The sequence below is a fragment of the Fundulus heteroclitus genome, chromosome 17, assembly GCF_011125445.2.
Source record: "Fundulus heteroclitus isolate FHET01 chromosome 17, MU-UCD_Fhet_4.1, whole genome shotgun sequence".
NCBI classification, from domain to species: Eukaryota; Metazoa; Chordata; class Actinopteri; order Cyprinodontiformes; family Fundulidae; genus Fundulus; species Fundulus heteroclitus.
In genome coordinates, this window is record NC_046377.1 from 684965 (window position 1) to 747126 (window position 62162).

Here is a 62162-nt window from a genome sequence, read left to right on the forward strand (position 1 = left end):
GACTGAGTCAGATTATCTATTTTTCGTGTTTTTCCACAATTCGGGGCCAACGATCTGCAAATACTGTCAAGAAGAACTGCTGTGGTTTTGAACTGGTTGATGAGAAGATCCTAGATGTTCTGAAGATGCCTGCACCCGTGAGATGTCAGTTCTGAAGCTGAACCAACTTGTCGAGCCGAAGAGACGGACCTCAGACAGACATCAAAGCAGGGGCTCAGAGCGTGAGTCTTTGTGAATGAGGCATTAGCGGGACATCGGGGTTGCCATCAAGAGACGGGAAGTTTTTGGCTGAACAACCCCTTTGTCCAGCAATCAAAGACACTTTGGAATTCCATCTGTGGTTCGAATCACTTTGCTCCTCCAAATTTAAAATCCTCTCCTGAATGCATTAGTTCGCAGCCTTAGATATGGAGTTGATTAGAAGTTTAATTTTGTAATTTGATATATTGCTTAATGCTGTTGCTAATCCCCTGCCAAAGCATACTAATTAAAGAAGCATATACAATTTTATTAGGAGTTGTGGACATTCAATTATTGAGTCAACATGTTCTTCTATGATTGTAAAACAGACATGGTGTATGGTTCTATAAATATTTAGGAGGTCTTGAAAGGTTTCCTGTAGCCCAAGCTTTAACCCTAACCCTTAAGGACTTTTGAGTTTTAAAAAAATACTGATTGTGTAACAAGTGCCGTTGTATTAAAGTAGGAGCCACCGTTAACTAGGGCGGTGGTCGGGAAATAGGTGGCCTCAGGCTACTAGGTGGCCTGACCTGTCCACTGAAGAAGGGTGTGGCCCTAGGACGGGGGTGGTTAGTAGATCAGTTGTGTCCTACTTATCTAGCAGAAAAGGTGTCACAGGAATTCTAAACAGGGAAATACTCGTTTGATTCAGAGGTCCTTAGAACCCCAGCTAGTCTGAGCTTTAACCCTAAATAGGAAAGGATGTAGGAGGGGGGGGGTTTTAGTTCAAGCTGGAATCGGCTTGAACTAAAAGCCGATTCCGGCTAGGGAAATATTTCCCTAATATTAAAGAAATATTAGGGAAATATTTCAAGGGACAGCAATGATTTTGGGATGCCAATATAGGCTGTCAGACGAAAACGGATAGCTGAAGCAGGACATGAAAAAAGGGTTAGATTGGGGGCTATAAAACACAAAAGGAGAAATGAAGGGCATTGGAACAGGAACACCAAAAAACAAATAACCTACATATACATCAGCATATTTATAAAACAAAAAAAATAAATGTCCTACTGGATAAAATAGAGGAAAAAAAATAAAATAAAATATATATATATATATATATATATATATATATATATATATATATATATATATATATATATATATATATATATATATATATATATATATATATAGTGATAGAAACATCTATCATGGACAGTATTTACAATTTAATTTGTCTGCTGCTGTTTGCCAGCCCTCTCTCCTGGCTTTAGCAGACTTTGAGGTGTTCCCTGTCGTTTTAACTAATGACTCAAATTCGGCATAACCTTCCATTAAAAGCTCTTGTTCTGCTTGGGAGAAAAACTGTGGGCGTTCTTTGGCCATGCTGAACAGCCAATAGCAGCGTTGCTGATCATTGTTTCTACTATCGACACATTTCCCCTTTTAAACAAACGCATGAACGTGCAGTTATCTCAGATAACTCAATCCAGCCATATCGGTGTCTATCTCCAGCTGTCAATGGGCGAGACGCGGGGTACAACCTGGACAGGTCGCCAGTCCATTGCAGAGCAGAAATAGCCCAGACTTTTGCCCAATTTACTGTGATATCACCAAGACCTGCTGCGCTAGGATAGCACAGGGGACAGATGTTGTGCCAAACGAGTTATTCCCGCCAGAATTTGTATTCTGGAGATCAGCACCAGCACCTCGCAAACCCAGCGGGGATAAGCGTGTTAGAAAATGGATGGATGGATGGTCTGGGCTATTTATTTCTCCTTGCCATCAAGATCTCTGCCAACTGTCACCAGAAAATGCTGTTATTGGGCTTTCTTCGTATGGAAACAGATGCAAACAACATCTTACGGACGCAGCCATGATGAACTGATTGAACTTGCACAGCTGACAATACAGCGATCTGATTGGCTAAGCAGCAAAACTCGAATCACGTGACCTCTTGGACCTGAGCGCTACAGTTTAATTTTTTTTATTGGCTTAAACCTATTAATGTGAAAACGTGGGAACATTGGTGTTTTGAGATCACTGCTATGTGTAGCAACTTATCCAAGTGAAAGAAAGTTGCCCTCAGACAGTTCATACGAAAAGTCATCCTACAGATCCTGGCCCACGGCCTATTTGGATTGTTTGTCTTTGAGTTATTGTCACTGATTCATAGTGGGCAATCTATTCCAGCAATAGAGTAAATAAGTATACTTAAGGAAGGGCTTCTTGAGTTACTGAACATTTCTCAGAACAGAGGTTTATATTGCCGTGTCTAACATGAGGGGTCAGCATATGTTTTTACAGATAGTGTACAAGTGAAGGGATATCAGAAAAAGGCGCTTAGAATGAAGTATTTTGTGGTATTTTGAAAATACAAAAATACAGTATTTTGTTTTGATACATTTTTTTGGCTGCTGTATTTTGTAGTTTATTTTGATACATTTTTAAGGTGGGTATTTTATTTGAAAATACATTTTGATGTATTTGTGCCCATCCCTGGGGGCTCGTACATCCTGGACAGGTCTCCAGTCACTTGGCTAAGATTTAACAGTTTTATTAAACTTCAAAAAAAAAAGTTAAATAATGCCTTTTTATAAACTCATGAGTTGTGATAATTAATTGCTGTGCAATAATAGGAAAAACAGACTGATTATTGTAATGTGCGATCTGTGTTAAACTAAAATGTATGACATCATAGTGTTGATTATGTGTCCTGCATTGTCTAGGTTGTGGTTGACCTTGTATGTTCATAGGATTAATTTATACTGAATGTGACAGGGAGCCAGAGGAGGTAATGTTCAGGTGTAAAGTAGATGTAATGATGCAAGCTGCTGTCTTTGGTACTAGTTGTAGTTTATGGAGGTTTATGGAGGACTGTGGAGCAGTTTGGCTAAAGTGTGAAGGAAGAACTTGATGCTGCAAATATGAAAGTTAACCAGGTGATGTTCTGGATGTGGAAAGTGAAGAAGAGGATGGAGAGGCTGTTCACCTTTCAGCTCTGAAGCTGAAAGGTGGGAGAGATACAGAAATGGTCATTGCATATTGTAAAACTACCAGATTTGGTTAAAGTTGACTTCGCACAATAAGCAAGTGAGAGAACTAATGTGGCATTATTTCCTCGGTCCCGGGAATATATGGGCTGACTTGAAAAAAATGTCAGTCAAGCTGATTATTTTTGCTTTAACCCATGCTTTAATGTAAAGTGATTACACTTACAGTACCTGGGGAAGAGTAACAGAACTAACCTTGTGAGTTTAGGGCGACTGTGGCTTGATGGTTTGAGTAGTCGTCTGGCAATCAGAAGGTTGTGGGTTAGATTCCAGCTTCCCCTTGCCACATGTCGATGTGCCCCTGGGCAAGGCACTTAACCCCAAATTGCCTACCGAGCTGCGTCTCGGTGTATGGGGAGTGTTGGCCTAGTGGTTAGAGCAGCGTGCTTGCACTCAGAGAAGGATGTAAGTACCCGGTTCAATCCCCAGCTCCTGCACTCTGGGTCCCTAAGCAAGACCCTTAACCCCAGAATGTTCCCCAGGCGCCACACATGGCAGCCCACTGCTCCCCAAGGGTGATGGGTTAAAAGTAGAGAACACATTTAATTGTAATGTATGTTTTAATGACAATAAAGATGATATTACTATATTACTATTACTATCTGGAGCTATTGATTTGAAGATTACCCAAAATTCTTTGTCAAAACAATTAGCATGAAAGAATCCTATAATCAAAGCAAAGGCTATAATATAAAAAGCCCCCCCCCCCCCCCCCCCCCCCTTGAGAAAAAGGCATTTTAGTCGGCCTTTTGCTGGATTGATTGAATTAAATGGGCGATCTGATCCATTATGCTCTGTCTCCATCCAAAATCTTATCTGGAGCATCTACTGTTGTGGGGTTTGAGTTCTCTGCCAGTTTATTTATTGAATCAATCATTAACAAGTTTAGCATTTCTGGATAAGAAATACATTGTAATGCTGACAGTCCTAGTTCCAGCAGATTGCTATCCCTGACCACCTGTCCTCTCCATTCACCGGGCAGGAGGTCCCCTGATGCTTCTGCCCCATCACCAAAACTCTGCGACGACCACCATCTTGTCAGGGTGAAATTCAATGGGCCATCCCAGAATTCTCCAACTCGCTGCCAGGATACCAGATGAGTTTTTGATCGCTCATCTAGCCTTATTTTAGACTTTCTGCCCATTCTCAAGGTTAGCACCTGTGAGAAAAGAACATGTTTACCTAAAAAACCCATCTTCATCAAGTGCTTAGATATCAACATACGTTATTATAAGGGACAATATGTGCAACTTATTCAAGTCTTTAAAGCTGTCACTATGCAAAATAAAAGCATAAACTGAGTAAGCAAGAATACACTTCCAATATGATATATGTAATGAAGAGGGATTAAAAACAGGTAAAGAGAAGCTAGAAGCTTTGCTATATCGTTTTCAACTACCAGAATCAATTTACTATCGTGCACCAATTCCATTAAACAAGTTATATAATAGGCACATTATACCTGCATAGGGTGCATCAGATGCTGTGGGTAATCCTTGCTCATTTTTATACTTATCAGTTAATGTAATATACAATGTTATTGAAGGTTTGATCATTGCTTATGAATCCAATCATATTAAGTAATATTGAGTAATTTAACTTCGCCAGGAAGGTGCTAGCTGGTAAACACACATGGTGTTATTTTTGTTGGATGAGACTTTAAGGGGACTGGTAAGCACCAACACTTTAATTTTTACCCACTGAGCTATATTATACACTGGAGTGCTAATCACCGTCTGTTTGAACGAGTCGCTTTGAAGCCACCAGCCGCCATATTGGTACTCCCTATTTTCCCCCAGTAACTAGGGAATATGTGCGCTGCAGCATCGAATAACGAGGATTTTCTCATGTTCAGGGGGGGCTTAAGACTTTTAAAATGTCAAATGCCATATACTTTTATGTTATGTTCTAAAACTATCAAGTACTGAGAAAGTCATGTGCTGAAATATTTTGCATTTTATTCATTTAAATATATATGTTTAACATTTATAAATATATAAATAACAATATATAAAAACATATATTTACATATGTGTATACATATATATACATAAATACATATACACATACTTATATATACATATATATATATTTAATATGAATAACATGTAAAATATTTCAGCACCTAATTTCCTAGTAGTTGATAGTGTTAGTACATCCACTGACTGTAGAATTACCTGTGAAGCATTTTCACTCAGCCAGAAAACTGCTTGTTGTTGCAACCAAATCCTATGGGATTCTGTGAGAGTAGGGAGTAGCAAGATGGCGGCCAGTGACTTCAGTTTTTCGGCAAAATCAGCACTCCAGTGTACTATATAGCTCAGTGTTTTTACCCCTCAGCATGCTGGGACTTTCTCCTGGTTTCCCCAGCAGCTGCTGACCCCCCTCTCCACAGTTAAAGCTTGTAGCTGATTTGTTGATGATAAAAAAATAACCTAAAAAGAAACCCCATTATTTTGGCCCACTATGCTTGCCCTACATTCGGGTAGTTGTAAAAGTTGCGGATGAAAGAGAAAAAGGCTGGACTCTGCGAGCTAGCATTAGCACAACCCAGCACCTGGATTTGATTTAGAGCTGGCTTATTCTTGTCATTTCTGTATGATAAAACATTGATCTGTATAAAAATATCACCCATGTTTCTGTCCCATAGTTGTATGACATTTAGGGGAGTACCAGCGCTTTTTCCACTTAAATGACTGGGGCGGATTATAATTATGTTACAGATTACTCAACTATAAATCCTATCTGTAGCTCTGCCTATGTGACAATCTGAGAATCATTTTTTATTAAGATATCTTTAAAAAGAAATATTGCTAGAATCCTGAATCTGCTTTCACTGATTAAAAAGTAGAAATCAACACTTGATTCATATAACGGATTTTGACTGTGATAAATAAGGACAAAGCTCTTAGATGAATGTGTGTGGCTCTTAAAAGAGCCTTTGTGTGGTGGAGCTGCCTGCGGCCTCTAAGCTCTCTCTCCGCGGATGCGGCGGGCCAGCTGGATGTCTTTGGGCATGATGGTGACCCTCTTGGCGTGGATGGCGCACAGGTTGGTGTCCTCGAACAGACCCACCAGGTAAGCCTCGCTGGCCTCCTGCAGAGCCATGACGGCCGAGCTCTGGAAGCGCAGGTCGGTCTTGAAGTCCTGAGCGATCTCCCGGACCAGCCGCTGGAAGGGCAGCTTGCGGATCAGCAGCTCCGTGGACTTCTGGTAGCGGCGGATCTCTCTCAGAGCCACGGTACCGGGCCTGTAGCGGTGAGGCTTCTTCACGCCGCCGGTGGCCGGGGCGCTCTTCCTGGCCGCCTTGGTGGCCAGCTGCTTCCTGGGGGCTTTGCCTCCGGTGGATTTACGGGCGGTCTGCTTGGTTCTGGCCATATCGCTGCTTCTCTGATCAGGAGAAAATGTCACAGCCACACGAGGCTCCGCTCCTCTTAAACTGCGGCTCTGGGCGTCAAGCGGTGACGCTGGCGCAGAGCTCCGGGTCCTGGTTGGTCAGCGGCTCCTCCTGGAGCTCAGCGCCGCCCAGAGGAGTCGGCTCCCGGCTGAAGGTGCGCTGCTCATTGGAGGAAGGCGCGTTCAAAAAGTGCGCCTCTCTGTCCCGCTCTGCTGGAAGCTCCTCTGGTTGGTCGGCGGCAGCAGCGCGCCGCTCTCCGCCGACATATAAACCAGCTTTGTGCGTCTGGCGGCTCATTTTCTAGACTAAACACTAGAAAGCACCAGAGAAGATGAGTGGACGCGGAAAGACCGGAGGAAAAGCCAGGGCTAAGGCCAAGACCCGCTCATCCAGAGCCGGCCTCCAGTTCCCGGTGGGCCGTGTCCACAGGCTGCTGCGTAAAGGTAACTACGGGGAGCGCGTCGGTGCCGGAGCGCCCGTCTACCTGGCCGCCGTGCTGGAGTACCTGACGGCTGAGATCCTGGAGCTGGCAGGAAACGCTGCCCGCGACAACAAGAAGACCCGCATCATCCCCCGTCACCTGCAGCTGGCCGTGCGCAACGACGAGGAGCTCAACAAGCTGCTGGGCGGAGTGACTATCGCTCAGGGCGGCGTGCTGCCCAACATCCAGGCGGTGCTGCTGCCCAAGAAGACCGAGAAGGCCGCCAAGGCCAAGTAGACCTGCTTGGAAAACCACAAACACAACGGCTCTTTTAAGAGCCACCCACCCTGCTGTAGGAGCTCTGCTTGCTGATCACTAAGAACATATAGAACTGATTTAAAACACATTTATTACAATATGACTCGTCAATATTAGTTAAAATAGCTGGATTTGTAATGAAACTAAATGTAAGCAGGAAATGATTACATTTCAAGCTCAAGATACCCCCCCCCCCCCCCCCCCCCAGGTATCTTGAGCTGTTTGGTTTAATTTATTTTATAACTCATGCTTTGTTTGTACAGCATGTTGAGGTAGCATTTATTGTGTGAAATGTGTTTTATACATGAATATTAATTTATCAAGTTAGTCACCCTTATTCAGACATAATCAGTTTTCAGTTCAATTCAGTTTTATTTATATAGCACTAATTCACAACACGTGTCATCTCAAGGCACTTTACAAAGTCATTTTCGATTAAATGATACAGACTGATTCTTCCAGATACTAAGGAATCCCAGTTCTATTTGTTCTGTCTGGTAACACACATGTTGTTGTGAGGTCGGGTCTTTTGCCACTCTGTGTCTTGCAACAGTAAAATCACATAGTGGAAACCTATTTTAGCATTTTTGTCAACCACAAACTGCTATATATATATATATGTGTGTGTGTGTGTGTGTGTATTACTTTCATGTTATGTTAATTTTATGTTAAAGAGCAAAGCAAATGGCTGCCTAGTTATGAATTGGCAGGTAAGATGATACCTGAGTATTAATGATGTTTTACAGTGTGGTGAGCCTTTAGCCCCCTGAGTAAATACTTTGCAGAAGCACAGTTTTGCTCCTGCCTGTCTGCACAATGACGAAATTAGCATATGAGCACAATACAAATCTGCAAGCGATTTATTTGATGCAGAAATTTCAGAGGCTGTTGCTCCGATATAAGCAGAAGTTACACTGACATGTAAAAAGATGCATGAATCAAAAACGTGATGCTTTGGGGAGGAAAAAAAATCCTTTGGCATGAAGCACATCTTTATTTTCTTCTACAAGATTGTTGGACCAAGTTACCGGGTTCGGGTGAGTGTGATGCTGCCTAAAAGCCAAAGCGTGTGAGAAACGTATTTCAATAATCTCTCAGCCAACCCTGATGGAGGTATTAAATTGCTCATCAAGCCAATAACCAGGAGAAGCAGAGGAGCACGTATCTATGCGTCTATCTTGCTGAGTTGTTTGGCGTCTCTGAAGATGAACAGGAAGGCACAGCATTTTTTTTGTCTTTCACTTGGGGCGTTGGGAACTATGCAGTTCAATGTATTCACCGTCACCACATACACAGGTATTTCTGAAGTAGTGGTGCACAAGTTACCCTGCTGGTTTAGGCTGAACTGGGTTCCATACAACTGCATGTAAGTAGGAGTCAGAGGAGGATAGAGTATCCAAAAATGTTGCTTAAGTAAGATTAGCAGTTTTCAGCCTTCAACTCTTCAAATAGTCAGCCAAGAAACTACTCAAATAAGAGTAAGTATTTAGTAAGAAAGCTACTCAAGTACTGAGTAACTAGTCATTACAGCAACAATTTAATATTTTAAAATTATGTAATTGGACAGACCAAAACTATAAGTTCATGTGTAAATTCTGGTATTTTAAAGACAATAATGAAAATATACAAAGAAGATAATTGCAAAATAGCAAATTCAGGCTAAAGAACAGTACAGTGCTGTAAAACTACAAAATAACAGCTTAATGTAACTAACGAGGTTCTCAGGAACCGTTTTGCCTTGTTAGGAGAACACATTTCTGTCTGTAATCATTCCTCTGCCTATTAAAATAAATATGGAAAAATGTAGTTACGGTTTGAAGAGTCTTTTTATTACTACAGTGGTCTACAAAGCAAACACCTCATTATCGGATAAAAGAGCCAGGGGAGGCCGAGAGCACCACGGATCGCTTGACTCCAAGCATCTGTCTTGGGAGTGAGACAGCGTTGAGTGATTCAGTCTGTTATGTTTAGCAGTACACTAGAATCACGAAGGCAAATTTCTCCCAAGGGAGACCAAGATACTTTGACTTCTGCCGAGGATTTGAAAAATGGCTGCAGAGCTCCGAGTACTGTGCTGCTTTGTTCACGGTCCAAAAATGGCACACAGTAACCAAAGCCACGTTTATTCCCCCTCTATAATGTAACACCTCTATGAAGAGCACACTTAATAAATAATGGAAAAGCAGCTCGTCACAACGGGTGTGTGGCCCTGAAAAGGGCCTTTTTGTTGTTTGTGTCCAACGGAGCTTTCTATTTTCTTATTTTTGAAATGCATCTATTTTGTATTTCTTACACCATCTGCACTGTTTCTGGAGTTGGCATTTTACAATCTCGCTGTACATGTGTAGTGACAATACATTCCAAATAAATTCAAGTTTAGTTCATGTAATTTTTGGAATCAGGTGAGGGAGCTGGAGAAGAGACTCCAGTGAAACGTGCAGGACAGGGGCCAGGATTGGGAACCACTGCCCCTTGTTTTGGTTTTTCTTTTGTCTATTATCATATGGTGGCTATTTTTTTATTGCTTCTATTTAATGAATATCTGGGTGTTTCCATTTGCCTGCCACTTTGCAACTGGTAAGCTTGAGTTATTTTTCATTCTAACCCAAGAAGAGACCCTCCACTTCCTTCCATCTTGTCTTGATCCTGGCAAACATGAAATACACCAGTTATGATTAAAATCATTTCATACTCAAAATAAAGCCTGGGGATTATTTGGCGCTACTGACCGTTTTATTTTATATTGTGCCACGCCCTGTCCATGCCAAACTGCTACACACTCTATATAGAGCAAATAATTTATTTATTAAACATTTAGTATGGCCAGACTGCGATGCTTTATTGAAAGAAAAGCAGAAAACCTGAAAGCAAAGATCCAGCTATAACGCAGCAGCATCCCAGCTGAAGTGTTGAAGAATATGTGCAGCACCAAGTCCAGAACTTTCCTCATCTCCCGCTGGTTCTGGTGGGAACAGTGGATAGGTTGTGCTCCCCCGTGCTGCAGCACATTTGGTTCCGAAAACATTGATTTTGGAGTCAAAGTTTCTACTTGAAATATTAGATAGAAGCCAGAGACGCGCTCCAGAGAAATGAGCCCAGAGCGGCTTATTCACAGACAGCGTCCCTGTGTTTACTGGCGGAGGAAACCTCCTTATTAAATATAGAACACAAAGAACCACTGGAGGATTTTGATCTGTGCTGTGTTCAGAAATGCCTCTGCTAACAGAAACGTCGCTTTAATACTCCATGTGAACTGATTTTATATATTTTAGGAGAGTAAATGTGGAGAAAACCCGCCGCTCGCTGCACCAAATGGCAGCCTGTCTGACAGGTGCGGAGGCTCCTGAAACCAAAAGACAAAGTCCTGGAGAGCAAACGGGACGTTGGTGTGTAGAGAGGAGGCTTTTCTTCCTGCTAACGCAACTTTTATGTAATAACTCCTTCATTTGGAGAGGATTTAGAGTGTAAAAGGAGACGGAGAAAACACAAGTGCGGACAGATTTGAGGCGGCAGCGGAGCGGCGGGCTGAGTTGTTTCTTCACGGTTCTCATGTGTGTTATAAGTCCCGCCTCCTGCTCTGAGCCGCACACGTTCACAGGAACATTAAGAGAGAAACATGGCAGAAGAAGCTCCAGCAGCGGCGCCGGCTAAAGCCCCGGCCAAAGCCCCGAAGAAGAAGGCCGCCTCCAAGGCCAAGAAGGATGGACCCAGCCTGTCCAAGCTGATCGTGGCCGCCGTGGCCGAGTCCAAGGAGCGCAAGGGCATGTCTCTGGCGGCGCTGAAGAAGGTGCTGGCCGGCAAAGGCGTGGATGTGACCAAGGCCAACAAGCGCATCAACACCGCCGTCACCAAGCTGGCGACGGCAGGAACCCTGAGCCAGACCAAAGGCACCGGGGCGTCGGGCTCCTTCAAGCTGGCAAAAGACACCAAAGCGGCTAAACCAGCCAAGAAGGTGGTGAAGAAGAAGGCTCCCGCTAAGGCCAAGAAGCCCGCCGCCGCCGCCAAGAAGGCCAGCACCCCCAAGAAGGCTGCGGCTAAGAAAACTGCCGCTAAGAAGACCCCTAAGAAGGCTCCAGCCAAGAAATCCCCTAAGAAGGTGGTGAAGAAGAGCCCTAAGAAGGCCGCTGCCGCCAAGAAGCCAAAGGCTGCTGCTAAGAAGCCTGCAGCCAAGAAAGCTGCAGCAAAGAAGCCCGCAGCTAAGAAGGCCAAGAAGTAAAGCTGCAAGACCAGCACTCAGTGCACCAAAGGCTCTTTTCAGAGCCACCACTTCTTCAATTAAGACCTGGTTCCTCATTATTTCACCACATAATTATTAGAAATGAATAAGCCCAACACATCTTATGCTGCACAATACAGCTAAATGCAACTAAATTATATAACATGGGTTTATGACGCTTCCAATGTTTGAAGTTATAGAGCTTCTTTCATTAAACTGATAACATGCAGACTTCATAACTCAAAACCACACATCAAAGTTGCATTACATGATACAAAATACATATTTTTAGCTGGGAGAATATGATTAAGTTTCATGATATTATACCGCTGTATAAAACTCAACTGGCTCCATCTCCTCTGCAACAATATATCCATCCAGAAAACAGTTCCCTTTAGAAAAATCACCTTTGGGAAGCTGGTCTGTGGGTTGGAACCCTGTTCCCACACAATCATGCAAACTCCACGCAGACAGACCCAGGGTTGGATTTGAACCCAGAACCTTCTTGCTGCATATATCTTTATATATATGTATTTAAAATAGTATGTCTATATTTTTCTGCTATTTTTTTATTCTATCTGTTTTATCATACAAATAACGTGAAGGGTGAGAAAAATATACTAATATTTTACTACTGATCACTGCATTACACAAAGTAAATTTACATACATGTGCATGCTAAACTGGATGTTATGTAAATTACTAATATGTTTTATTTTACAGTTTAAAGATATTAAATATATTTAATGGATATTAATAATAATCATAATTACAATTAATTTGTAATTATGTGTCTGAGTAGCATTACATCAGTCAACCCTCCTCTTCTTTATTCTATGTTCGTTAGCTGCATTCTATCGCGCTTTATTTTGAAAAGTCAGAATGCTTTTCACCACATGGTCAATCCGAGCCAATCAGAAGCCACCCCACGCTGCCAGTCTCTTTATAAAGCCGCTGTCCGCCCCCAGGGCCTCATGTCTTCAGTTAGAAAAGTGAAGAAAACTACTGAGCCGCAATGGCCAGAACCAAGCAGACCGCCCGTAAATCCACCGGAGGCAAAGCCCCCAGGAAGCAGCTGGCCACCAAGGCGGCCAGGAAGAGCGCCCCGGCCACCGGCGGCGTGAAGAAGCCTCACCGCTACAGGCCCGGTACCGTGGCTCTGAGAGAGATCCGCCGCTACCAGAAGTCCACGGAGCTGCTGATCCGCAAGCTGCCCTTCCAGCGGCTGGTCCGGGAGATCGCTCAGGACTTCAAGACCGACCTGCGCTTCCAGAGCTCTGCCGTCATGGCTCTGCAGGAGGCCAGCGAGGCTTACCTGGTGGGTCTGTTCGAGGACACCAACCTGTGCGCCATCCACGCCAAGAGGGTCACCATCATGCCCAAAGACATCCAGCTGGCCCGCCGCATCCGCGGAGAGAGAGCTTAGAGGCCGCAGGCAGCTCCACCACACAAAGGCTCTTTTAAGAGCCACACACTTACTCTAAAGAGCAAATTATCCTCAAAGGTTTAAGAAGAAAAAATTTAAAAAGCACATTACAGATTAATTACGTTAAGTAAAGGTGCTGTTTATATATAGCATTAACTATCTATGGTCAACATGCAATCACTGATAGGATGGTGAGACTTACATTTTGTGTATATTTATTTATTAATAAGACAATCACTAGTGTGGTTTCTGAAACAAACTGCCAACAGAACAAAGTGTTAAATTGCTGCACCATATGTACATTTTACAAAATTGATTATTTAAGCAGCATAATTACTATATATTGATTGCAAGTCATTAGTGAGTCACAATCACCCTTTAAGCTGAACTTTCTGGGGCAAACTTGAAACGTACATTACCCTTATTTTCTTTTTACACAATGAGAACAATGTGTGTGTCTTGCCATAAATACTTTTATCAAGAAATATCATCTTCACCATGTTACCTTATGTTGTAATAAAGCAGGCTACCCTCATTTGTCTTTTTCAAGATAGATTTAAAAAAGGACAAATTCCTGTGACATCACATTTTCAAAATAACTTGCATAGACTTGAATTTCATCTTCAATCTAAATTGTTGGATTTCTGTGCTCTTTTAAAGGAAAGTGTGCCTTTTAAGTCTCTAATGTTTGAGGTAACTTATGCCATTCCTGAATTGCTTTATAGAGAACAGATTTTTGCAACAAGTTTGTCTTAGCACAGTTTATAGTTAATTTGGTCTCTGATGAGTATCTGGTAAAAGAATTATGTTTCTGATCAGAATAAAATGATTCAGGTTTCCCTTTTTGTATGACTTTGTTTTAAAAAAATGAATTATACTGAAACCTAACCTTCAGTAGAGGCCACAATAAAGGCCAGTGTATTTCAATAATACTTGTAGAAAAAAGATATAACACTAAGCGAGTAGCCTTGTTTTGGACTACCTGCAACCTTGACAAATCTGATGTGTTGGCAACCAACCATATAATCGTACACTATTCTGAATGAGACTGAGCACCATGACAGATGTTTCAAGAAGTGTTTACAACATGCTAATGGTTGCACAGGTTCTGATCAATCATTTCCATTGTCTCTCAGATACCGATGTGCATTTGCACACGCTTTAACTACTCTAGGTGTTGCTTGTGCAATACGGCATTTTGCATGGTTTTCTCACATCGTTGTGTAAGTCAGCTGCTCTATTCCCTCTGCTTAACTTAAATAGTGCATATTTATCTGAATGTGCCATGTTATCAATAACTACTATTGTTCCTTTTTACTTATAGTTTAAGTTAAATCTGTGTTGCTTTAGAACTTAACTTTATGCTGTCATGTATTTTATTATTGTACTTTCTTTTTGTAATCATAAGTATCCCACATGGAAGTAAAAAATATTTTAATATCTAAATGCCCTGTGATCGTTGCACTTTGGTATTTTATTTTGTAGGACCCATTCTCTGGTTAACGGAAGTGGTTACCCAAGTGAGAAAACTTGACGACACGATTCTGATTGGACGATCTTCCTTCTGCTGAATTTTGACCAATCAGTGAATAGAAGATAGCTATAAGTATCTCTGTCTCGCAGCCTGACGGCATTCTCCTCTTATTTAGAGTCTCGAATTTGTTAAACATGTCTGGACGCGGAAAGACCGGAGGAAAAGCCAGAGCTAAGGCCAAGACCCGCTCTTCCAGAGCCGGCCTCCAGTTCCCGGTGGGCCGTGTCCACAGGCTGCTGCGTAAAGGTAACTACGGGGAGCGCGTCGGTGCCGGAGCGCCCGTCTACCTGGCCGCTGTGCTGGAGTACCTGACGGCTGAGATCCTGGAGCTGGCAGGAAACGCTGCCCGCGACAACAAGAAGACCCGCATCATCCCCCGTCACCTGCAGCTGGCCGTCCGCAACGACGAGGAGCTCAACAAGCTGCTGGGCGGAGTGACTATCGCTCAGGGCGGCGTGCTGCCCAACATCCAGGCGGTGCTGCTGCCCAAGAAGGCCGCCAAGGCCAAGTAAACCTGGTTGGAAAACCACAAACACAACGGCTCTTTTAAGAGCCACCCACATCTGTCTAAAGAGCACGATTCTTACTTAAAATATAACTAGGTGCTACAAATAAAAACTTGTCTATATAAAACATAATGCTATTTAGATGACTACATTTAACTCATTACTCTTTAGGGAAAGCTACCCATCACCCTACAGTGTTATGTACAGTGAAAACCGACTTAGGATATGATTTAATGTTTCAGCACATTGTTACACGTACAAAGGGCTCTGAAGCTAAGTCACCAATATAATGATTCAGAAATGGCTGCCAGCAGCTGAACAGGACACGAAGAACCAGAGAAGTTAGTTTATCCATATGACACACAAGTGTGTGTGTGTGTGTGTGTGTGTGTGTGTGTATGTATGTATGTATGTATGTATGTATGTATGTATATATATGACAGTCTCAGAATATTGTGATAAAGTTCTTTATTTTCTGTAATGCAATTAAAAAACATGAAATGTCATACATTCTGGATTCATTACAAATCAACTGAAATATTGCAAGCCTTTTATTGTTTTAATATTGCTGATTATGGCATACAGCTGAAGAAAACTCAAAAATCCTATCTCAAAATATTAGAATATTTCCTCAGACCAAGTAAAAAAAAAATTATAACGGCAAAACATATATATATATATATATATATATATATATATATATATATATATATATATGCACGTCACTCTATCAGTGACGTGCAGTCAGGGGAGGGGAAAGAAAGAAAGAAAATGTATAGTATAATATAAATTTTGGTTCACTCAGTCATTTGTAATAAATATTTCTTTTTTTTATGTAATTTCCTGATTTTAGATCATATTCTCTTTAAAATCGCAGACTTTTTGCTATTTTTCACGTAAATCCTTGGTGGCGCATCATAGCGAAGCCGGTGAGGCCGCAGCGAGCTTGGCCCAAATTGTTCAAACAGCTATGAACTGATTTTCCACAATTTAATGTATGTGTGGAGGTAACATGTTTTCGTGCTGCTGGGCGATCATACAGCAAAGCACTGGTTGTACTGTAGGTGAGGCCGGCAGTTCCTTGGCCTCTAGGCAGGGGGCGCTCAAGGGGCACCGCTCGTGATGCCAAACTATTGTGACGGTTATGGATGTATAGGGTAGTTCACTGCTATAGTTTTCATCCGGGTTTTTCGCGCCTGCGCGCCAGACTGGTTTTTCCTCGCTGCATCGACCGATCTACACCAGATTTTTTGTGAGTCGTGGGGGAGCGCTGCCCAACGCGTTCGTGTGTATCGCCCGGTGGACAGCCGGGGAAAATGCGTAACAGCTTCTGCGGTGGCTGGCGACCGGCGGTGTGCGAACTATTTAAGCAGAACAATGACCAGTGCAAAATTAGGTTGTATTTGCCGGAGATGAAGTGTAGACTGCAAATTCTGTCGGGGTATGATGGCTCCCACAGTCGATTGGGATTGTCTGCCTGCGTCCTTTTTCATTGAAAACATCAATTTCTTTCGCCTTTCTTCTTTCTTCGGTACACAAAAGAAACGTACATCCAACGATTTGGAATGCCTCTGTGTGCAACCGGGCTCACAACAAGTCGGCATTGTTTACATTTAGAAAATAAACTAACTAAATGCACGCTCTAATTCACCCGTTTTGTAAAGATAGAATGCGAGAACAGTCCTGTTTTTGCCGACATGCGAGACCCGGAAGTAGCGCGGACATCATTATTATTTGCGAGCTTTGCTAAACAAGTAAAGCCCTGAAAAGACTCAAAACATACAGCTGGAACAAGACTGACCAAGGAAGGCTTTACTCTCTGGCAGTGATCTCCACTGAGACTGAGAGACTGTAAAGAAGATAAAGAGAACTTTTACCGGAAAATGACCGATATTTTCGTTCAGAAAGAGCGGGACATGGATTTCATTTATAAGTAGAGTTTTTGTAGTAAAATGTACGGAACGTGGGTTATAGTTTTTAAATGTGTTACAAATGCAGAAATCCGTCATAACTCATAAACTAATCAATCAAATGACAATTTATTTAAATTTTTTTCATCAAAGAATCAATATTTTCCCATGTATCTTGGTGATTTGATTTGGCCCAATCAGTCCCCTTCAACACTTTGCAGTGAGTCTACTCTGCAGAGTATATATATTTGTAAATCTGACTCAGAGCGGGACATGGATTTCATTTATAAGTAGAGTTTTTGTAGTAAAATGTACGGAACGTGGGTTATAGTTTTTAAATGTGTTACAAATGCAGAAATCCGTCATAACTCATAAACTAATCAATCAAATGACAATTTATTTAATTTTTTTTCATCAAAGAATCAATATTTTCCCATGTATCTTGGTGATTTGATTTGGCCCAATCAGTCCCCTTCAACACTTTGCAGTGAGTCTACTCTGCAGAGTATATATATTTGTAAATCTGACTCAGATGACATCAGTGCCTCTCCAGCTATGAACCCTACCGCACGTCACTGATATATATATATATATATATATATATATATATATATATATATATATATATATATATATATATATATATATATATATTGTGTAAAGGCATCTAATCTAAAATACTACATCAGAGTTCTCTGTGTGGGTGCAGATTTTACAGATGAACCTTATCTATCCATCCAGTGAAAAGCTTCACATGTAGCGTTTGTCTGGTTAATTCACGTAATTGCACACTATTTTACCTAGTTCAGGAAATTCACTGCAATCTTTTTTTTTTTCTTTCATGCTAAGGCCCTATTTGTACACGTTAGCTTAGTGTTGCACAAAAACGGAACAAATTGTGCCAATCCTTTTTGTCTGAGATGTTGAAATCCCGCCATGTTGGTTTATTAAGACCAATGTATTTTATGTCAAAAACTTTGTCCAATAAGCGGAAATGTGTCGCCTCGTTGTTGGTAACTTGAAGCGGAAGTGGGAAGCCAGGAGTGTGCTTGTCTTCACTTACGTCCGACAGACGTGTTTTAAGGCAGACGCTTCCAGCCTCCACCTCCAGTTTCTCTGAAACACAACAACAGAACAATGAGTGGTCGCGGTAAAGGAGGCAAAGGACTCGGAAAAGGAGGCGCCAAGCGTCACCGTAAAGTTCTCCGTGATAACATCCAGGGAATCACTAAGCCCGCAATCCGCCGTCTGGCTCGCCGTGGGGGAGTCAAGCGTATCTCGGGTCTCATCTACGAGGAGACCCGCGGTGTGCTGAAGGTCTTCCTGGAGAACGTGATCCGGGACGCCGTCACCTACACCGAGCACGCTAAGAGGAAGACCGTCACCGCCATGGATGTGGTCTACGCTCTGAAGAGGCAGGGCCGCACCCTCTACGGCTTCGGAGGCTAAAACCAGCAGCTTAACAACCCAACAACAACAACAACCCAAAGGCTCTTTTAAGAGCCACCCACATTTCTATAAGACGTGATTCCTGTGTCTGATCTTCAATGTAAATTAAAGTAACAGCGCATGAGCTGAGCTTAACTGCTTTCTCAGTTGTGTTCTACCTGCATTTAACAAACGTCACAAGTCCAGCTTCTAATTTATTTTGCTGCTGTAATACAGTATATTTCACAAAATTTGTACTCACAAATAGCTTTATTCCTATGGCAGCTTATTTCCACCACTAAAAATATTGATGTATAACCATGGATGTTGTAATCAGTGTTCTTCCCTATTCATGTCAGAATAAACATACAAACTACCAATTACACCAAATTATGGCAATGATTTCCTTTAGATTACTTGGTTTAGATGCCTCTGATTTAACCCGGTTATATGAAAAAGGCACACCTTTTTCTAAGAGCTGTAAAGTATGCTTTATTAAGGGTGAGTGTACACTCAGAAGGACGCAAGTACCCTTTTCGATCCCCAGTGTCGGCACTCTGGCTCCCTGAGCAAGACCCTTACTCTAAAAAAACAGTATTAATAAGTTTAATACGTTAGTGACCATGATATATGCAGGACAATGCCCTTTGAGTTGTCTATTATCAGAAATTAAAGGACTTCGTGTCATCCATCAATTTCTGATAATGGACGCCTCGTTGGGCGTTACTCCACATAACCCAGACTGAACACAGCATTCCACTGTGCTGCATTGCTTCAAGTGTCACTTATAACAACCGTGTTTCATGTAAAAACAGTCCTGCTTGCACAGTTAGCTGTTTTACTTTTTCACAATCTTGCTATTTCTGTCCTATTCCAACATCTTGGATTTTTAAACTTCTTGGATTTTTAAACAATCTCCAGAATAAAAACATATAAAATAAAACCATATTTTTCAACCTGCGCTAATCATAAAACAGAGAACATTTAAATGTGTGTGTTGTGCTGCAGGTCAGGGCTCTCCAATTTCACTCTATGTTGACTCTGGTGAACAATTTTATCTAAAATAGGTTCTATGAGGAGCAGTAAGGCTGTGAACAAAGAGGAGCCACGAGGGCTTCCCGCTTCTTTCCCTCTCACTTTGCGCCAAGATTTCAAAAATAATCACGTGGTCTCCTTTCAAAAGCTCACAGTTTGAACCGACTGAGCGACTCAGCCAATCAGAGCCAGGGGACAGCACATTAACATTTGCATGCTGGCTGTATAAGAGCAGCCTCAGCCTCGACAGCAGCTCATTCGTTGCTGACATCTCAGTGAGGAAACATGCCTGAACCTGCAAAGTCTGCGCCCAAGAAGGGCTCCAAGAAAGCGGTGACCAAGACCGCCGGAAAAGGAGGCAAGAAGAAGAGAAAGACCAGGAAGGAGAGCTACGCCATCTACGTCTACAAGGTGCTGAAGCAGGTGCACCCCGACACTGGAATCTCCTCCAAGGCCATGAGCATCATGAACTCGTTCGTCAACGACATCTTTGAGCGCATCGCCTCCGAGGCGTCTCGCCTGGCTCACTACAACAAGCGCTCCACCATCACCTCCAGGGAGATCCAGACCGCCGTGCGCCTCCTGCTGCCCGGTGAGCTGGCCAAGCACGCCGTGTCTGAGGGCACCAAGGCCGTCACCAAGTACACCAGCTCCAAGTAAACACCTCTGCTGACCGCTAAACCCAAAGGCTCTTTTAAGAGCCACCCACTACTACTGGAGAGCAATGGTTTACACAAGTTTAAATGTCAATACTGTGTGAGCTAGGCTAGTTATCACATTTTAGTGTTCAGTAAATCAATGTTAGACTGGGTAATGTTAGTGTTCAAATAGATCAGGAGTCTGGCCCTGTGACTAAATGCATTATCATTATTTTATTTTTATTTTTGACGATGTCCTATGTGGCAGTAAGAATTGTCTTAATGCCAAAAAGAGCTCATCAGATTTGATTTTCACAAGTGGAGCAGTACTGCTTTTGCCATAGTGCTCCACTTGATTTATGAATGTGAATAGTTTTGATTCATGCGGGGAATATCTCAAATGATATGGACACTACAATGGGGAAAGTAGGAGAAGAAAGGAAGAACAAGAAGGAAAAATTATAAAACAATTATTGAAAAAAACTTTGTTTAATTGAAAATCTGCAGTTCCTATATTGTCCACGAGGAGCGCTGTTTTAATTAGCAGATTAAGCTTCAGGTGTGGAAAACATTAAATAATTTCTTAATTTTTATCTGTTTGATGTATTTTGTCATGCAGGACAGTGTTTTTAAGTTCCAAAAAATGTGAATAAATGTTTTTCAACATTGTATAATCACTGTGATCAGTTTTTATGCATAATGCACAAGTAAATGTTTAACCGAATAAAAGTATTGTTGAAATTGCACATACTTTTCTTAAAAACGCTGAGGTTATTCATAATATATTGTGTAAAAGTGAAATTAATTTAATATAAAAATCAACAAGTCCACATTTATTAGTTTTATTTAATCTTGCAATGAGTTAACTTGTGTGGCCCTCTTGAGATCAGATTAAACTGTATGCGGCCCCTCAACCAAAATGAGTTTGACACCCCTGATATAGAATATATTAGCAATTGATAGAGGAAGTGAAACCATTAAGATCATTTATCTGTAACTGGTATACAACATTTTCATGATTAGACATTTTGGTTGGAAGTGTGTCATTGAGATGATATTGTTACATTCAGGGCCGGTTCTAGCCCTTTGGTTGCCCTAGGCGAGATTGAGTTTTGCCCCCCCCCCCCCCCTCTCACTTTTGCCGTGCAAAATACCAGTACTGTTTTCAGCATCTGTTTAGTGCTTCATTGAGTTGTGTTTACAGTTCCACAAAGAGTGCTGTGCGGTGAATTGTGCCTACAGTTGTGCAAAGTGTGTGTTACAAAATTGCAAAGCAGTGTTCTTTTAGTTTTGTGAACTCAGTGAGTGGATTTGCTATAAGTATTAATAGTTTTAGAAATTTTGCTATAAGAATCAAGGGTTGTGTTTAAGCATTCAGAAAAAACTAACTTTGCATGGAGTGATGCATAGACAACAAATACCAGAATGGGTTTCAGAACCTTTTCTTTTTTATTATTTTAAATTTATTACACACTCAAAGTTAGGACTGTGCAAAAACACTCTTAACCATCTGTAAGGACACTTGGGTAAAGTATAACTAAAAAAACTGGATTAACCCTCTACAAACAAGTGCTTTTATGAATAACATTATAAAATTAAAAGTTTTAAGTTCTTGTAGTTCTATCTAATAAAAGATGAACAGTTGTTTCAGGTATTTCTATTTACCTTCAAAATTGACGCAGCATTAAAATTTGACTCGTCTGGACTTTCTAATGGCAAATTCGTTTATGGTATCAAATGAGATTTTATTTGAGACCTCTTGGTAGATGCTCATCAGTGCAAGCCCATTGAGGCGTTCCTGACTCATCGTTGATCTTAAGTAGTTTTAATTTAGAGAAGCTTCTTTCAGCAGACGCTACTGTCACAGGTAGTGTGACAGCAATTCTTACGGCCACCCACATATTTGGAAAAACTTCAAGTAAGTCAGAATTTCCATTGTCGTCATGCCAGCCTTTGCGAGTTCTTCCTCTGGCAAATTCTGAGAGTTAACCAACACTCCAAACTTCTCCTCAACATCACCTAAGAGTTTGAAGTGTTCTTGCAGTGATGTAACTGACACATCAACAATGACTTTGAGAAAGGAAATTTACAATTTCTTTAGCGCATCTCCCTCTGGCTCATCAGGGGATTCATAACAGAACTGTCTTTTGGTTTTTCTCAGCCTCTTCTGCTTTAGGACAGTGTCCACATTCATCTTTTCGCAGAGATCTCTTGCAGATACCTGAGCAGAAGCGAACCCGGTGCTTCTGTAGCTGACCAGAGAGGCTTCAGTTGTTTTCAGGAGATTCAGAGCCACATCCAGTTACATAGAGATTGACTGCAATGCTTTGCTGACATGACGAATTTTGGCCAGCATGTCATACCACACAACGCTACAAATGGAGAAACGGTATGACCCAACCATGATCTCAAGAAGGGCATCCCTCACCTCCGCTGTCTGGAATCTCACAGCCTGTACACTGTTAATGCGACTTTCCCATCTTGTGTCTGACCAGGATTTTACAGTTGTTTTGACGTGGTGCTTTAGGATGGTCCACCTTTGTGTAGAGGCAGAGAATAGTGTAAAAATTTCTGTAGGTAGCCAAAATAGTTCATTGCATCTGTGGAGCTTTTTGCTGCATCAGCAACAACAAAATTTAAAGTATGTGCTCCGCATGGGACAAATAAAGCCCTGGGATTTTGTTGCAAAAGTCCGGCTTGGATACCTTTTGACTTTGCCTTCATGTTGGCGCCGTTGTCGTAAGACTGTCCCCGGCAATCTTCAAAGGGAAGGTTGAATTCTTCTAGTCTCCTCAGAATAAGGTTGGAGAGGCTTTCTCCTGTGGATGACTCCACCTGAAGGAACCCCATGAAATGTTCTTTTACTGTAGGGGTGTCCTTGTCATCTACTGCAACCATTCTAACTATAACAGATAACTGTTCTATGTGGCTCACGTCTGGGGTGCAATCCAAAATAATTGAATAATATTTGGCTTGTTTATCTCCTTTAACATATACTGTAAAACTTTTTCACCAATGCAACCAATGCGGTACCGCGCGCGAGCTATTTTTAGAAACACAACGTCACAATGACGTCACATCACTTGGTACGCAGTGGGGCAAACTCCTGAGCCCCGCCGCTGCTTTGCTTTAAAAGAGACATGCGTTAGCCTAGGTTTTACTCGGTAAACGACTGCTTTTTCCAAATCTAAGACCATGGTTTTTAAACATTGTTGCTATGGAACGGGCAACAGCGACTCGAGTTACGCTGATCGGCCGCATATGATGGATGTTTTCTTCAAGACTGCCAAGGAGAAATGTGTACGCTTCGGGGCGGTGGGCCTACACAACAGTTCAACCCGGAAAAAGTTACCAAATTCAAGTACATATGTAGCAAGCATTTTGTCGGAGGAAAGGGCACAACCGAAGAACATCCTGACCCAATTCCAGCGACATCAAGTCAAGGTAAGAGTATTTTGGTGGCCGACATGTTAATAAAGTAGCGCCTGCTAACATGACAGCATATAGGCTATCATGGTAGCAGGCGCTAACATGATAGCCTGCTACCAGGCTTACTCAAAAACATTTAAAATGAGACAAACATTAAACATATACCCATTCCTGGACGGTGATTGCAAACAACAACAACAAAAAAAAAAAAAAAAAAACGGCCGACGCTGCCATGATCGCCGCGCAGGAAAAAAAAAACAAAGCTTACCGTTCATCAACTCGGCCAGTTTTCCAGTCTTTTTAAGCCCTCGAACCTCAAGCCATCGTTTGAGCTGAAGGTTGGTGTGTTCTTCGACAGTTCGACCAGTAATCCGTGCGCCTGGGACATCGTCTTGGGAAAGTTTAACGGCTGTAAAGTCGATCAGATCGCTGGTTCTGTTGCGCTTGTAATAGCTGGGTTATCCGTGCTTTCTCTCCTGTATGCCCTACCTAAGAGGCAAAAGGGGCGTTGCTCTTGAGACGGTGACGTCACGTGCGCGGTACCCCATTAGTTCATTTTGAGTATCCTTTGATAAGTATGTTGTATGGCCGTGTCCTTCCTCCACATCAGCAACATGCTGTTTGAGGACAGAGTCAAACTTGGCCATGAGCTCAACTTCCTTAAGAAAGTTTCCGTTATTTGGCTGGTATAGCTTGTCTGAGTTCCCCCGCAGGGGAATATTTTGCTCGGCCAAAGACTGTATTATGGCTACCAACCTGGTCAGGACTTCAAGCCACTTCCTCCTTTCAGCTTGAAGGAGTGTCATTTCTATTGGGTCAATTGTCTGGCCCTGTTCAAGTCGAGTCTCCAGTTCCTTCCATGCGGTCATGTGCCCCAAATGCTCTGGACTGTGCTCGTGGCTTTTCAGGAGCTCACTAAAAATTCTTCCAGTCATTTAGGCCACTACTAATGAGGTTGTAATTCTTCTGTGAAAAGAGCTTGCAGCAGAAGCAATACAGAGTATTGTGTTTCCTTGAATATACAAGCCAGCTTCTCTTGATTTTCTCCCCATTTACTAATTTCCTGTAGAAGTGGTTGTGGCGGCAGCTTCTTCCATCATCTCTTTTTGGAAATGTAAAGTCTGGACTGGTCTGATATGGTCCTCTGCTAACTAACTCTGTCCTTACTGCATCACAGAGGGCTGGCCAGTCAGCAGGGTCTACAGGTTCTCCCTGGATATCAGGAATTGTGGAGGGTGAGGTGTCTGCAGGTGGCAGTGTAGTAGCAGAGCATGTTGTGTTTGATGTTCCTTCACCTAAAAGCAAATGCATACATGCAAAATGGATGTTAATGTTTTAATAGGGGTACACTACAGTGGCCGACTGGTGCAAGCGACCTCCAAATTTATGACAAAACATTCAAATCCATAAAACATTTGCAAATAGACAAGAGAAGAGCAACTTAAGAAAACATCTTCATCAATTTGAAAACACGTGTGCAGCAATCTTTAAAAAAAGCACTATGAATTCACGCTACGCAACACAATTCAGAAACATGCTGCAAAATTCACGACACGCTGCAAATTTCAGAAAACAAAACCGTGCTGATTTCATTTATCTAATGAACTGCACTAAGAACATATCACTTTCGCACATTACATGTTATTTTGTTTGTCTTCCTTTGATTCGTATTATCTTGAAGTAAATGAGCTGCACTATTCATTATCATACTGTTACCTACTGCTTACAAAAGGCAACAACATGAGTAATTACATGGCTACAATACCTAGAAATGGACAATAAGTGTTGAATATCGTGTTTTGTCTATTTACAAATGTCATTTGCACCAGTCGGCTACTGTAGTCAAGGAGAGTCAATGTCAAGCAGAAATGCAATAACAAATGTACTCTTCATTTTATCCATATCCATCAAATGTTCTTAATTCGTTTGTGCTGTTTTCTGAGATTCGTCAATGATCTTATAAGTTATAATACAACAGACAGTACATATATATAAAAATGTACATTATTACTATGCTGTGCTTCAGCTATACATTACTATACTATAGACCAGCATATAGAGTATAATAGTAGATCTGTGTTTCACTGGTGCCTGGAATGTGGCCCCTTCAGATCAGTGGTGTTCAATAAAACTGTGGATGAAGTTACTTTCATAGGGATGGAATGTTATTGTGATTTCCATGTGTTTTCATTTCTAGTATATTTTGTCAGATGGTTGTAGACTTGAATTAGTTATTCAAAGGACTAAGTACCTTCAGGCTGCGTGTCCCTGGTCTCAGCTGTCTGTGTTTCACTGGCGCCCAGAGTGCTTGGTGTGGTCCTGGATGTCCCTTCATCTTCATCACCTGGATTCAAGCATATAGCCAGACAAGCGGTGCTTAATAAGTGAAATGATCATGAATGTGGTTGAACTTCTTTAAGAAAACAAGCTATTGCATTTTGGTACATGCTAAAAATGTTCTATTGTACTTTAAAGTATAGATGTGGCTTGAATAAATACTATTAAAAATAATCTCACCTAATGCAGGCTGTGTGTTGGCCTGTGTGTCACTGGTCCCTGGAGTACTACTGGATGTCCCTTCTCCTGCAGCTATTAAACACAGAGTCCATCTATGCTGTTTGTTACACAATTGCATTTGGTCATTTCTATATTCCTACCACATAGTTGCATTGTACAAATACATTTTATCTGACCATGTAACTTGTAGATAAATTACAAATATTATTTAAGTATTAAAAAACATTGTTGTTTTAGAATTTGCAAATGAAATGGTTGGTAATTAGCATGTTTACGAAAGCAAACTAGCAAAGTAACGGTGGGTTAGCTAGCAATAGCTAAGTGACTGCAATGAAACATTAGGTGATGCAATTTATTTCGTTTGACACGTTAATGGCTGAGATGCCAAAGCCCTAATGCTCTCTGACTCTGGTCACTATGGTAACGTTTAAACACGCCGTCAAAGAAAGATACAGATACTCCAAAAAAGAATAAAAAGTACGTGAATTTTAACACACCATAACACTAAATCAATGGAAGACCTGAGCTTGTTTCTCTGCAACGAGATGATTCTGTTATGTTTTATTTAAAACTGAAAGAGTAACGCTCTAGTTTTGCTAATTTAGCATGAGTTTTTTTTTTTTTTTTTGAAGAAGAAGAAGGGTCGGAATGTGAAACGATGTCCCGGTTTGACTGAGTCTGATTCGGAAAAAGTAAAAGAAAATCATAAATATTATTCCACCTGCGCTTTTCTGTAACAAAGAACGCAGAGCTGCAGTCAGAGCGGCTGTCAGTCAATAAGCAGCAGCTTCCACCTCATGAGGAGCTGAACCAGGACACTCGTTAAATAAAATGACAAGGATTTGGATGCATACAGATTATTAAGGAAACTAAGTCAAAAAATGAAAAAAATAAACTGCAGCTACAACACGGACTGGAGAACGGGTTCTTACTGTGTGAGACTGGAGAAAGGCGATCCTCAGAGAGTTTTTGTAGTTATTTGTTATTTTTACACGGAGTGGAGCGTGATGTGAAGCGAGTCGCACCAGAAACATGTTAAATAGCCTCCTGTGGGTCTATGGACTCATTTTACTTCAACCCAAAAACACCTGCCAGACAGATAAGCTAAACCAGCAAAGATTACCTTAAACAATATTTAACTTAACGCAGAAGTTTAATAACCTTTTTCTAATGAAAAATGTTCATCTTTAAAAGCAAGTTACGTTTTTTTCTGATAAACTTTAAGCAATTTTACTAAACTTTTTAAAAATGGAACCTCCCATCCATGGATTTTCTATACCTACTTTTCCGTACAGGTGTTACGTGATGCCGTATCTGATTGTGAAACGCGGCTTGACGTAACACAGGGTCGTGGAGGAGCTGTTGACTCTCCAGCAGTCAATGAGCGAGAGGTGGGGACACAGAGTCCATCCTGGACATGTCACTGGGCTAAAATATAACCGTTTTTATAAACTTCGAAAAAAGTGAATGCCTTTTTATAAACTCATGAGTTGTGATAATTAATTGGTGAGCAATAATGGGCAAAGCAGAGACTGATTATTGCAATGTGGGATCTGTGTCAAATTAAAATGTATGATCTCATAATAGTGTTGTGCCCCTCTTTGTTCATGGCTGTTGTTGGCCTTGTATGATCATAGGATTGATTTATATTGAATGTGACAGTGGAGTTAATGTACAGGTGTGAAGAAGATTGACTATAAGGGGAAAAATGGCCAATAAAAACTAAAGTAACAAAAAAAAAGATGCAACAGGAAAAGGATTCATAGTATGAAATAAAAAAAAGGGTTTTGCATTCTTACAACAACAAATATGAGGAAATGTACATGATATTCTCAATATGGCTTCTCTACAATAAAGTTAAGGAGCAATGAGTGATTGCGGTCAGTATTCTGCCCAAAAGCTAACATTTTATACAAACCAGGACAATGCAAATAAGACATTAGTTTGGTTAAAAAGCAACTGTTCCTTTTAACATAGCAGTAAAACTTAGTAAGTAGGAAAACAATTACAGTTTACAAACATCAGTACAATTCACATATAATTGAATTTGACTTTGTAAAGTGCCTTGAGATGACATATAAATACAATTTAATTTAATTGAATATTCTGACAAGACAAAAGTTCTTATCTTTGCACCGAGTCCTTAAAAAAATAAGAGTCTTAATCACTTCATCTGAATGGCATTAAATTGGCCTCTGGTAATAAAGTAAAAAATCTTGGGGTTATTTTTCATCAGGACATGTCATTTAAATCCCATATTAAACGGGTTTCTATGGTTTCCTTTTTTCACCTCCTGAATATTGCCAAAATTAAAAACCGTTAAAGCCATCAACAATGCAGACTGTCCACAGCAGCTCTACACTCTTTCTGGAGGAGTGAATGCTGCTTGTCAGAGACTCAATGCAATCTGCTGGGTTTCCTAAGATAGGAAACTTTTTCATCGATCTGTCTGGAGGATTTGATTGAATATGACTTTGTAAAGTGCCTTGATATGACATGTTGTGAATTGGCAATATATAAATAAAATTTAATTGAATTGAACATATTTGACAAGAAACCAAATTCCGAAGTGGATCACCAATTTCACATTGGATGATGACTTCACACAGCAGAGCAGTGTGTCAAGATGTTTTAAATATTAAAAGCTTCTATTAATGGACTGCACTGAAACAAGGATTCTGTTTCTATTTTGGAAGATGGGTGATGAGGTATTACTTCATGACCGCAGTCTGTCAAATCCAACGTCTAGGAAACGTCCTTTTTAGCTTTAATCAAACCATCAGTGAGAGAAATGCCCCATTTAAAAACTTTGCATTTATCATGGCTGCAGTACTGCTGTAAGAACACATGGAGGCATAGAAATGGCACCTGCCATCCAAAGGACATTTTTAAACATTTCACCCGAGATGTCTGACTCTCCTCACACTGCAATACTCATGTTGAACAGCAGGGGTTGCAACTGTAATGTAAGAAAATAACATTTAACATTAATATTTTTGATAACTCGAGCTCTAATTCTCCCTTGGATGAAATTTTGGTTTTAACATTACAAAGATCTGTTCTCTCACTTTCATAAATGAGCTGATCTCAGTCACTCCTAAGATACACTGCAACAAAGGTGGAATTCTCTACATGTTCTAGAGAGGATCATCAGTATTGTTAGTACCTTGTTTTGCATGAGAAACATTAGACCACCCTTTGTGGAACAAGGTGATCATTCTGTCCTATGATTCCTCAGAGATACAATGTTTTCACTATGAAAATATTACAAGGGTACCCCTTACTTAGCCTTAACAACATAATCAGTCTTATTTACCAGGTGTTGTTAGATTTATTATGCTGGTATTGTGTGTATCATATTTAGTCTGTGAACCAGTAATATTAAAACAGAGGATGAGGTATTTATAATGGTTTTAGTTTGGATTTTATTCTGTTCTTTTCTGTTTCATTTTGTTTTATTTTTTCTGCATGTCCTGTCTTGACATTTCAAGGCAAATCATATAGAGAAGCTGGTGGCCTTGATGGGCCATGACAGCTTTGGTCAATAAAATTGAAATATGAAGATGACATCCTAGTTGCATGATTGACTATCCAATCAACGTTAGACTTAGGCTTATCATTATTGTCATTTGGGTTTGAGTAATCAATGCATATTTGGATAAAATGTGTTGCAATGGCTCAGGAAAGGTGCAGAAACAAAAATGTACATAATTTTGTTTATGTACTTCACTAAATTGCAACAAAATGTACCCTGAAAAAGCAGAATGTGCATAAAACAGTTAATGTTAAATATACAAAAAAATTTAAACATATTGTATATTTCACATTGTGAAATAATTAAAAATAATCTATAATGCACATGAAAAAAAGAAAGAGACTGGGGTGTTATACCTATCCCACGCCAGTGAGTGGCGCAGTAACACTGCCACAGAATTAAAGGTGAGGTCTGTGATTTTTCCAAAAATGTAAGTAAGGAACACCCAAGACACTTTTTGAAAAACTGATCATGCACAAGACCATCTTACCCGCTCTTTCGCTCCTCAGGGGGATCGCATGAATAAATCTCCCAAATGCACTCTGATCTTATATCTTTGTTCTGAGGCCTTTCTCTTCTTCTCATAAACTTGTAACCGTTTGCTTCTTGCGATTCTCAGTGGTTTTCAAAGCTTATGGTGAGGGCAGCAGAGCTGCAGTGAATGGCTAACACCGAAGATAACTGGATACATAAACAGAAGTGCATCCAGCAAGCGGAAACTAGCAAGGAACATGCACACACACTGGTGTTACATGAGCACGTCATAATGATTGCCATGTGGGACCACCAAAATATGAAGCGATACCCCCGTAAGTGGAAGGACAGAGGGGGTGTGGGCAGGACCAATCCTCTGACCAGTCCCTGCCAGTCCGAATGGCAGGGATTGGTCAGTTTTATAGGCTTTTAGCTCTCACAGAGGCCTATTATTTGTTCCTCTTTCTGAATACATAATGTATTGACTTCTCTCAGGATGGAAGAACCATTTCACCCAGTATAACAAAGTTTCTCTGAACAGGAACTATAGCCTTAAGGAAGGACAAACTCAAGGCGAAAACAATCACATGTTGCATCTGCCATCAATAAAAGTCAAGTCATATAAATGGATTCATATATATATATATATATATATATATATATATATATATATATATATATATATATATATATATATATATATATATATATGTGTGTGTGTGTGTGTATGTATGTATGTATGTATGTATGTATGTGTGTGTGTGTGAAGAGTGGGTGTGTGGGCTAATTTGTCCTTTGATGGGAGGGTATTTAGTTAAAATTCTGGTCTTCTGTTGTCATTTAAAATATATTTATTTTGAAATGGGGCAAAAGTTGCTTTTAAGTTTTTTATTTACTGTTTTTAATCCAATTAAGGTGCTTTGGCTTATTTTTTGCCCTTTACACAAAAAGAAATTAAAAGCTCTGTGCTCATTACAAGCAAATAAATCGTCAGGAGAAGACGGTTTCCTCCAGAATTTTACAGGGAATTTAAAGGCTTACTCCTCCCACTCCTCATGTACGTCATCAACTTGGCCTCTACGACTCAAACATTCCCTGAATTATTTTCTACAGCCATAATTACTGTAATTTACAAGAAAAACAGAGATCCATTGAAATGCTCTTCATATTGGCATATTTCATTATTATATACAGACACAAAATAATTTCCAAGGCCCTGGCTAAGAGAGTTAGCCAATATCTGCTGCAACTAAGAAATCCAGACCAGTGTGGCTTCATTTCAAAGCGCTCCTCAGCTAACAACCTATGTAAGTTTTTTAATATTATTCATTTAATAAAATCTAGTACAGAACCTTGCATAGCTGTAGCTTTAGATGCTGCGAAAGCGTTTGATAGGTTAGGGTGCCCATATTTATTTAAGGGGTTGGCCAAGTTTGGGTTTGCCCCGTTATTTATCACTTGGATTCGAACTCTATATTATAAATCCCAGGCAAGAATCAGCACCAATAGACAGATTTCATCTACATTCCCTTTAAGCAGATCAAGTCTACATTGCGGCATCATGGAAATCTGACTCCCCTCTTACCATTGGCAGGTGGTCTGTTAAGATGAACAGTTGCATCCCTCTGGAAAAAATTACACATTTTATCAGAAAACAATATAAAACCTTTTTGAAACTGGCAGCCATATTTAGACCATATTGGTAGATCACACCAACTACTTAATGTAATTATTTGTATTGACCTTGTACACTGACTTTTTTTTTGTAATGGAGTGCTTCTTACTTGTGTTTGTATACATTGCATATGTAAAAAAACATAAAATAAAATGTAATAAAAAAATGAAACTATGTGCTTATTTGGTGAGGTTTAAAAAGCTTTAAAGTGTAAAATTATAAAAGCTTATTCCAAAAGAAGTAAAAAAAACAAACAAAAAAAAAAACAATACAACTGGACTTTTTTTCCCGAAGTTTGAAGACGTTTCGCTTCCCATCCAGAAATATTTCTCAATTCAAATGTCTGGAGTAGTGTGGAGTTCCAAACTTTATATTATTGCCCAAAAACGCCTTGTTATGGCTTAAATAACATGCAAATTAAACCGAAACTGGTCCACCCGTTTGCAATGGGGAGTCGACTCCCTATATATATATATATATATATATATATATATATATATATATATATATATATATATATATATATATATATATATATAAACTCAGGTATATACTCAGGTATATATATAAGACAGACAGACAGAGAGATCGATAACAGTTGCTTTTATAGATTTTTCTATTGAACAGAGTAAGACAAATATATGCCTTGGTTTCAGCCTATTCTATGGTTGATTAGTTTGTCAACTAATTTCCTTTATTTTTACTTATTTTTTTGCAACATTATAAATTTACCAAAATAAATCACATCAAATCATATCAAAAACACAGATACAGGAATGTGAGGTGGGTCAACCGCGAAAACCTCATTGGACCACACAGGAACAGGAGGCAGGTCCATCTGGACAACCCAAGAATTTGGGATCAGGGGAACAGGCAACCCTACCTGTACCTGGTTTTCATGAGAAAACTCAGGTATTCAGGTTCTACCTGGACACCTTCATCAGAGAACTAAGGAACAGGAGCCAGGTCCAACTACACCCTGTTGTCGGAAAACTCAGAACCACGAACACAAGACGGCTGCACTGGGACACCCTTGTTGGAGAACTCAGGAACTGAAATCTAACTTATTGCATTAATAAATTTGCTTTTAAATTTATTCAGCTGTTCATATTTAAAATTGATCTAAGTTAAAAGTTTAAGTTAAGTAATTTTGTACTTTGTCATGAACAGTGATTTTCTTTTTAAGTGGATTCGAGTTGTCATTTTAATAACCATATTTGTTGTCTTAATATGTTAACTTACTAATTAATTATTTGTGTATAATTTAACAGAGAGCAATTTTGCTACAGAGTGAACCCAATCGCTTGTTCTGTAGCGTGACTTAAACAGAAAATGTCATTATTTTCACCAACTTGATTAATAGAACACAAGATTTTTGTTTTCCCTCAGTGAGGATTTTTTTTTTTTTTTTTACAGAAGCAATGTTTACAGTATGCCTATCAAGAACGGCCAAGTGGAGACTCTTGGCCGTTCAGAATCAGATAGATGAGCAGATTGAACTCGACTTTTAATGTTAAATGAGCTGGCTTGGCCTTGTTTAAAAAAAACTGATCCCTTTTTTTAACATATTTAAATATTTCAAATACTCAGCCTGGTAACTGGTGGTAAGTTAATCACCTGGCTACTTTGCCTACTATTTATAAAATGGCATTACTAGAGCCGTGCCTTTAACCCGTCGGACCACTGAAACTCATATATTCCCGTATTGGGGATGATAAACTTTGTCTTATCTAATAATTATATGATTGTTGCAGAATATGGATTTGTGTCTATACAAGTCTATATTCTGCAGCCATCTGCTAGATCTAAGTCCTACATTTGGTACAGTTGATCTTAACATTCTTTCACAGACATTTAGGGATTAGGGGGAGATCACTAGACTGTTTTAAATCAAATGTATATGCCCCTGTATATTCACTTGGATTCACACTTTAGTGTAGCATATGACACTCATTTTTCATTTTAACCGGTTGTTTACAGTGTACAGTGTGTGAAGCCTCTGCATTGGTATGCTGTTTCTGCTACCAAGGTATACTCAGCTCCAAAGAACAAGGAAGCAGACTAAATAGTTCATGGTTCATTCACAGGCAGACAGAAAAACTCAGAAAAAACAGAGGCTGAAACTTCCCGGATAGGACTACTCCCCACGGTAGTCTTCACGGACTCTCTGTGGAGTTCTGCTCTGGAACAATAAGTGAAGAAATGTGGTTGTGAAATCATTTTAAACAGTACTGAAATATGCTGGTACGGTTGGTCTGACAGACACGGACTGGTACGATGTATTTAAAAGGTAAAGTCAACAGGCGGACATTTACCGCCTCGTTGTTCAAGGGTTCAGACTGAATGAAATAAACCTCTTTTAAACACGTTGTCAATAGGCATAGGGTTATCCAAATGGGAAAGCAGCAAGCAGCCATAACTGTGGCGACAGCAGTAAGCTGTAGCCATTAGTAAATCTCTACTTTCCGAGGCTCATGAAGGCAACATGAAGTGAACTTTCCTGTTAGGTGCGCGAGGGGTTTTCCCACAGCAGTGCAGGAAGTTTAACCCACACGTCAGGGTTTCGGAGCAATAGGCTGTTGTCTTTAGTTTACTTTTCCAATCTGACTGGAATGGCAGCAGCGACGCTAAATCTGGGATGGTTATTAAACATGAGGTTGGCTTCAGTGCTGTTGGTCCTAATGGGGGCAGTGGGCTCGTCCTGCATCAGGATTCTATCCCCGCACGCGCTCAAATGCTCGCGACAGGTGAGACGGACAGCGCGACCTTTATGTTTCCAGCATTTCGCAACACCGGAAATTATGCTCTTTTTATTTTTTTATTTATTTATTTTTTTCGCTCTTGTTTTGTGAGCGTATTCGTAATATTAAACTAGAAATATTATGTTGGTTTATATTTATCTGTTGTCAATGTAATTACCGGGCTGAATTTAAGGAAGTACTTCATCGAGAAAACGGTTTAGAATATGAAGTAATATTTTTTTTATGTAAATGAGAATATATAAGAGAATACACATACAAACAGCGATACAGTTGAATTGTGGAATTTCTCTTTACTCTGTTGTAAGAATTTATTTCAGCCCGTTATCACTAAGCATCTTAATAACGTTGATGTCGGGGCTCTGACTCCCCAGACTTCGTAACTTATTTTCTTTTTCCGCCTTTCTGGTGTAATTGTGATTATATATGTAGATTGCTGTGTTCGGATCATCCTACTGTTAATTAATCCACATTAGTTGCCAGCTCATATGTGACCTTAGAATACTTTGGTGAACTAAAGAGTTGTGAGCTTCGAAGTACTCTGGGCCATTGGATGCAAAACAAAATGCTCTGAGTTTATTACTGACATCTACAGTGGCACTGTGTTAAGATACACTTTGGTGGTCAAATTAGCATTCTGCCAAAACCCCAGAACTGAAAAAGGATTATTTTTCCATGACTTTGTATATACTTGTCCTTTAAATAACTTTCATATGTACAAAATGCCAACTTAAAAAAATCATGTCAGTTTATAAAACATTATAATAATGCCATCTTTGTTCTTGTAACAGGATCTGCGCTGTACTTCCAGTTACAGTGAGTATTTCTTTTTTATTTCATTTCCTGGTGCAGACATTTTTTTTTCTTGCTTGTCATAGTGGGTTATCTAGTCACTAGATAACTTTAAGTCTAGAGTTTCAGGAATTGTGCTCCAGTTAAAGTGAAGGTTGTTTCCCGGAAGAAAAAAAATCTCAGTGGAGTAGTGCTCCAGCAGTTAGAAGTGGAAAAAGCTGAATGCAATTATTTTTTTTCAAGCACTTTTCAGAAATTAGAATGAAAACATCCTGGTGCCATAAGATGTAAACAAATATAAATAAGTACCTGATTTCATGGTGAAATATTTTTTTCGCCTCTTAAAAAAAGATAGACATGGTATTACATATTAATATATAAATTAATACATTCTACGTTTTAATAAAGTTTTTTATTTGCAAGTTTTATGTGCATTTTTTCAATCTCTCTCACACACATCTAATCCTGAGCTTTCACACCAACAATATTGCTTCATATTTTTTTGAATGCTGTTTATATCCACGTTCATACACCGGTTTTTTTTTTTTTTTTTTTTATCCTGGAAAAGTGTTTTAAATTTCCAGGTCATTCCAGTCTTACACTTTGCTTGCAACTGAGGCAGAAGCTTAATACCCTTGAAAGAAACAAAATTAACGTGTTAATAACACGTTAAAACTGACTGCCCTAGTTAATTTCTTTGCTGAGAAAATCCAAAAGATTAGAGGGGGCAATCTGTATGTCCATATGAAGTTTGGTAACAAAGCTGTCGCCAACTAGAACTGATCTTGACAAAATGTCCCAATTCAGCCAAATAAAGCACAAAAGATTAGAAAGAATATTTCATCGACTAAGTTCCTCCTCCGGCTGTCTTGATGTTCTACCCACAGCTTTCTTTAAGAAAGTGTTGCCTGTCATATAGTGTGTTCCATTTGTCCCCAGTAGTTGGAATTCTCAACCTCCGGGTCGAAAAATTTCACTAAGGCGACCCCGAAAGTCAGTATTATGAGTCGGAAACTCGGTGCAACAGGATCGTAACTGACTTCTGTACACATGATTGATGCTACTTGCAGCAACAAGGAGTAAAACATCATATTTTGACTGTTTGAAGCAGCTCTCTATTATTTATGTAACATTTAGTCAGTTGTACAGGTGCTGCTTTTTAGTATTGATCAGACGGAATGTTTCAGCTCTGTTTATTTGCACAAAATACCACCCAGAACAGCGTTGTTATTGTTTTAAGAACAATGCTAGCATCCATGTTTTTTTACTACTGTCCCACAATAGAAACTGAAACGCAAAAAGGTGGAGATGATGTGATCTGCGACTTGTTCTGAAGGCAAAAGGAACACACCAATAACGTCTGATTTGACTTTAATAATAAACACACCCCTTCAGTCAGGGCCCCGTTTAAGAAAGATTGTCCAATCTACCCTGAGTAGAGAGCAGCTACTCTTAGTAGTTCTACCTCATGCTGTCATACTCAGTGTTTTCGGTTTCAGAACAGGTGATATCAATCAGGTAACTAAACTCGGCATCCTATCAACCGTGAGTTTAGCACAAGCATGAAAGAAGCCCTCCTCAATGGAACGCAGATAACATGATTCACCATGGCAACAGCAGGAAGTAAGAAGCCAGGAAGTGAGCATTTCTAGAGAGGGGAATTAAAAAATCTTTAAATAAGGCATATGGAGAATATTAAACCATAATTAACAAAAAGAAACAATGCTGTCGCTGCTGAAAAAAGCAAGTTAGCTGCAGAAAACTGCAGAAAAAGTCAATGCGGGAGTGATATTAGTGTTATTTCACTGAGAATTAAAGCTGTTTTCTCACACTACACTCATTTAACAAAAAAAAGGGGGGGGGGGTGCATTGTCTGGACGCAATCTGACAGGCATAAAAAGGATGTGACAGCAAATCAAGATGAAGTATGAAAATACAGTTTAATCAGGTTAGGTTAAGTTATAAGTTTTTGTTATGTTTAACCTTAAACAACTAGGGCATTAATTGCCTATAATCAACGTTCTCGATTAATGATGGGAAGGTGAGAGTTATTGAAATAACTTATATTCATTAGTTTGCATGTGGTTTTATGTTCATTTATTTTCTTTTTGCCAGAATTTGGCTTCACCCATCCTTCTAAACATTTGTTGTAGATGTATTATTTTGTACCAACCTCACTTTATAATAATCATATAGGCTATATTTGTATTATAATGTATAAGTATAAGTTGTATAAGTTGAAGTAGATTTGGCAGTATTTAAGTGAAAAAATGTGCTGTAGCTTCAACATTGTTGGGCGGAAAAAATTGAGGAATTGTTTTGTATGTGGATAAGTTCTTCTGAAGTGCTGCTAGTAATAGTAAAACTGCCAATTTTTGTCTTATGTTATACATTTAGATAACAAAAACACATACACGATTTAAAATATTAAGTAACATGAAATCAGTGTAGAATAAAGCAAAATAATATATGGTGAATGCTCATTTCGGTGTGTGTTTGCTTCTTTATGCAGGTAACTGCATGGACCCAGGGTGGCTGATTAGTCACCAGTACACCCCCAGTGGTCCAGCGGATTTGCAGGTGTCGATAGACACCAGACTGGATGACACAGGACAACTGCAGCCTGTCCTTCAGGCTAACTGGACATTAAAGGATGATGGTGAGTCACTGTTTATGCAAAAGGCAATGTTTGCTCTTGTAACATGTTGTTGCTTGGCTATAATGAAAGTATGAATTAAAATTATATATTCGAGAGAGAGAGAGAGAGAGAGAGAGATGTAACATTGTTAGTGTCTGCTAAATTCAGGGATCACCTGGCTCTCACTTAAGTTTGTTTTTTAAATGTATGTGTACAGTAACATAGTGGGCACAGACATTAACATCTGCTGATCAATCAACAGGTAGCATACATTTCCTGAACGCCACTGAGCTTCACGTTGTAGTAATGTCCACCAATGAGCAGCTGTGTGTTCGATATTCTTTCAAAGAGGTCCTTCCTATGAGAAGCCCATCACATGAGAAGGTGAGTAGCAAATGTTTGTTTGTCAAAAGTTTGGACACACCAATGAGATTGTATGTTTTCCTTTATTTCGTTAGTAACCCATGATGACTGACTCAGGATGATAATTTGCGGGGAGAGGATGCTGCCGTTTGTTGTTAGCCACTTCTCTGCCGTTTTTCTCTATCTAAATAATATTTCTTTTGAGTTTTTGCACGGATTGATTGAAAATTGAACGCGTTACTCACCTACTGACGTCTCCTCTAGCATCGGCGGATTATTAGTTGCCTCCCATTGTCCATCTCTTTGTTTGGTTGGCAGCTAGCTCCAGGCTAATATTCATGGTGACTGGCATGAAGCTGCTCAAGTACTCTATCCCACAGCTGCTAACTCTCAACAACCACTCCATTCCAATGTGCATTGCAGCCATCAAGGAACTTCGACTTCAGTGGCGTCCTCATTACAGCCATAGAAGTTGTTGTGGAAGTTTTATTTAACATGAGCCTGGGCAGCCACCTTCAAACATTCCATCAGTCTGGACCACGTTTGTATGTCTGCCGCAGTGTCGCTGACTGAGAGCAGTGTCGCTCTCAGTGTATAGTCTATAGCGAGATCGCTATACACTCAGCTGAGCAGCATGCTCTCACTCTTTGAACATGGCCGAGAGTCACAAGACGTGAACTGCATTCATGCTTATGAGAAGAAGAGGAAAGGCTCAGTAGAAAGAAATAGGACCAGAGTGGATTTGGGAGATTTTTTCTCATGCGATCCCCCTGAAGAGCAAGTTAAGATGGTCTTGCGCATGCAGTTATTTAAAAAGGTACTTGGGGAATCTTCTGGAAAAGTTGGCCACTCTAACTTTATTGATGAAAAATATGCTGCTCTAACTCTGTGAAGGGTCTTTTTATACAACAGTAAACTGTTTGTCTGGATTAGACTGCCATTGTCTTTCCAATATCCTAACATTGCGGTTCAAATAACACAGCCCTAAATTAAACCAGGGAGCCAGCTTTCTGTAAATAATCACCTTCGTTTTCAATGGGGCTACGTTGTCTAATGCAAAACGCAACAAGCAAGTAACACCATCAATAAAAGTGTCAATTTGTGAAGGGGAAGAAACAACATTGCTGCCTTCTGCTGGGTATTTCTGTGATACCAAGGAAATTAAAAGGGGGACAGGCTCTTTAAAGTTTGATACAGATCTGATAAAGATCTATTATAATGAAACCTTCTTTTGGGGGTGGAGAACTCAGTTAAGTTGAACTCAAAGGTTATTAAAAAATTGTCCGATAGGACAAGGTTGTGAGGAAATTCTTTAATTGTTTGCCATTCTAGTTTCTGTCTTTAATCTGACGTTCACTGAACAGTTGTCAAACCTGAATAACATAAAACTTTTTTACACTTTCACAAACCTTTTTTTACTCTGACCCTATACAGCATAACAATGCTAATTGTAAAACGTATTAAATATTTTTGGCCATAGATTTCTTTTGCAAACCATGTATCTTCCTTGAGCTACCAGGATGTCAATCAAACCAGCAATAATCTGGCTAATTATCTGTGAATAAACTTTAAAAGATGTGATGAAGCTGGTCAAGACTGCTGTTTTTTTAGCTGAGTTCTATTTTTTGTCTAAAGGCCACACTAAAAAAATCAGGACCATTTGAGATTATGTGTGTAGAATTCTTCCTTTGGACTAATTTACTCTTGTGTTTTCAGTGGCTTTTCTCCTCTAGTGTGCTGGTGCTGAATCCCGGTGAGCAGTATTCTGTGTCTGTCTACAACATCCCCAAACCGGAGCAGGGCCACAGTAGCTTTGACATCCGCAGAGAAGTTCAGGTCCTTGGTAAGTTGAACCAGGATGTAGTTGTTTTACCCCCAGATTCCACATCTTCCGCACGTGTCTGTTCCGCTCCAGTCCACCTCCGTGAGTCTGTGAAAAGCAATGCCTTCTACATCCGCGGTTACTCCAGCTAGTTCTGCTCCAAAATTTCCTGATGCCCAAAGACAGTATGTGAAATCATCATCATTACAAGCAGAATGCAAATTTATTTGGAGAAGGTTTCCTTGTTTCAAAGTAAATGTTCAAATGACACATCTGCTTCCTTATTTGCTGCAAAAAGAGTGGTTTGCATTTGATATTTAAATAAAACGTTTACTTTATTGTGATTTTTTTTAAAATAAGTTGTTAATTTGTGGCTAAGGTTCTGTAATATGACAAACCGGTGGGTGTTGGTGCATTTTCTTTCCTGTTTGCTACGAATGGAATGGTAGCGCTTGACCCGGCCGGAACCCGGGGGAAGGAAATTGGAGTTGTTCTGTAATTTGATGGTGAATGACAGAAAGTGGGTCAGTCGATGGTAAAGTTCGAAGTAGTCATAGAGTATGTGGAACCGTTCTCATGAATTAACGTTAAAACTAGGGCTGGGCAAGTTAACGCGTTAATTTCGCGTTAATTCATTAGACTATTAACGGCGATATTTATTTTATCGCGCATTAACGCATGTTGCTCACATGCTTTCAGTCAGTGTCAGTCAGCAGGCGCGCTGACTGCAGTGCGCTGTCACGGCAGCACTCTCCCGCTCCCCCTCCCCTCTCGTACATGGCTCAGCGGCGCCAGCCAATCAGCACGCAGGCTCAGCCTGGCCCGCCCACTCAGCTCTCACACAAACTTAACAAACAAACAGCTGAGAGAGACCGCAACAGCGAAAAAACATGAACAGAGGAAGTAGCACCGTTTGGCTTTATTTTAATACCGTAAATTAAATCAAGCTGTATGTTTTGTAAAAAGCCGGTTCATTTCAGTGGAAACACAACAAATTTATCTAAGCACGTGAAAAAACATGAAAACGTCGAGCCCCAGAAACGGAGAGAGGAGACGAAACTTCTCTCATTGCCCCGACAGACCCACAGACGTCTCTGACTGAGGCGTTTTAGTCCTCCAGGGAACATCTAGGTAGATCAGAGGATGGATGGATGGATGGATGGATGGATGTTACTGGAGCCCACACATAACATGTAATTAAGACCTTGAAAGAACCCAGTACATATATTAAAAAGTGTTATTTAAGATAAGATAACATTAGCTAATCCTTTTTTTATCCCACGACTGGGAAATTTATAGGATTAAAGCAACAGGCAGGTGCACACAACACAGACAAAATTACATAAGGATTGAAATATATAAGAGGTGGATTAGCGAAAAAACACTGAACATAACATTATTATTATTATTATTATTATTATTATTTAATTGTAATAATAAAATAAAAACCACAAAACCCAAAAGGTCAACAGTTTCATGATACATCAAGCTTAGGGACTGGCTAATATACAGCAGGTCAAAAAAGGCCATATTTTGGCTGCAGTGCTTGCTGTTCTCTTATGAAGAAAAGATCAACTAGTGCACTAAATTCAACAGATGGGTTGAAAATATCCAGTATAAAATAAGTGCTACAAATGTTACAACACTTTTGTTCATATGGCAGCAGAACATTAAAATAAAAGTGCTCTTTACACTACTTTTGAATTCATTCTTGGAGTTTGTAAATACAATGCGATTAATCGCGATTAATCGCGATTAATCAGGGCGATTAATCGCGATTAAATATTTTAATCGTTGCCCAGCCCTAGTTAAAACATAGTTGCTTCATCAGTCCGACACAACAGAGTAAGCTTGGAAGATGTGAAATCTGGGGGTTAGGGTGTTCAAAATAAAACTCGACTCTATGTGGCTTGTTCATAACTCAGGCCCCATCCACACAAAGACAAATTTTGTTTGTATCCAGCAAACTTTTTAGTAGGATAGGGGTTCCATCCAGATGAAGCGGCACTGAAACTGGCATCATTTGAAACGCGCTCCCACAATGAGAAAGTATAAAGCTGCACCCACATTTTGTTCCTCTATAGCACAGGTGTCAAACTCAAGGCCCGCGGGCCAAATCTGGCCCTTCAAGGTAAATTATCCGGCCCTTGAGAGCCAAAAAAAAGGCATATATCCTTTTATAGTGTATAAAGTGGCTAAAACTGTGCCTCCTGTAAGTGTAACTCACCCCAATATCAACTTTTTTTGCAGATAAACTGGGCCTAAGAGTGCTACTTTTATGTTACTGTGCATTTTTTATACTACTGTGTGAACTGGAATGAAATTATGAAATGAAAAGTATCGTCTCTACACATGCAAGCGGCCCTTTTAATGACTTCATGATGCCAAAGTGGCCCCATATAGAAATTAGTTTGACACCTCTGCTCTATAGTGTTCGTTTTTCACTCTGATCTTCTGTCTTTTTGCTTCTCTACTCCTGCAGCAGCATTACCACGCAACTCACATGTGGCATGGTTATGGTGCAGTTTTATCTTTATGCTAAAGCTTTTCTGTGCGGATACAGTATTCGGCTCTGTGTGGATGTAAACTCAGTCACAAAGTGAAAGAACTAACTAGTTCACTTCTTTATTATTTAATTACTGAAGCAAAACAAAACATGTCAGAGTATCTTTCATTTCATTGCGCCTTTCTTTTGTCATTTCCCGTTAATACAAATTTGAATTCTGCTGTTTTTCTAGACTGTAACCACGCCACAATGAAGATGACCCAGTTTTGCATAGAGAGAGGTGAGTCACACGCCTATTTCTACAGTACAGTTTAATATGTTAAGGGCTGCTAACTCTCTGCACTCTCTGTAGGAAGTCTGTGGCAGCCAAACATAAGTTTGGTTGCTGATACGCCCAATGGCTCCCTGGCTATCAGCTTTAGCCCTGACAAGCTGTCTAAGAAGTACATGGTTATTGTGAAATGTGGCTCCATCACAGAGACTTCCACTGTGCATACGGTGAGGCTCAACCTCATGACTATTACATATTTTAATATGTTCAGTGTGGTGTTAACTTTTTTGATTTTTTTTTTTAAAAGTTATTATGAAATATTAGTTGAGACAGTTTGATTATACTGGAGCTAATCACTTTTAGATCATATTAGTGATTTTAAAAATATACTGCATTTAATGATTAAGTTAACACAAAAACAGAATGAACAAACTAAATAAAAGAGAAATGTTAAAAGAAAACGGGGTGATTACTGTATAATTAGTTGAAATTGAAAGGCAAAGTTTGTGTGCATGATTTGGAATTTTAAATGTTGGACTTAAATTTAGAAGAAAGCTTTCAAAGAAAGAGAATAAAAGAAGAATTCAATAGGAGAAAGGACTTGAAGCAAGTTTCGGGGCCAGAAAAGTGCTAGCTGTTTATTTTCATGAACCAATTTGGGTTTGGATTTGGTTAAATGTTTTCTATCTAGGGAAATCCAGGAGGCTGCATTGAGTTGTTTATTTGGAGCGTTCACACCTCCTGTATGAACATGTAGGCAAGTTTAGTTGTATTGCACATTTCAGTGACAAGACAATTTAAAGTGGTTTACATGAATAGAACATAAGAAAAAACAGGGAGAAAACTACACATTAGTGTGATAATAAATGCAGATAAAGAAAAGTAGGACTACAAATTTAAACTTGCAATGTTTCAGTTAACAGTTTAAACAGATTTAAAACAGTGGTGTTTAAGGAACCTCTATGCTTTTGAGCTCATATTTAGTTCTTAACATAAAATCAAACATTGCTTTTAGGCCAATATTTTTAAATGGTTCCCCCTGGGAATAAAGCAGTTCCCTGGAACTCTGTCTCTTCTACTCTTTGCCAATGGCCATTTGACGTGACGGCAACTGTAAGATTGCTTCTTCCATGTAGCCTCTAATTGTTCAGGATAATGCGCGTCTGAATTGTACTTTCCCTACTAACGTTTAATCATAGGTAGGAGTTGTGTGCCGTCATCTAATTTGCGTATTTGTTCAAACATTTGTGACCCAAACTGTAGGAGGGATTTTGCCAACACTGCAGAGTTAATAAAAACTGTGATTGTGTTTAGAATTATAAATTACATTTACAAAAGGATTTATGAATTTTAATATATTGCTTGAATCCACACTACATTAAACAAACTGTACCAAAAAGACAGATATCAGAGGCATACAAAGTGAACGAGGTGCATAAGTGATTGAAGTTGCGTGTGAATCTAATTTAGGGAATTATTTTAGTGCAACGGTTTCAGGGACAAAAAAAAGACTACTTTAAAAACTATATTTACGTGACGAGGTAGCAGCAGGTGTGTTGTGACTGTGAGACAGCGCTGAGGGAAGTAGCAGCTCTCACTGCTGCTTCAATACAGTGATTCCAGAACGACAGGTGCTTTCTGTGAAGTTGCCATTAAAACAAAACATGTTGTTTTTGAAAGAAAATTGCTAGAGTGGTCTAAAAAGTCGCAACAAAGATGCTAAATGGGCAACGCTGGACTGTCGTCTCTAGTGCTGCTCAGCGAAGCACAGTAGCCACTAGCAGCTTCGCAGCCAGACAGGGAGGAGCAGGTGATGTTGGTTTTTCACTTCAAACGTGGATTATGGTTAATATAACTGCGCAAATATAGGCTATACATCCTGATTAGCTCGTCCATTTTATGTGGTATTGAAATCCCTCCTAATGGCAGCGATTCCAGATGGATGTGTGGAGCCGCGTGGAGCTCTGCAGAATGAAATCCATCTGGCGAGAGTTGGGTTATAGTTTTGTTCTAGTCTTTGAGATGTGTTTTATGTTGTCAGTGAAATCCAGGAGATGGAAATCTGCGCTAGTGGAGAGGTGGGTGGAGTCGGGTGGGAAGGAAGTTTTGAGGGTAGAGGTTTCTTTCTGTGTCATATTAATCTGCATGACTAAACTAAGCAGATTCCTGTTGTACTGGACTTTGTTCAAGGGCAAAGCTGCTGGTGTATGATTCACCGAATAGTTGTTGGAAGTGAGATTTTCTCCAGACATATTAAGATAAAATCTGTCTTTCATGAAAAGATGTAGTTTCTCCCAGCAAAAACTGTCAATAAGGTTTACACATTTTGTAGCACAAGCCGTTTTTATCCATTTGTTGATCATCAGCATTCTTGAAAAATATCATCTCCACAATTAACAGACACAAAAGGTATACTTAGAAACATGTAGCAACAGTTTACAGTTGTTTTCATTGTGTTGTTGATTTTACTGAGCATATCTGTGGGAACAGCAGAAAGGAACACTCCATCAGAACCAGGCTAAGTGTGAAACTGAAATTGAAATGGAAATACCTTTTTATTGTCCCACAATGGGTAAATTTGGTCATGACAGTGGCAAAAACACATTGACAGGATACATCAGAGTTAACACTAGATTAAGTGATAAGAATAAAAAAGCTAATTTAAAGTTGTGTTGTAAAGCAGAAGAGAATTAACTTATCAGATAAGGGAAGAATATCAGTAACAGGCATCTGCCATGACTGAGCATACACACAAAACAAATGAACACAGAGATACTGATCCCGGAATCTATTTATGTTAAAGAAAAAGTAAAGAGCTAGCAGCAGAAATAGCTCCTGTAGTGACTTCATGTAGGAGAGAAGCATAGCTAAACGGATAAGCTCTGAGCCAGTTTCCACTTCTAAAGGATGAAAGGCAGAATATACAGTTATTTACAGAACATCAGCCAATGGCTCTGTCTTGGAGAGAAACAGGGTTAAAAGCTCTTTGACAATTGCAGTGGGTTTGTGTGCGTGTGTTCACACTTTCGTACGTACTGTTTGGACCTTCCAAAACGTCTTCTAATAACTTTGGCTAAAAATGATAAAGAAAGAATTAATGTTGTTACGGTATAGATATTGACAAATGAAGGTTCTAGAATGTTCTTTCCCCTAGGATTACCAGTATTTTGTGTGTGTGTGTGTGTGTGTGTGTGTGAGTGTGTTTATTCACCCTTTAAAAAGTTTATGCAATATTAACTTTTCCCATAAACCTCTCCCCCAGGAAAACCAGGAGGCAACAACTGTAAAGTTTAGTCTTGACAGATGGCCGAGATTCTGCTGCCAATTTGATGCTGAGGTAAATGTCCATTAATGCAGACATGCATGTTTTAACAAGCATTGCTTCTGCTGCATGATCACATTCAATTTACATATGAACACTCATCTCTCTCGACTCTCTAATCAACTCCTATTCTTCTGCAGATTAAACCTTTTTTCCCACAATGTGACAATGACTGTACGCGGCAAAGAAAAACTCAAGATTTTTGTACAGGTATGGAATCTTAGTTTTTTTGTCAAAGGAGTACTGCTTCCTTCCTTTCCTAAAAGAAATGCAGCTTTTAAAAAAACTTTATGAAAACTGCAGAACAGTTATTAGAATAACTAACAGTTATACTATTCATCATCAGAATGTAAGCAAATAGATAAAAGTACTCTTTGCAAAAGTAATTCATAAGTTTCAGGTACATGTTAGCTTGTGTGGACAATATATTCCGACTGCTCAGTTAATGCAAATGACCTCCGGGAGAGTCAGAGGAAATGTGGATGCCCAGAAACTTTATGTTGTCCACACGCTCCACCACCTCTCTGTGTATGCAGAGAGGAGCATGTTGAATGTTCCTGGACCTCCAGGAACAGTTGTGTGGAAAGAGGTTGAAGACAGCAGGACTGAGGAGACAACGTTGCTGGGTGCCAGTGTCGAGGATCAGTGGGACAGATGTGAATTTCGCTATCCTTACCACGTGGGGCCTGTTGGTGTGGAAGATGCTTATCCAGAAGGAGTGATGCAGATAATCCCAGGTTGTGCAGCATCAGAGCCGGCATGTCTGGGAGTACAATGTTGAAAGCTGAGCCAAAGCTCACAAACATCATCCCATCATGGATGTTGGGATGCAGCAGATGAGTCTGAGCCATGTGAAGTACCAACAAGACAGCATCTTCTGTAGAATGATTCCACATGTAGGCAAACTGCAGGCCGTCCAGGTCAGCAGGGATAGAGTCCTTGAAGTATTTTAGGAGGATCCTTAAGAAGCACTTCATGATGAAAGGGGTCAGAGTAACAGGATGGTAGTCAGTGAGGCAGTTGGTTATTGTTTTTATGGCAAAGGCACACTGATGGAGGATTTAAAGGATGTTAAAGATGACCAGAAAAACTCCTGCAAGTTAGTCAGCACATGGTTTTTAGCGTACAACCAGCAAGAATCAGCCCAGTCAAAACAAAATGAATTATTTAACATACCATAATAACAAAGGACAGTTCCCTGTTGTGGTGGCAAGCTTGTGCTCTGCTCTTCTGGCATTTTAAAGGCAACAGGAGCACAGCTGTTGTTACACACAACATGCAAACTTGCTCCGTCTACCCGGGTACCGTAATAACACTCTACACACAACATTTTTAATCATTCATCAACATATCAGGGACGTCTGCCGGTCACCCCAGGCTATCAGTAGCGTTAGCTTGTACTTAACAACAAATCATGTTCATGCCAAACAGCAATGTGAAGCACACGATAAAAATGTGGTACTGCAGCCTCTGGGGCCTTTCAGACAAGGTGTGTTTATTCTGACAGATCATGTGACACTTAGATTGCCCACAGGTGGACTTAATATCACTAATTACATAACTTTTAAAGGTATTTGGTTGCATTACAATTTAAAGGTAGAGTAGATGATGTTTCCAGAAATGTAGGTAAGAAACGTCCATGTTCTTTTTTGAATAAATGAGCATGCGCAAGACCATCTTATCTGCTCCTCAGGGGATCACGAGAAAGAATCTCCCAAAGACACGCTGGTCTATTTCTTTCTTCTGAGGCCTTCCTCTTCTCATAAACTTGTAAGACAGTTTGCTTCTTGCGACTCTCCACCATTTTCAGCAGAGCAGCGGCGCTACAATGAACGCAAGCTAACTGGATACATAAACACTAGAAGTGAAGCAAACCTTTTGGTTAGCTGTGCCCACTACTGTTCATTTTAAGACGTAAACACTTAAAATATTTGTTAGCATACTTCATCTAAAATCTTTGAAAGGTTTTCAAATGCAGTGCATAAAACCAAAACCTAACACAAATGAGAAAGATAATAAATCTTGACAAATCTTCTAATCAATTATGTCTTGTCTTTCCAGAAGTGAAGCAAACATCTGTCCGTACCCCTGTATACTTGTTTGTTGCCATTGGACTTGCGTCCATGTGCATCATGATTATAGCGATGATGTGTGTTCTTTGCAGAAAGCATGGTGAGCATTATATTGTTTGCGTTTGAATTTAATGAATGTAGTTTTGTTCCCTGAAGGATGCTACTCATAGATTATCTTGTCCACCTTTAGGTAAATCTAACATCACTAAATCAAAACCGGAAGATGGAGCACTACAGACACCACTTAAACAATCACCCAAAGTGCTGGTTATCTATTCCCAGGACCACCACCTCTACAGGGAAGTTGTGCTCAAGCTGTGTGCCTTCCTCCAGGCAAAATGTGGCACCAGGGTGCTGGTAGACCTGTTGGACACGTCCTCGGTCAGCATGGTAGGTCGTCTCCGCTGGCTCGAGTGGCAACGGCAGCAGTTAAAAGACCCAACAGACAAGATCCTGGTGCTGTGCTCGCGCGGCGTTCAGGCAAAGTGGAGAGCGATGTGCGGTCACGGCCAGGTGACACTGAAGGAAGACGTGCTTTCTCCTACCGATGACATGCTCATTCCGTTTCTCAACCTCTTCCTGCCTGACCTGCATCAAGCAGGCATGCTCGGCAAGTACATGGTGGCTTACTTTGAAGACATCAGCAGCGAGAGAGACGTGCCTTCGGTTTTTGACATTGGAATCAAATACAACCTGATGAAACACTTTGAGGAACTGTGCTTCCGTATTTTAGACATTGAGAAGTATCAGCCAGGTCAGATCAACCACATTGAAGGAATCAATGTGGATGAATATTCCAGCTGTGCCTCAGGTAGAGCCCTCAAAAATGCTATCGAAACCTTCAAAGCCTATCAGATGGAAAATCCGGATTGGTTTGAAAGGGAGTGTGTTCCTAGTGAGGAGGACGTCATTTCTGAGGCCAACCATCTTATCGAGCCACTGCAGACTCCTCCAGTCTTTGAGTGCATTCCTCCAGTCAGAGGTGGGCTTCCAGTCTTTGTCCACAATGTCGAGGTTAATGACAACTGCAGCACTGTTCACATTCTTACGCCCGAGTTAAACCCAGAGCAGCAGCTGTCATCAGTGGCAGAACTGGTACCAACTATGGATTCTGAGTGCAGAAATATTTACCCACCAAGCCAGGTGGAAGTGGTAACAGAGGACCCCGAGTATCCCCACATCAACAGTCCAAAGTCTGTTTACATCATTGAGCCTGTTTTTAAGAGCCAACCCTCTGTCCAACAGAACTGGGTGTCTGTCAGTGAACAATCATCTGCTCAACAGCCTGCTGAGGATGATACAGAAGGTTCTTTGGAGCATATGAACAAAAGGTTGTATGACTATTCAGACCAAAAAGGCTTGGCTCTAGAGAACTGTCTTGAACCAGGTTCATTTGAATCCCCATCATCACCAACTGAATTCAGCCCCTCTCAACCTGTGGAGATGGAGGAGGAAGTTTCAGAGCCAACTGCAACACGCTCAAGCAGTGGATCTGACCAAGGCTACATCTCCAAAGGCTCATCCCAACCTGAAGCTACGTTTAAAGAGGATCCACTGAAAGCTTTGGCAAAACTGCAGGAGGCGCTGTTCCACTTTGGATACTCTGATAATAAAGACACCTGATGAGAGTGCTGGCCCTTAACTCTCTTTTTCTACCAGACAGCGGTGAACAATTTGAAGTCGTTATTCCTGAAACCAGCTTCTGAAGTTCCAACTTATTTAACTTATGCCAAGTATTTTAGATCCTCAAAGACATTGCACTCTCTATGTTCATATGTGACCTTTATGAACAGACTTACATGCCTAAACTATAAAAGCAACATTTGCATTCAATTGGTTTTGTTTATAGACAGTATAAAGTGGAACCGACAACTCAGTATTTTTTAATTAAGGTTTTATGCTCATTGAAAATGAATGTTTTTTTAATAAAGTCCCTCTACAACACAGGTGTCAAACTCAAGGCCCGCGGGCCAAATCCGGCCCGTCAAGGTAAATAATCCGGCCCTCAAGAGCCAAAAAAAAAAAGGCATCATGTCATAAAGTAGAGGCATATATCCTTTTAAAGTGTATAAAGTGGCTAAATCTGTGCCTCCTGTAAGTGTAACTCACCCCAATATCAACTTTTTTTGCAGATAAACTATAAACTGGGCCTAAGGTTGCTACTTTTATGTTACTGTGCATTTTTTATACTTCTATGTGAACTGGAAGGAAATTATGAAATGAAAAGTATCTTCTATACACGTGCAACCGGCCCTTTAAATGACTTCATGACACCAAAGTGGCCCTATATAGAAATGAGTTTGACACCCCTGCTCTACAGGATAAGTTTGTGTCAGGACTGACAGGAAAACTCTGTGCGCCACTTGCTGTAGCGACCCCTGAATAAGGAAATGACCAAAATGATGGAGACCAAAGGGAACCTGAAGGAGCTGCAGAGTTCCACAGTGAGACCATAAGATCTGTCCATAGGACCACAATAAGCCATGCCCTACATAGAGCTGGGCTTTATGGATGATTGGCCAGAAAAAAAAAAAACATTTAGTATTAAAAAGAAGAAGGCACGTTTTAAGTTTGCCCAAAGGCACATGGGTAACTCGCCAAACGTTTGGAGGATGGTGTTTTGGACAGATGAGACTAAATATGAGCTTTTCAGCACCAAGGGAAACACTTTGGTTCAAACCCAACACATCCATCACACCCAGAACACCATCCTCACACAAATGTGGTAGTGGTAGCATCATCCTGTGGGAATGTCTGTCAGCTGCAGGGATTGGGAAACTGGTCCGAGTCAAGGGAAAGATAGATGGTGCTAAATACAAGGAAATTCTAGAGTCTGTCTGTGATTTGAGGTTCACCTTCTTGCGGGGCAACAACCACAAGCATACTGCGAAAGCAACAGCCAAGTGGTTTGGGAGGAAATGTGTTGGAATGGCCTAGTCAAAGTCCAGACCTCATTTCAATTGAGAATCTGCAGAATTTAAGATCGCTGTTTAAGCCCAAAAATCATCCAACATGAAGTAACTGGAGCAGATTTGCCTTGAGCAATGTGCAAAAATCTCAAGAGGCCACATGTGACACTTATAGACTTGTAGCTGTAATTACCACGAAAGGTGGCTCTACGAAGTACTGACTAATGGGGTAAAGGTTTTCTGGATTATTTTTTCTGTGCTCTATTTGTGGTTTGCTTTACAGTAAAAACATAATACATCTTCAAAGTTGTCATGTTCTGTAAGTGAAATGGTGCAAACTTTTTAATTCCAGGTTGTGACAAAACAAAACATTAAAAATATCAATACTGGCCTGTAAAATACTTTTACAAACCACTGTACGTTTTTTCTAACTGTATATATATTACTCTAAAGATAATGCCTAAAATATATGATTGTTTTTCATTGTTTCTTATTTCCTTCTGATAAATACAGATGTGTACAACTTTTATGTTTTGCTCTTTATTTCAGTTTTCAACCATTTATTACTCCAGCTTAAACTAAGTTGACTATATCCATACAGATATACATCACATCATTTACAGCACATTTCAAAACGGGTTAAGGAAAAGGAAACGAGCGTTTTGACCCCAGAAAAGCTCAGGAAAAAATAAAAACATTAAATCTTTGCTATGATGGGCTCTTTCAAACATCGGTAAATGGCTTTGGTAGCACCAGAGGTTTTCTCTAAAAGCTCCCTTCAGTTTGGCTGGATGACCTTGATATTAAAACAGGGCTATGATTGATGTACTCCTGGGTTAAGATAATCCAAACTGAATTTCCTTTTAGATAAAATACAAAGTAAGTAAAGCATTACATTCGAGGTCAGCAGTTAAGAATGGTACATAAATATAACAAGAATACAAAAATATTGTAGATGAGAAAAAGACAGGAGAATCAGTTCTCCACTGGCTGCTTTGTCCTACTTTCCTCCTGTTAAACAAAACATAATTGGGTTATCTGGCGAAAAGGTGAAGCAATATGTGCAAATATAGTTGAGGCGAAACATTTGAAAATCTTGTTAAGAGTAAAAGTGTCCAGAGACCAAAATGGTTTGCAACATTTATGAGACTATTATTACCACTGTTCAGCTGGTCACAGTCTAAATACATTCAAAGGACTTCCAGAATAAACATTTTAACATTTGATTGTAAAGGTTTGCTTCGTTTTCTAAGTCTTTAATACTACACTGGGATACAAAGCTTTGGAGTTAGATTTTGAAACACAATCAGTCAGCAGCAGATACAGAGTTCGTTTCTGCAGGACTGCCTTCAGACAGCCGAAAAATGAACGCATTTCTTGATTCAGTTCAGTCGGGTTTATTTCGGGGCTAATCGACAACAATTGGGAAGAACAAGAAGATGAACTCTACAGCAGACAGTTTCATATTCAATAAAAAAATAAAGATTTCACTTCCCTTAATTTGGGCAGTAAATAGATCAAATGTATACATTAACACTTTATTCATGACCACTCAAAGTTACACAGTACATGTCCCCACAACAATTTAAAATGTTTTTCCACATGAACATGGCCATGTGGAGTAGCAGAGCCCACGGAGGAGCACCAGTTTACCTCCTGGACTACAGCTAAACCAGAGCACAGCTGGATTTCTTATGATGTTTGAGTTAACTTTATTCTGTGCAGAACATCATCACTAAAAAGTGCAATAGACAGTTGAATTTGATGCTGCAAAGATTCACGAGTAATCAGTCTTGTCACCACAGCATAAAGCCATAATTCTCAGTTGTCATGAAGCATGTGCGCAGGCCACCTTCTTTGTTCTCTGACCATGACAGGTAGTAGCCTAAAAGAATTCAATTAATGGATCTGGTGGCAGAGGGAGGCGTCCTTTTTTCGCAACTGTAATTCAGAATTTCACAAAGACTGTATACAACAGAACTAAGCAGTCGAACAGTCTTGGTATTTTGCCTTCTATATAGCCACTGACTGTCTCTGGTACTGTTGTAGTAGCCTTTATCTCAAATAGCCACTATTTTAGAAGTAAATGGATTTAATGTATGCCCTTCAAGGTGGCCGTGAAGGGCATTCGCTCAAGTTTTTCAATATTGTTTAAGTCCAAGGTAAACCCACAAGTTTAAAGTGCAGCCAGCCACACCAAGGTTGTCTACCAACAGGACAAAGATCGAGGTGATTAGATCACAAAGGTGATCAAACCAGACATGTGCCTGAAAGATTTCTGTACAGACATGTCGTAAATCAGCACAGCAACGCTGTACAGCACATTAAACTATGTCAGAATTGGGTGTCCTTATGGAGGACTGTTTCTCTTCAGAGATGCCACACAAGACAATGCCTAAATAACTAGAATTTCATGTTCAACAAGAGGCTTTTAAATTTGTGCTCCTCAGATATTGCACATTGTCACCCTCAGCTCTGCCACATCGTCACAATACCCCCCCTAAACTTACAGTACGGACAATCTCATAAAGCAGGACAGGGCATGACATTCAAGCTTTAAAAAAAAAAAAGATACAAACTTTGATTAACTGCTCACATTTAGAAGTACACGTTATTATGTAACAGTATATCTTATTCTGAACTTTTCAAGTCATGATAACCATTAACGCCAAAAGAGAAGGCAGATGAACTTCTGTCTCATCCGTGAAGACAATTAATCCCGCATTGTTCTGGCTGATGAGAATCCCACGTATTCATGCTGCATTCCAGCTGCAGCCGTAACTCAGAAATCCGGACTTCCGATTGGAAGAATCAACTGGAGCGGCCGCTAAAGTCAGCCTTTCCCCCTCGGAAAGTTGGAAAAACTTTTTAAGGCCGATTGTTGGATCTGATATGGCATCAACGTAAGCTGTGATGAAAACATCTATTTACTAGACACAGTTGTAAGAGTGCGTCTAAAATCAATGTTACATAGCAGCTGAAAGTCTTAACCAAACAAATTAAAAGTGGTGACTACATGTGGAAAGTACAGCTTTAAACAATGTTTATAAGAGGTACTACGAACAAAACAACAGCTTTCCTCACTGTCGCCATATTGGAATCCTGACCTTTTGTTTTTTGTTTTTTAGATTTCTTTTTTTTACTCGGGTGAACTCCATTTAAAGCTCTTAGTTATTCTGAGGTAAATGGAACGCAGCATTAATCCTTTTTGTGGGCATCCATAGAGATGAATCAGCAACATTATCTCATTTCTTTTCTTTTTTGACAACTGAAGTCATGTGAAATCACATCATTCATATTATGAAATATAGCGTTAAACCCCACCAATGAAGTTTGTCTGCCTTTTATTTAAGCTCGTACAACACTTGGCAAAAAATCTTGAATCACTGGTGGCTGAGAAAAGTTTTGGGGTGTTTTTGGGGGGGGGGGGATCTGTTTTTCCCCCTCTTGATCCTTTAATAAATGAAACAGCAGAATAAACAAAGGTGTAGGAGTGTCTGATAGAACAACATGCTGATCATGGACAGATCTATGTAATAAGAAACTTGCCCTCATCTTTTGGTTTGCTTATGGACGGCTATTCCTAAAAAGCCACTGTGCAAATAAAGTCTATAATAAGGCATTCTGACAGTATGAAACAAAGGTGTTTGGTTTAATAACTTTCATTTAAAAACGGAAAAGCAATAATTATTTTTTCTGTTGCTTAAATATAACATTAATGAAAATCTGATCTTTACATTTATTATATGTATAGCAAAATATAAATACCCCCAAATTAAATGTTAGTTTCCAAGCATTTATTGTGCAAAATAATATCTCTGCAGTTTTGCTATTTATATTGTGTCTAACTAGCTGATTTGCTTCTTTAGGCAGACTGTTTTCTCAGTTCCAGCCTGTAGTGAGCAGCTTTTCAGCTGTACCTTTAAAAAAACTTACCTAAATAAGGGTCAGGGGTGGCCTTCTTTATTTTTTCGCACCATTGTCTTGTTTTTTTCCCCACCAAGTTACTTTTTTCTGATGAACGAGGGAAAAGTTAAACCCTGGCAGTGTGCAGCAATATGTGAGGGAAGGGGAGGGCAGCACAAGTCTCTGCTCCATACGGATGGAGAAACAAATAGGTGACTTTCATGGTAATTGAAAATGTTAGCTGTTTCAAAACCTAAACTTTTTTACACCTTCATACTAGGAGCAGGCTCATGTCTTTAAAGCATGGACTTATTGCGTGTCATCATACCATGACGACTGATGTTCTTCAAAAGGACCGATTTTATTTAAAATCTTGAAGCTTTAGAGGCACAGCCATCAGAAGTTACAATTGTGTCATTAAATAACACTTCTGCAGCAACACATCACCTGTTTCCTACTCTGACAGGCACTTCACACTCCGGTCAGGTTCACCTCTGAAAGTTGCAGAGATGAAAACTGAAAATCAATGCAGAGATAATTTTTTTGTTTGTTTGTTATTAAAGGCAGCTTATCAGCTTCCTTACATTAGAAGTGTAGACTTCCAATTGTGGCATTAGCCCTGCAATTTCCTTGCCAATGATTTTTTTTTTCTTGTCCACTGCTTAATATTTGCTCTGTAGATGCATAATATTTTTTTTCAGCTTTGTCTAACTGTAATTAAGGTTCATTAAACCTCTAGGTACTTGTTTCGTCATAAAAGGCTGTTTGCTATCGTAATGTATTTCTTACTCACCAACTGAACATATTAAAACTTTTTTTTTTAAATTTCAACTGCTCCAGAAAATGTTTGAATATCCAACTTCCAGGCTTAAGAAACCTGTTAAAACACAGAGATCTACGGCGCTGCGTTTATATGCACTAATTCAGAGTGTGGATTTTCCTTCTAGCGTCACTTCATGGTCAATAGTGAACTGTTGTGCATCCTCTGTTGCTCCACCAGCGCGTGCACATTTAAGACTGCGTGACGGCCAGAGTGTTGACGTATCCGTGGGGACACATGTCGTTCTCGGACACGCCGTGGGAGAACTGCGCCGGGTTGCCGGTGCCAGCCCTGCGCCGCAGGCCCTGCGCCGCCGCGCATTGCTCCAGCAGCTCCAGCAGGCGGCACGCCAACAGGAAGACGTTCTTAAACATGAACACGGACACCGGCATCTTGTACACGTACACCTGGAAACAGCGCACCAGCAGCAGCGGAGCGTTGACCAGCAGCCCGGTGGAGAAGCGGCTCCACAGCCACCGGCAGCGCAGCTCCGTCGCCGTCAGCTCGTAGAGCCAGATCACCGGAACAGCCAGGGCCACGAAGTACACGGTGATCACGGTGTACTTCAGGTACACGGAGGGGACGTCGCCGCTCAGAAGCATCTCTATCAGCGTGAAACTGTCCAGCAGGTCGAGGCAGGTGCTGGTGAAGCAGCTCTGGGAGTGGTGGTGGGTTGGGCCGTTCAAATCCACCACGATGGAGCTGATGAGGCAGAAGAGCAGCGGCACGGACAGCAGCACCGTGATCTTAAAGCCGGTCATCCCGCACGGCACCTTCAGGGCGATCAGCTCCAGGATGGAGGTCTCGAGGATGAGCACGATCTTAGGGGTGCAGGCGATGACGTAGATCAGCCAAGCCAGGTAGGCGTAGGTGAACTCCCCGAGGTTGCAGCCAAAAATCGAACTCTTTTGGTGGAAACCGCAGGCCCTCTCCCTTTGGCTCCGAGCGTTCTTGAGGAAGAAAACGCCCCAGCCGGAGATGACCACCAGGTCCGTGGCTATCCACGAGCACCAGTACAGGTCGGTGAAGAGGATGAGATAGAAATCCAGGACGCCGCCCTGGAAGAAGAGGAGGAGGAAGCAGAGCGACTTGTACATCAGGCTCCTTCTGGGTTTGTGCGCCAGCAGAGCAGTGCTTGGCAAGAACTCCCCTGATGTCATGATGCAGGCGGAGAACAGCGGCTGGGAGCTGTCCTTGGTGCTGCGGCTATCCCGGCAGGCTGCGGCGTAATGGGAGGCGTGCTGGGTGCTCTTTACTTTGTTAGAAAGATGCTCACTGTTCGGATTAACGCCGCCAAATTCAGAGATCATTGTACTTGTGGGCTGCTGCCGGCCGCCTCCCTTTCTCCAGTTTCTGCCTTCCTGCCGATTATTTTTAGGAGCCAGGGCAAAGAAAGGCATGGACTATCAAGGAATGGACTACATCTGATTAGCCTGTCTGCAGTCTGCAGGCGGCTTTATTAATTCAAATCAGACACTTCCACCACATCTAAAAAGGAACAGAACGTCCAACAAACATCCTTCCACCATCACGCATCCAGGTGGATTTATAAGTGGGGTATACATTCACCACTAAGTGACAGTAAAATGTTCATTTTAGGATTTTCTTAAAAGTACCTTAAGAAAAAAAGCATGTCCAGAGAGATTTTGACTGGAGCATGTTTTTTTTTTTAATATTTGAAAGAGATCATTTGAGACTAGTTTTACAGTATCTTGCTTTTATTTTGACTTGAGCAATATTATTTCGCATGCTACTGATATGTTTCAAAACATTAGACACACCTGAGTACACTTCCCAAAGAAAAGGCCATTAGGTGCAGAGCCCGTGAGGGGATATTGTGGATTTTTTTTTTTTATTCTGCGTTCCCTCGTGAAGGTTGTTTGTGAAAGCTATGCATTTTGGAACAGCAGCACTCCTGACAAAACTGCAAGCAAACAGGGGAACGTTTTAAATTTAACATAAAACACAGGTAGTTTTAGTATTTCATATTGTTTATAGATATATTTATAACAACAACATATACAGCTATTTGAAATAAGAATAATAAGAAATATTGACAAATTCTGGTAGAGTAGCTAACATGTGGTTCAGACAGACAGACATGCTTTGTCTCCTTGCTGAAAGAAAGGAGACGAGGTGGTGGAGCAGTGGGTGCAGATGCGCATTCCATTATTTGGAAAGAGGAAATGTAGTCTACAGAAGTTGCCGCTCCCATCCTGTGAAATATAAAATGCAAGAGTATGCAGATTCAAACACTTTTAAAGTACATCTGCAGAATAATCCTCTGCTGTTTCATGAGTTCAGTTTGACAATGACAAAGTAAGAACACATAAGGGTAACATCACAACAAAGAATGGTACGTTACAAGAACTGGTCAAAGCTTTATTCAAAATGTTAGCATATACTTGAGTCTTCATCTTTGACCGAATGTAGACACTATCCTGACAGAATATTCTGTCAGGATAGTGTAATGATGAAAGAATACAACACAGATATTGGTGTGATTTTTAATTTCTGTGGATGTCATATAGTCATAAAATAATTGGGATGTTTTATCCCATATTGGATTCATTATAACATAAACACCACAGAATATGTTGTATTAATACTACATGAGCGAAATATTTTAAAAGCCATGGGTTCACGCTATTGATCTCAGTAACTAAACTACAATGTATGAAAACAAACACACCTTTCTACATTAACAGCATATATATTCTTTTGTTTTATGAAATATTGAATATGATTTTTATGACTATTTGCCAAAAGTGTTTTGATGAGAACATTTATTTTATCATTTGTGGAATTAATTAAAAGCTTTGTCCGCTAAAAATGTTTTTAAATGTGGAGTTGGTCTAAGTTATACAAATTATTGTATTTAGACAAAGATGAAAACCTTGAAACATTCCTTCAGTCAAGTCATGATTCAGAAGAGGACTTAAAACAAATGAAAGTGTATATGGTAATAATATTTAATACAACCTACCTAACATATCCAAGACTTTACCCAATTTAATTATAAGTGTAAACATTTTCCAGACCAATTTTGTCTTGTAATTATATGAAAATGGGATTATACATAGTAAACAAATACTTTTAATTTCTAACTGCAGATTGACAAGGGTCATTTGTATTTTAACAAATGATGAAAGGACAAAGCATATCCCTTCAAGGGACCATGGCAACTAATTAATTTTTTCTGTGGTCTGGGGGTAATGGTATGATTTGTTGTTTTTGGAGAACAATGGTGCCTATTGGAGTCAGCGGGAGAGCTGGCTTCCTGGGAGAGTGTGTTGTTCCTCAGTCATTCATCCCCAGACACCTCCCTCTGCCTGCTCCATCACACTGCCACACATGTAGGACCCTGGGGGGTGGGGGGGAGGGTCACTGGGTAGAGGGGAGGATTTTCCAGCCCCACTGTCTGGTGACGTCCTCGACCCCAATTTTATTTTCCGTGTTATCGAAGACAGCTGAGGTTGATTCTTCATCCATAACTATCACAGATGATCCTTGCCTTTTTTTTTTTTTAAAGGCAATTTTTTGAGTATTTAACACAATTTTTTTGACCGTATTCAAGGCGGAAACTCAACCCACAAGGTTAGGAGGTGGCACAGTTAGGAGATGGTCTCAACATGGCCACTGGTATCTGGTCATCGTTAAGGTGGTCATAGGTTTTAGGTTGTTAGTTGGGTTAAAGCTGGTAATGTGGTAAACATAAGGGATCATTGTCTCAAAATGGCAGCTATCATCTGGTCATTATTAAGATGGTCATAGGTCACAAGTAATTAATACCATTTAACGGGTCTTGGGTTACATGTCACAAATTTTAGGTCAAAAGGTCACGAGTCATAAATCTTAGATCACATAGTGATGTTATAGGTCAAAGGTCATGGGTTATAAATCATGTGATTTGACATAAGGGGACTCATAAACTCTCTCAGGCGCCATTGAATCGTTTTCTTTAGTCACCATCTCTCGTGTAAGTAGACTGGGATACATACACTGCAACTTTGTTTCTATTTACTTTTGTCATGGTCAATCATTTTGAAGCAGTTGCTTTTATTAATGATCATGATTCTTAATAAATCACGTGGATAATGACAGGAGACCTTGCATTTTAGCCACCGCAGATGTGTGAACAGCAAAGAAACAATTTATTTTACTAATAATACACCACTGATAAACACAGAGAAATATCTTTCTATGGAAAAAAAACCTATATATTCAGGAGCGCTGCAGTTTGTTACATAATTTCCATTTCAAAAAGATTATTTTTATAAGGTACCTTTCGACTTGTTTTGATGGTTGTGATTAAAAGGCTACGCGTGAACATTACTGTGTGACAACAATGAGCATGTGCAGATTACAGTAAAAGTGCCTATGAATAGAGCACAAGCTGATGAAAAACCTCCATGTCCCCCCCCCCCCCCCCCAAGAATGACTTCGGCGCCACTGACTTACATCTTTTATGATCTTGTTGGCTTGACAAGTGAAAGGCTCTTGGCAACAGCCCACTGCTTTTGGAGCTTCTTGACTTCTGCCATTTTGTTCCTACACTTGGATAAGCAAAGCCGTTTATCTTTACTCCTTGCTGTATGCTTGGCTTTCAACTGTCAAGTTTTTTCCTGAAATCAATGCTGGTCCAACATGAAAAGACCCAGGAAGAAAGCAGGTGTAGGGTCAACACATTTCACCTTTATTTTTACTTTTCACAGGTGTTAGATGCCAGTTGAAAACCTTAAAACCAGGAACACACAAAGGTGAATAGTATGTAGTTTTAACCTTGTCCCCTAGAATTGCATCAATTAAAATTAATTTTACTTTTTTAGATAAATAAATGTAAATATTTAGTTTTATATATATATTTTACTGCGACAGACTGGCGACCTGTCCAGGGTGTACCCCGCCTCTTGCCCAGTGAACGCTGGAGATAGGCACCAGCAACCCCCGCGACCCCATGAGGGATAAAGCGGTTTGGAAAATGGATGGATGGATATATATTTTAAGAAATACAATTATTTTTAGCAGAAATTAGCATTAATCATTTTAACTATTCCAATGGAACTGATATATTTATTTTCATATTTATGTATTCAAACATTTTAGATGTATTCTAATAAATTATTTTTTAAATTATTCAATTTCAATTATGTTTTAACCAATTACTAAAATGAAATTCCTGCAAAATAATGAAACACTTCGCCATCTAAAGGTGTTTTTGTCATATAAAGTCAACCATAAGTTATGGATTAAAGAAATAAAACTAACAATGTTAAAATTTCATTTATATTCTGAAAATTCTAGGTAGATCAAATAAACTGCCTCTCGAAATAGTACTAGGTCGCAATGCCCAATGAAAGCCAAAAATTAAGCAACATTATGACACTTACAGTGGACCTATGTACCAAAAATAGCTCTGATGTATTTAATCAATCTGTTTCAATCCAAATCTACTGCACTGTTTACCACACAAATATATTCCTCTGGGTAACAACTAAACATATTAAACAGCTTTATTTTGTCCAAGTTGAGGCCATGCTACTCACCAGTGCGTTTACTCTTTTCCATGTATTGAATCTCACATGAGTTGACCTAATTATTAGGCGGAAGATACACATAAAATCTAGCCAGTAGCGTCCCTTGTCTATAAACCAAAAGCAATAAGTTACGTAGACACGACCTGGGGTTGAAAACCTTAAATATTTTTTTACCAGAAACTGCTCATCTGTATAAGAGGTGAAAATGGAGCAAAAATATTGTATTTTCTGCAAAATAACCATGCAGCACACTGCTGTTACTTTCACCCTAAATCCTATGGTAATGGTAAACGGCTTATACTAGTATAGCTTTTTATTAAGTCCGACGACTCCAAACGATTTACAGTCACACCCTGACAGTGACCTATGTTGGTAGCCACAACTGCCCTAGGGCAGAATTCGGGTGAATTGTGTCTTGCCCAAGGACACGACTGAGGCGATCGGAGCAGGCGATCAAACTGGCAACCCGCCAACTGCAGGACGAAGTCCCTAACTCCTGCACCACTGTCGCACCTATGGAAGCATGTTAAACGTCAGTTTTCATACAGCTGTTCTGTTTTTCAAATAAAATGTGAAAATGTAATTTGTTTCTGCACAGTTGCGCATATTTACTGACAATGAAATAATTTAACATCTGGCAAAAGTGACAATTTGTTATGTCAAGATTCATCTGGACTGACATATACCAACCACATCACTCTTGGCAAAAATTTAAACAGGTCACCAATTTCATGGTTAGTATCATTT

At 40.1% G+C, this 62162-nt stretch overlaps 8 protein-coding genes across 8 annotated transcripts; 6 read left to right on the plus strand and 2 right to left on the minus strand.

Moving 5' to 3' along the window:
* Positions 1–6173: 6173 nt before the first annotated feature.
* Positions 6174–6652, minus strand: LOC105936041 (histone H3). Its single transcript, XM_012876683.3, has one exon. The coding sequence runs from the start codon at positions 6615–6617 to the stop codon at positions 6207–6209; it is 411 nt and encodes a 136-aa protein (XP_012732137.1). The 5' UTR covers positions 6618–6652; the 3' UTR covers positions 6174–6206.
* A 17-nt stretch (positions 6653–6669) lies between these two features.
* On the plus strand, positions 6670–15139 carry LOC105936014 (histone H2A). Its single transcript, XM_012876657.3, has 2 exons — positions 6670–7369; positions 15079–15139. The coding sequence occupies exon 1, from the start codon at positions 6968–6970 to the stop codon at positions 7352–7354; it is 387 nt and encodes a 128-aa protein (XP_012732111.1). The 5' UTR covers positions 6670–6967; the 3' UTR covers positions 7355–7369; positions 15079–15139.
* On the plus strand, positions 10968–12096 carry LOC118566595 (histone H1-like). Its single transcript, XM_036149099.1, has one exon. The coding sequence runs from the start codon at positions 10992–10994 to the stop codon at positions 11589–11591; it is 600 nt and encodes a 199-aa protein (XP_036004992.1). The 5' UTR covers positions 10968–10991; the 3' UTR covers positions 11592–12096.
* LOC105935932 lies at positions 12580–18425 on the plus strand. The gene is made up of 4 exons (XM_021323621.2): positions 12580–13014; positions 14704–15059; positions 17992–17996; positions 18052–18425. Exons 1-4 carry the CDS (start codon positions 12607–12609, stop codon positions 18414–18416), a joined length of 1134 nt encoding a protein of 377 aa, XP_021179296.2. The 5' UTR covers positions 12580–12606; the 3' UTR covers positions 18417–18425.
* On the plus strand, positions 14668–15063 carry LOC118566596 (histone H2A-like). The gene has a single exon (XM_036149100.1). The coding sequence runs from the start codon at positions 14686–14688 to the stop codon at positions 15061–15063; it is 378 nt and encodes a 125-aa protein (XP_036004993.1). The 5' UTR covers positions 14668–14685.
* Positions 18426–19697: 1272 nt separating the features above from the next.
* On the plus strand, positions 19698–20194 carry LOC105936024 (histone H2B 1/2). The gene has a single exon (XM_021323631.2). The coding sequence runs from the start codon at positions 19716–19718 to the stop codon at positions 20088–20090; it is 375 nt and encodes a 124-aa protein (XP_021179306.1). The 5' UTR covers positions 19698–19715; the 3' UTR covers positions 20091–20194.
* A 14012-nt stretch (positions 20195–34206) lies between these two features.
* il17ra1a (interleukin 17 receptor A1a) lies at positions 34207–50178 on the plus strand. The gene is made up of 11 exons (XM_012876626.3): positions 34207–34445; positions 35249–35273; positions 37762–37908; positions 38150–38271; positions 39967–40093; positions 42811–42858; positions 42931–43076; positions 46112–46186; positions 46312–46381; positions 48233–48343; positions 48434–50178. The coding sequence occupies exons 1-11, from the start codon at positions 34311–34313 to the stop codon at positions 49864–49866; spliced, it is 2439 nt and encodes an 812-aa protein (XP_012732080.2). The 5' UTR covers positions 34207–34310; the 3' UTR covers positions 49867–50178.
* A 4387-nt stretch (positions 50179–54565) lies between these two features.
* tmem121b (transmembrane protein 121B) lies at positions 54566–58905 on the minus strand. The gene has a single exon (XM_012876537.3). It carries the CDS (start codon positions 57276–57278, stop codon positions 56070–56072), a length of 1209 nt encoding a protein of 402 aa, XP_012731991.2. The 5' UTR covers positions 57279–58905; the 3' UTR covers positions 54566–56069.
* Positions 58906–62162: the final 3257 nt, after the last annotated feature.

Coding starts and splice junctions, on each gene's coding strand:
- LOC105936041 (XM_012876683.3), bottom strand. CDS start 6,617: ATGGCCAGAACCAAGCAGACCGCCCGTAAATCCACCGGAGGCAAAGCC.
- LOC118566596 (XM_036149100.1), top strand. CDS start 14,686: ATGTCTGGACGCGGAAAGACCGGAGGAAAAGCCAGAGCTAAGGCCAAG.
- il17ra1a (XM_012876626.3), top strand. CDS start 34,311: ATGGCAGCAGCGACGCTAAATCTGGGATGGTTATTAAACATGAGGTTG. Junction 37,909..38,149: donor CTGGACATTAAAGGATGATG/GTGAGTCACTGT, acceptor ATCAATCAACAG/GTAGCATACATTTCCTGAAC. Junction 46,187..46,311: donor GCTGCCAATTTGATGCTGAG/GTAAATGTCCAT, acceptor ATTCTTCTGCAG/ATTAAACCTTTTTTCCCACA.
- LOC105936024 (XM_021323631.2), top strand. CDS start 19,716: ATGCCTGAACCTGCAAAGTCTGCGCCCAAGAAGGGCTCCAAGAAAGCG.
- tmem121b (XM_012876537.3), bottom strand. CDS start 57,278: ATGCCTTTCTTTGCCCTGGCTCCTAAAAATAATCGGCAGGAAGGCAGA.
- LOC105936014 (XM_012876657.3), top strand. CDS start 6,968: ATGAGTGGACGCGGAAAGACCGGAGGAAAAGCCAGGGCTAAGGCCAAG.
- LOC118566595 (XM_036149099.1), top strand. CDS start 10,992: ATGGCAGAAGAAGCTCCAGCAGCGGCGCCGGCTAAAGCCCCGGCCAAA.
- LOC105935932 (XM_021323621.2), top strand. CDS start 12,607: ATGGCCAGAACCAAGCAGACCGCCCGTAAATCCACCGGAGGCAAAGCC. Junction 13,015..14,703: donor GCATCCGCGGAGAGAGAGCT/TAGAGGCCGCAG, acceptor GGACGCGGAAAG/ACCGGAGGAAAAGCCAGAGC.